The 60,948-nt window shown below is 37.0% G+C and overlaps 1 protein-coding gene across 2 annotated transcripts; it reads left to right on the forward strand.

Annotated features, from left to right (window-relative positions):
* Window positions 1-25,409: 25,409 nt before the first annotated feature.
* Window positions 25,410-56,570, forward strand: LOC140135574 (uncharacterized). Of its 2 annotated transcripts, XM_072157113.1 has the most exons (15): window positions 25,410-25,616; window positions 30,333-30,455; window positions 32,742-32,868; window positions 35,411-35,538; window positions 38,243-38,378; window positions 39,185-39,369; window positions 41,950-42,136; window positions 42,536-42,676; window positions 46,533-46,646; window positions 47,862-47,972; window positions 49,004-49,117; window positions 50,833-50,943; window positions 52,041-52,154; window positions 53,122-53,315; window positions 54,514-56,570. In XM_072157113.1, the coding sequence occupies exons 1-15, from the start codon at window positions 25,428-25,430 to the stop codon at window positions 54,706-54,708; spliced, it is 2,169 nt and encodes a 722-aa protein (XP_072013214.1). In that variant the 5' UTR covers window positions 25,410-25,427; the 3' UTR covers window positions 54,709-56,570. The 2 variants fall into 2 exon arrangements, with proteins under 2 accessions (XP_072013214.1, XP_072013215.1); XM_072157114.1 differs by lacking the exons at window positions 50,833-50,943; window positions 52,041-52,154.
* The last annotated feature ends 4,378 nt before the right edge of the window (window positions 56,571-60,948 follow it).

Genomic DNA, 60,948 nt, shown 5'->3' on the forward strand with positions numbered 1-60,948 from the left:
GTTGCCTGTGAGTGCATAATTGATATGTTGATAACAGATCTAATAATGTTGTGGAATCAAAATCTTCATTATATGGACCACATTGAAGTCAAAGTAATTATCTATCCTATCCTGTATCGTTTTATGGATAAAATTGACTCAAAATGTTATTGATGATATTATTGCTATCTTTAACATCAGTTTTGTCTTTTCAAAAAAAAAAATCCGATTGAAAATAAAGTTTTTAGGGGCTAGCTATAATATTGAACAATATATCCCATATTTTGACATGCACTTATAGAAAATAAATAAATTATTGTCTTACTTTATGATAAATACTGTAAAATGACACATAACTAAAGTGAGGCCAATTTCTATCTTTTTTTTTTTTTTTTTAAAATTACATCCAACAAAATTATTTATAATTGTTAAAACACACAATGCAGACTACAGAATGGAGTAGGTAAGATGCCATGTCCATAGCTTTGCAGGAGTTTCGGACTAACAATCAACACATTAAAAAATACAGTTTAAAAGTGAAGATTGTAGTGAATGATCAGTTCTTTATCATGTGCTTGCCACTATCTACTTTATAGTAAACTATACATTGCGAAATAATATAAAATTATTTTAAAATAAAATGTGCATGTAAGTTGAGTTAACATAGCGAATTAACTAACAACTGCAGTGTATTTCTTGATTTTTATAATAAGCATATGGGTAAAAAGCAGTAAAGACAAAAATACAGAACAATTTGGAGTAATGAATTAAAGAGTTGACAGGAGTTATAGGAGTTAATGTGTTTTGCTGTTTCAGTGTGCATGTTCTCACCATTGATGGTTTGGTGAACTGTCATGTAACATGGATGTAAGCGTGATCCTAAAAATGCCTTTCACGGTGACCAAACGTATTTACAAGACCTCTTCTGCATTGACGCTGGCCTTCCCTTTTAAAGGGAATTTTTATTTATTCTTTAAAGCAACAGTTTAGTCCCAAAAATGTTCATAATTCCAGGGTTAAGACCACAAAGTCAGATTGCATGTTCTCAAGTTCATGACGTTTATAGTCCAACGCATTATAATAAGTTCAATTTGAATGATTTTTGCAGCAAAATAAAGAGAGTGGTATTTATATAAAACAATAGGCCTACTTGTTTTCATTTCATTTTTCGAATTTGCTCGGGTTTAGCCGGGATGTGTCACAAATGCGAACTCTTGTCTAGGATTTTTTTCTGTAAAAAACTATACCAGGATCACCCAAAGTCGGAAATTTTAAACATTATTTTGTATCGTATCTTTAAAAGTAATGACGATAAGTACATAAAAGTATACATTTTCAGAACGGAAATGACGCAAGGAATCCAACTAGCACGGCAGATTTCTCTGATTTTCTCTCAAAAATGAGTAGTTTTTGAGAAAAGCGCCAAAATTGGTCCACCATAACAACTTACCCAAAATATCAAAATGGATGAAAATTGCATATTTGTGTTCTAAAGACACGCATCTAGAAAGTGTTTTCTTCGTTTTGAAAATATGGGTCAGAAAATGTGGGTCAGAAAAGATCAAAATTTGACTTTTTTTCAATTTTGACCAACATTTGAGATAATTTAAGGTCTATTTTCAAAATGAAGAAAAAAAAAAAAAATTAGAGAAAATACTTTCTAGATTTGTGTCTTTAGAACACATATGCCATTTTTGGTCAATTTTGATATTTAGGGTATAAGTTGTTATCGCGGACCGAAAAAAATTGGCATGGACAATCAATTTTGGCGCTTTTCTCAAAAAGTGCTCATTTTTGCAGAAATCTGCCGTGCTAGTTGGATTCCTTGCGTCATTTCATTTCTGAAATGTAAACTTTACTTATCATCATTACTTTTACAATACAAAACACTGTCTAAAATTTCCCACTTTGAGTGATCCTGCGTGCCACCTTTTAAAGTCGTTAATTCGCTGTCGTAGTGCACGTTAGTAACCATTGGTTACTGCTCCAAGCCTGGGCTCAAGCACGTGTTCTGAATTTTGATATGCCATAGGCTTTGTGTTGTGATCATTTCGATCAGTGGTTCGTAACAAGGAAAGCGTGATCCAGTTGCAGTGGCGTACCGTGGCCGCCCCAACCCCGGGGGGCTGAAGAAGAAACAATTTTGCCGCCCCTTTCTTAACAGCCCGAAAAGGTTGACCCAATTTTTTCACGGTCGTTTAAAAAGTGAAGAAAAAAAAAAAAAAAAAAAAAGGATTTTAGCCGCTAGCGCCCGAAAAGCAACCTTTTTTCAAAATTTTTTATACTTTTTAAATTTTTGCGCCCTTATTTCTTTGCTAATTCGTTTTGCCGCCCCTTCGTTTTTGCCGCCCTGTTTTTGCCGCCCTTCTTCTTCCGCCGCCCCTTCGTTTTTGCCGCCCCCTACTTTGACCCCGGGGGGCTGGCGCCCCAAAGCCCCCCCCCTAAATACGCGCATGAGTTGACCTGGCAACGGTCATATTCTAACGTGCACTTCGACAGCGAATACGCGTTTCTAACACATTGGAGAAATAATGTTGATATGCATAAATACGTGGTTCCTAATTTCTTTTATGACTTCATGAACTTCGTGATATTCATCAGTGCTCCACACCTATCAAAAAACGAATTAAAATGCTTCTATTTTCAATGTTGAGCTATGTTTTGTATTATTAACTCGCGATATTATTTCACTGAAACCTAATTAAGCCATGTAAAAAGTTTCCACAACCAAACTACACCAGGCACAAAAAGAAACTCGTCAGTTATATTCATCCTTGCTGTTCAATAACTTGATATTTTTGAATTATTCTGAAATATACATTTTGTTAATTGGACTTTGCTTTCTCATTTGACACCCTGTTCGTGAAAAACAAACAAGAATTGACCAAGATATGCGCCTCCAAACCCTCAAACCCCAAAATCAAAAGTTGCATTTTCAACGATTTTCAATGGGAACGCATCGTTGTATTGCACACAAGCACCACGGGCCAATCAATAAAGCACACAGTGTAACAGGCACAATTGAATCGTTAAAATTGCAACTTTTCATTTTGGGGTTTGAGAGTTTGGAGGCGCATATCTTGGTCAATTCTTGCTCAATGTTCACGAACAGGGTGTCAAATGAGAAAGAAAAGTCTAATTAACAAAATGTATATTTCAGAATAATCCAAAATGATCAAGTTATTGAACAGCAAGGATGAATATAACTGACGAGTTTCTTTTTGTGCCTGGTGTATATAGTAATATTGAAATAAAAACTAGTAATTCTCGTCACCTGTGCACCAAATTTCATTTCAACTATAGGCAATCAAAATTGTACTCGCCATAACATCCCAAGGTATGTTATTATGCCATATGAATATGTATCCAGCAAAAGACATTAAACTAGTAGACAAATTATCAAAATTGATGCCTCATTAGGCCTATGATATCACATGTTGTATAATTGTAGTCACATAATTCTAACACTTGACACAAATCTAAGCACATATATTATTTTTGATAATTGTTTATGAAAAGGTTTAGAAAATGTGTTTTCCAAAAATTATAATTAATCTAATATTAAAAACTGGCTTTCATTGCCAGTTAGAACTAACTGAAGGATTAGGATTTAGCCATGTTTCATTTGGCAAAACATGGATTTAGCCATGTTTCATTTGGCAAAACAGGATAATATTTTTTTAATCCCAAAAATTAGTGCTGTATTTTTCTTGAACAGGCAATCAACGGCATGGAACCGACAAAATTGGGTTAAATCGCTTGGAATGACTCAATTATGAATTGTTCTGATATCACAATGAAATCATCACACCATACATTCACGCATATCCGCTCCACGAACACCCCCACCCCATACTCTATGGCCTTGGTAGGCCTAGATTCATTCTCTATGTGGTGATGGTAAATGGACATTACCACTATGATCGTCTTGAAACAGTTTGATTTACTCTTCATTTCCTATACAGTTTGCCTGTTTCTATCTCGTCTCTCTTAATTATCTTTCTGTCTGTCTCGCTGTTCATGTTGAACTTTTATCAAAGATAGATCCACATGTCCTTTGTTTTAAATTCGTAGAAATTATGACTTGTTCCAACTTCTGACGACACAAACGAAATCACCACACTACATGTATACAGCCCATGCATTATTCGCCTTACTCTCCACACCCACAACCCGATTATTTTTCAAAATTTTCGGGTCATACATTTCATTTTCTACAGACTTTGTCGGGTGGGGTGTAGGGGCGTTTGTAAATGCATCCAAACGAGGACCTACATATATGGATACACACCATAAAACGAGGACACACCTCCAAACGAGGACGTCCTCGGTTTGAAACTATGACCAGGATGACGTAAATGATGCATATATGATAGCATATAAGATAGAGGATATAGGACGGGTCACAGTTGGATAGTAAGTTATTTGGTGTGTTTATGTGAGGTTCAGAGAATACTTTAAATATTGGCCGGTTATTTTTCACACAGTGACGTTAACTAGCAATGCCCTATTACCTATAACATACACTAAAACACCAAAGTGCGAATATTTCCAAACACCTAAATTAGCTAAAATTTAGGACATGTTACAAAACTATATTTTCTAGAATTTCAGAGAATACTTTAAATATTGGCCCCGGGGGGGGGGGGGCTCTCCCTAAGAAATGGTATACGGGGATGCGGTTATTTTTCACACAGTGACGTTAACTAGGCACTTGCCTATACTTCTAACATACACTACCGTACTTGTAGAGGTCACGCGTCAATGAGAGCTCTGTGTATTGTGTATAGGAAAACGGACAGTAACTGCAAGGACTACAACTACTGCACTGAAAATGCAGCAAATCACGGCAAGTATATAGTTATTGATTTATTGATCAAATATTGGTTTTACCTCATCTTTGACTGTAACTCCACAACTGTTGTCTGTGCTGAAATAACATTTCCAGTGCAGTAGTTGTATGCCCCTATATTATACATATCTTACTTGTCACCAATGCGCTATATTTTTTGAGAAAAATGCAAAAATAGGCAAAAAAATTGGCCAGGGGTGTTAAAGCCCCTTAAGGCTTTAAATATTAATTACCTTGACGACCAAGTGTAAAATTCAATACAATCAATAAGTGATATGTTTGCCTACGTGATCACCACTGTACGTGATCACGTCATCGTCATGAGAATACGGTTCAGTACAAAAGTGCCAAATTATCAACTGGTGTATCATCATATTGTCTTAATTGGTTAAGGACGTTTCGGGTCAGTTGCATCCATTACTCATTATGAACACACGTACAACAAAACAGCGATAATATTTGTAAAAGTTTGATAAACATGAACTGGATTTGCTGAACTGTGAGAGAAATTACATGAGAAAGTATAAGGGTAGGCCTATAGTCGAATACTTCCAACATTTTGCCTAAAGACCCATTCAGTGATTCCAGCGAAAGTGTAAAAAAATTAAAAATTTTCATAAATTGCTTAAAAGTGAAGGATAAGTCATTAAAATTGTCATTTGATATTTTTAAAATGAAAAATTTGGCAAAAATCGAAGAAAACAACAGTATTGATGATGAAGTTGAAGCCCCATTCGAATACATGTATCTAATTTAGATACTGTCAGTATTGTAATTATACACTCATAGAAATGACTTGTTCGCCTTGTTGGCGCAATTCAAAAGGAGTAAGTTTGGACAACTCAAAAATAGTGTAAAAGTTGCCAAAACTAAATTCATTTTAGTTATCCGAACTTAAAAATGCTGAAAAAGCTCAAAAGGTCCGTCAACTAATCAACTTTGTTGGCATTACTTAAAAGTTGATGTAAGTCGTTGCGTCAACTTTTAAGTAATGCCAACTTCTGAATTCAAGTTCAGGGAACTTAGAAAAATAAACAAGGTTCAAAAAACCAATTAGTTGAGTTATTGTAACTCAACATGTAAGTTGATGTAACTCGTTCATATTAAGTTACTGGTACTTATTGTTTTGAGTTATTCCAATTTGGTACTTTGTTACTTAATTTACGTAATTGGATCATTTTCTGCACAATTAGCAGTATTCAAATATTTATTTGTGTAATCAGTGCAAAATTTTGTATACTATAGCACACCTCTAGAAAATTATGCTAACCAAGTTTCATTTTCTGAGTTGTAACAACTCAATAAAGTAAGTGCAAAATGAGTGCGACCAACATACTGATATCGAGTCAGCGTTACTCAAAATTGTACGCGTTGGCATTACTCGGAAAGTCGACGCAACGACTTACATCAACTTACTGAGTAATGCCAACGAACAATTTCTATGAGTGTAGATCCATATAAATTCCTTATATTTCTTAAATACACGGCTTTCGGCTGAACCGCTAACAAGCTGTGTTAACACATATGCCAATGACAAAAAGACCAAAATCTGAATTTTAATGATTTTTACGATTGTCCGGATCAGCAAATCACTGAATGGGCCTTAACACATGATACACATTTATATGAATGTTTAGGCCTATATCATTTTACATTATAACAAAAACATTATGTTCTAGACAGTTTTATGTCACATGCACTTACATATCTCACTCATCTTTTTTCGGAGTTCATTTTTTTTTTCAACGGATGCATATATTATTTATTATTTTACTCATTCAAATTCAAAACGTGGTAGAAGGTTATCAACAAACCAATACGTTAAGGAAAATTTGTGGTCAATTTTTTCAGCCCCCCCTTACGAGGGTCAAAAATTTTAAGGCCCCTATTTTGCATCAGGCCCCCCTAAGTGTTTGTGAACGGCCCTAACTGCGATAGCTGCCTTATTGACATTCTGAAACGTCTGCATATGACACCAGGTAACTATTGTATATAGATAAGGCCTTCTTGTTAAGAACACTCGATGTGATAAATTCCGGTGCTCAGGGTTGATTACCCCTGATGTGACAAACCAAAACGAGTTAACCCAACTAGCCTTGAAAAAAAGAGACGGTGGACATCGAACCAACAGTGGGGGCGCTACGGGGGGGAAGGGCCATTTGCACAATTGGTTGATTTTGCCCCCCCCCCCCTGAAATTCACTTTGCCCCCATGCCCCTCCCCGAAACAAATAGAGTCAATGTTATCTACTGAAGATAGCAGTGATAGAGTCCATGCTCTCTATCTACTGAAGAGAGCATTCTTTGAGTCCATACTGGCTGTGATAGAGTCCATGCTATCTACTGAATATAACACTCAGCGATAGAGTCCATGAAGATAGCATGCTGTAATAGAGTCCATGCTATCTACTGAAGATATCATTTAGTGATAAATTCCATGCTACTGAAGATATCATTTAGTGATAAATTCCATGCTACTGAAGATAGCATTCAGTGATAGAGTTCATGCTTTCTACTGAAGATAGCATTCAGTGATATAGAGTCCATATTATCTAGTGAAGGTAGCATTCAGTGATATAGAGTCCATATTATCTAGTGAAGATAGCATTCAGTGATATAGAGTCCATATTATCTAGTGAAGATAGCATTCAGTGATATAGAGTCCATATTATCTAGTGAAGGTAGCATTCAGTGATATAGAGTCCATATTATCTAGCGAAGATAGCATTCAGTGATATAGAGGCCATATTATCTAGTGAAGATAGCATTCAGTGATAGAGTCGATGCTGTCTACTAAATATAGCATTTTGTGATAGATCTCGTGCTATCTACTGAAGATAGCATTTTGTGATAGATCCCGTGCTATCTACCGAAGATAGCATTCAGTCATATAATCCACGATATTACTGAAGCTAGCGTTCAGTGATAGAGTCCATGCTATCTACTGAAGATAGCATTTTGTGATAGATCCCGTGTTATCTACTGAAGACAGCATTTTGTGATAGATCCCGTGCTATCTACTGAAGATAGCATTTTGTGATAGATCCCGTACTATCTACTGAAGACAGCATTTTGTGATAGATCCCGTGCTATCTACTGAAGATAGCATTTTGTGATAGATCCCGTGCTATCTACTGAAGATAGCATTTTGTGATAGATTCCATGCTATCTACTGAAGATAGCATTTAGTGATAGATTCCATGCTATCTACTGAAGATAGCATTTAGTGATAGATTCCATGCTATCTACTGAAGATAGCATTTAGTGATAGCGTTCATGTCTACTGAAGACAGCATTTAGTTCATGCTGTCTACTAAAAATAACATTCAGTGATATAACCCATGTAATCTACTGAAGATAGCATGCTGAGATAGAGCGCATGCTATCTACCGAAGATAGCATTCAGTCATATAATCCATGATATTACTGAAGATAACATTCAGTGATAGAGTACATGCTATCTACTGAAGATAGCATTTAGTCTTAGAGTCCATGCTATCTACTGAAGATAGCATTCAGTCATAGAGTCATGCTATCTACTGAAGATAGCATTTTGTGATAGATCCCGTGCTATCTTACTGAGGATATCATTCTGTGATAGATTCCATGCTATCTACTGAAGATAGAATTCTGTGGCAGAGTCTATCTACTGAAGAATGCATTCAGTGCCCAAGCCCCTGATTTCAGGGGCAAAGAAAAAAATCAGTTGTACATTTCGACCCGCTATTATCGGTGGGATAGGCCTACCATGCATGCAGGCCTACCGTGTCTAGAGAGAGTCTGTGCAATCAAGGCAGGATTTACCTTTTTGGGGGCCCTTGGGCCAGGCCAAAATTTGGAGGCCCCAAAACGCACTGTGAGGAAGGCATGTGCACTCAAGTGAGCAAGTTTTTAGATTTAGCTAGGACATTTGCTCGCGAAGCGCGAGAAAAATGTCAATTTTAGACTTTTTTAGGCCAAATTGAACATTATTGAAGCTGAATTCTTCTAACGGGCAAGCGCGCGTATTTTGTATTTTACACTATTTTGGCCCATGGTCGCCCGTGTAGCACGTAAAACTGTGTATTTTACACAATTTTAATATCTAATTCTAAACAATGTGAGTTATAATATCACCTTTTCTACAATAGTCACAATACAATTAGGTCTAAATGTTGACTTATAGTAATGCTTATGGAAACTATATATATATATAATCGTGTTTCCAGTTACCGAAACACAACATCTGTTGACCCCATGCCTAATTGAATGAAATCATGACAACGCCTAACGTTCATTACCTAAACGTGATAGTTTTTGCTCTTTGGTATGCCAAATATGACATTTATCACCAATGTCACGAGCCAGCCATGTTTTGCCCTAATGCTAAACATGCTCTACAACAGGCTTTTGGTTTTAACAACCATTACATCTCCGATCCGGTCAACACCAAGGCGTAGATCTGGGGTGGGGTGGGGGGATTCGGGATAAATCCCTTCAATATTTTGATGGGTCCATACAATCACTCCCCCCCCAATTAGCTTTAAAAGTGCCAATCGAATTCACACATGATATATCACCAGATTAGCTTCAATATGCCAAAATGTTTTGCGCGCTTCGCGCGCATTTGTACCATAAACTTACTCTGTCGCCAAAAGGTGCTGCATTCACTATACTTGAAGATTTTTTTCCACCCCATCCCCCACATGTCAAAAAGAAATACGCCACTGGCCAACACCCTACCCTCCTCCCAAAGGATTGACGCCCATGCATATCGAGTTTCAATAATGTAACTTTTTAAGACAGAATAAAATAAAGTAACTCTCTGTAGCATAAAGTAACATGAATATAAAATGCACTGTGCACATCATATATAAATGATTCATCATTGTCCGACACCATTGATCTGGTTCTGAGTATATATTTTAATTTTATATACGCCATATTTTTAATTGTGTAAAAATGAAGGCTAAGGCTGAAAATATATAAAAAATCGCTCACTCTCCACTATTTATATTGTAATCTGATCTTTTAATTCATGAAATCAACTTTTAGGAGCAACGATAAATTTTTGTGTGACGCATCATTCGTGTTTACAAGCATTAATAGGTCCCCCTACTGCCCCATCCATGACACAAGGGCATGAGAAATGGAGTTATCACCCCAGGAAGGTCAATGAATTTTATATCTACATATATAAAATACGTTTATTCTAACCTACAAACACTAATCAATACCCAAATTAGGATGGGTTGTAGTCAATGAAGGCCAAAGATGTTTTAATTATACTGACCTCTGTGATGCAGGCTGAGCAAGGTTTTAATCAGGAATTTCCTTTTTTGTAGCAGCACCATTATGATGCGTGCGTGATGGATGTATGCAATTGGCTTCACAATACACCAAAAGACCCTATTGACCAGTAGCATAGGCCTATGTCAGTTATGACTTTTTGTGATTGTAGGGCAGTATAGTGTAAGCAAAGTATTCTAGAACTATACCGTAAAGGTTATATTGGATTAAAGTCACAACTCTGACGTGGAAATTTTGTGTGAAGTGTAAAAATCCAGTTCTGAGGAGCATAATATGAACTAGTGCTACTGTGGCTTACGAGCCACGAATATCAGGCGGTGACTTCTGATTGACCTCGTTTGACCTTTGACCTCGTATAAACTCGGGTTAGCTACTCATGCTCTCTAAAATCAAGGCTAATTTGCATCATATTTAAGCCCAATCGGGCCTATTTTAACATTTAACCTTTCCTGACACGTAACCTCGGATGACCTTTACGGTTTCATACTCCCCAGGGATCAGGGATCATTTTCCGCAAGTTACTTTGAAGTTGATTGGAGCAATTTTAAATTTGAATTGACCTTTGACTTCAGATGACCTTTGTGGTTTTATACTCCCCAAGCGTCAGGGATCATTGTCCTTGACTTGCAGCCCAAATCAGAGTAACTTTGAATTTGACCTGACCTTTGAACTCGAATGACCTTTGCAGTTTCATCTCCTGAAGTGTCAGGGATCATTTTTTTCCAGTTGCAGCCCAATCAGAGCAACTTTAAATTTGACCCCCCTTTGACCTCGGATGACCTTTGCGGTTTCATACTCCCCAATTGTCACGGATCTTTTCTCCCAAGTTACAGCCTGATCGGCGCAACTTTAAACTTGACCTGACCTTTGACTTCACATGATCTTTGCAGTTCCATACTCTCAAGTGTCAGGGATCATTTTACCCAGGTTATAGCCCAATTGGAGCAACTTTAAGTTTGACCTGACCTTTGACCTCGGATGACCTTTTCGGTTTCATACTCAGTGTGATCATTTTCCCCAAGTTACAGCCTGATCGGAGCAACTTTAAATTTGACCTGACCTTTGACCTCACATAATCTTTAAGGTTTCATACTTTCTAAGTGTCAGGGACCATTTTCCCCGAGTTACAGCCCAATTGGAGCAACATTAAATTTGACCTGACCTTTGACCTCACATGACCTTTGCGGTTTCAGACTCCCCAAGTGTCAGGGATCATTTTCCCCAAGTTACAGCTCAATCAACCAACTTCTAATTTGACTCAAAATTTTACCCCTCCCCCACAAGTATTCACCATTATTGCACCATCAGTAGAATCTATATAGTATGTATTATCGATTTTCATAAATGCATCATGGGAACGCATGATGCAGTTTTAGCCCAATCGAACACATTTCAAGATATTACCCCCTCCACACACACAAGTACCCATCAGTGGAAACGATATAGCATTTACCACATAGCCTATAGTGTGATGTATTGATTTTCATAAATGCATCATGGGTAAATACTGGTAAAAAACCACAAGTTGAAATTCATACACCCCCTCCGGAAGACATTACCGTAATCTCCCACACAGGGAGTGTGAATTTCAAATGGGCATACCTGACTGGGTGACTCCATTATGTAATATACGCTCCCTGCGGGAAGATTCAAGTCATGTCTTGCATGAAGGATGTATGGATTGCAATTGGAATAGCCTAGTAGACGAATCCTGACGAATTTTAACAAGCTTTGAAATACAGACAGCAGAACTATTGTCTATATTTATTTTTTGTTATCAAAACACCGGACTAGGCGTCTCCATGCACAAGATATCTGCCAAATTGCTGCCTCTAAAATGACCCCTATTAAGCCTTACATGATGCGGCCCAAGGATCATTTTCCCCAAGTTACAGCCCAATCAGAGCAACTTCTAATTTGACCTGACCTTTGACCTTGGATGACCTTTGTGGTTTCATACTCTCCAAGTGTCAGGAATCATTTTCCCCGAATTACAGCCCAATCGGAGCAACTTTAAATCTGACCTGACCTTTGACCTCAGATGACCTTTGCAGTTTCTTACTCCCCAAGTACGGGAGATTGTTCCCCCCATCGGAGCAACTTTAGTATTTGTCCTTTGACCATGTATAACCTCGGATGAATGTTTCATGCTCCCCTCATATCAAGGGTTATTTGTACTAAGTTTTAGCCCAATCGGACATATTTCAAAAGTTTACCCCCCCCCCCCCCCAAGTATTCAACATTATTTCACCATTAGTAGAAACTATATAGCATTTACCATATAGCCTTAGTGTGTATATATTGATTTTCATAAATGCATCATGGGAAGGCATGATTTCCTGCACATGATCTAAATACTAGAAAACTAGCCATCATGCAGTTATTGTTAACTACATGTATGCACACAACACAGGGGCACTCACAATAGGCAATTGAACCCTACTGGTAGCGCTGTGTTGTAGCTATAGAGGATGAACAAGTTAGCATCATATATCAAAAAGTATAAAAGCTATGATTTTAGTACTTGCTCTATGTTTCAATTACTTATTCTTTTCCAAATATCTGAATCTTCAACCCGGTACAAGCTTTAATAACGGGGAACATACATTTTATTAAAAAGAAATCCCACCATCTATCCAAACTCGCCGTGTTATTCCAATGCACATTTTGCTTCACCGGGCAGCCATGGCTTGGTCGTATTTTGAAGATTGGTGTCATAAAACCGTCATAGGTACAAATTTAGTACTTTCTCTTGGCTTATTCTCTACATGTCAATCTTTAAGTAATTGGCATAGTCCTTATAATAACGGTGGTCCGCCTTGATGAGTAAATGACAGCAAACAGCTGCAAACCAGTGAAAAATACCACAAAACTCGGTCAGTGGAGCTCCGCTCGTACATATCAATAGCGTCATTATCGATTGGATTAGTCGTCCGTAGCGGACAATTCGGTCGCTCATTGGATTAATATTATCAGGTGGTAATAAATTTGCATTGGACAATAGATTACTATATAATGGTTTAGTACTGAATATATCGGTTTAATCTTCAATAAGCGGGTTTATGGCTGAAAAGGTCACGGTGAATTTGCCGTGGACGTAACTGCACTATGTCACAAAATGGGCTATTCCAGTTGAAATCCATACCCCCTCCACAAGACATGACCGACCTTAATCTCCCACACAGGGAGTGTGAATTTCAAATGGGCCTACCTGAATGGGTAAGAGCCATTGTCTGTGCTTATCTTTTGTTATGTCCAAGCTTATCTGTTGATTTCAACCCCAATCTGTGGTACACCTTATTTAAGCTTGGGCCAGTGGTTTTTCTTACCACGTTTGGTGGCCATAGCATGTAATTTAAAGGAGCAGTAGCATTTTAAAGATTTTCACAAAATGACCCCTAATAACCCTTACGTGACCTTTGAACCGCATCTGTGTAGAAGTTATATTGAGCTTGGGTCAGTGGTTCTTGTGGCCAAGTGTGGTCGAAATTGGTGCAAACATCTGGTAGTAGTAGCAATTTTCGGTTCTGTTAAAGAAGAAAGATTTAACACGTTCACAGTATAGACGAATCCAAATACACGCACTCCTACACCTGACTAGCAGCCTTTAGTTGGGTAGCCGTCGGCTACAATGCACTCAAAATGTGAAATGATTCGGCCTTGGCGGAAATTTTCAACTGCATGCCATCACCCGTTTTACACCTTCCGCTACACCTTCCGCGAAAACACAGGCAGACAAAGGAATAAGACAATACAGTTCCCTTTGACAAAGCACAAAGCATGGTCTATTCGCTGTTGAAGTGATATAATAATCGGATTAACTACACGCGGTATCTATGCATTGATGTACTTGCGAACAAAATGTATGAATAGATGCGACGGGATTACCTGCGGAATTATCTCCATTATATATATTATTAGCTATTATTCTATTAACCCTCCTCGTCCTTGCATCTTCTCTAGGTGTTAGGCGGCTTTTATTTGCACAATTGGACGCTCAAAACACAAGGTTTGTGCTACTGGCTACCCAAAGATGTCCGACCAAATCCTGACCATGACTTGGCTACTTGGATTCGTCTATATAAGGCGGATAAATCCGCCTGACATAAAGAAAGAAAGAAAGAAAGAAAGAAGATTTTGGAGCTTCACAGTATATCAGGCGGATAAATCCACCTGATATAAAGAGTGCGATTAAAAGTTGATGATTTGAGTGATTTAATTGTGTTTGGTTCCAAATATCAAACTCACCACATGTTTTTTTACAAATACGAAATACGTAAATTATATACGTATGGAATGATCAATATCCATTTAAGGACAAGCGAGTCTCGTCTGTTTAGAGTTAGACATTAGCGCGCAAATATCATATAGAACGGTTTCTATACAAAAACGATTCTCTTATAAACCATCATGCGCACAGTTTCCATCTCGATACACCTGAGCACACATTTTCGGCCCAAGAGCTTCCAAGCAGAAAACAACAAGCAGTGAATGAATCCACCACAGTCTTTGATTACACTACACGGTTGAGTGCATAGCAATGTATGAGCTGTGAAGCTTCTAGCTAAAAAATGGGCTTCTTTGATTGGTTTTTGTCGAAACCTCAGGCGTTCCCTTCATCCAATCAGACCTTTTTTTTTTTTGTATCAGTTAGCCTTGATCAAGGCTTCCTCCTTACTTTTTCTCTATTCATGCTCTTCATAGGACCCACGGTAGAGGTATCATATTATACTGGACTCCTTCAGATTTTTAGTCAGGTCTGATCATTTGTGTAGTGGCGCTGGCTACATGAACTAGGGAGGAAGTGTGCCTTGGGCATAGAGGGCATTTTGCTCAAACACCATTATGCCTGGGGTAAAGTATGACAAGAAAGTCCACTATCTAGCAATTAGAATGTCAAATAGATTTTACACAAAGTTATGATGGTTAGGTAAATATCATCATGGTAAAATTTTTGAAAGATATAGAAATTTTTGGAAGATGTGGCCTTCCATATTCACTAACTGTGGACGCCAAAGGACTTGGAGCAAGTCTAGTCTAGTCTAGTCAAATGCTCCTCTGATGTCCAGGGCAATCAGGCGCACTTCGTTGCCTCTGTCCAGTGAGTTGGACCACCCTTGAGTCAGAATGGTGAGGACGTTAACTAGCTCACGGCTGTTTGATGTGATCATTTATCAGTTTTTCAAACAAAACATCATGTACCACCCAATTTTAAACAGCTAAAAGCAATATCTTGCTAATGTATACAGATGCTTTTGAGTCATTTTAAATTTTAAATTTCCCATCTTTTACAAAATTATTCACTTTTACAGCACATTTTTAAGCTTTTTGGATATAAAATGTATCTATTTATGACAAAATTGGTGGCGCTATTTATTTACTAAAAATTACTCTTTCAAGCTTTTAATACAAACAATTTTTTATATTTTTTAATGAAATATGTTTATAAAATTTCTTTGCTGCTTGTTTCACCTATCCCATCTGTTTTAAATGCAGTATTGATCACCTACCCCTTGCAAATTAAGAAATATGATTTAGGATAAATAGCGCCATCTATAGTTTGCATTTAGTTAATAATGAAGCCAATTCTATATACATCAAACAACCGTTAACTGTGCTGTGGTGTGGCCTAAATCCAAACTGTCTATCTGAAATCAGTTGGTTTCCAAGGTGGTACTTCCGAAGGTGACCTTGCTGATCAGTGATGCAGAGCAGAGAGATGGGGCAGTACATAGATGGATTAGACTTCGAATCTCTCTTGTGAATAGGGATGACAGATGCAGTCTTCCATTGGCTTGGGAAAACTCCCTTGGAAAAGCAAAGCTCAAAAAGCAGGCTGAGTGGTCTTGCAAGATCTGCGCTCCTTCAGGACTCTTGCAGAGATTTCGTCAGGGCCAGTAGCTTTATCTGATTGCAGATTCCTGAGAAGCTTCCTAGCATCTTTGACCTTGAATGCTATCTTTTCCATTGAGCACGTTGCTGAAAGCTGATCTTTAGGAGCAGATTCTTTTGCGCTGGCAAGCTGACATTTAGCGGCAAGGGTTTGGCAGAATTGTTCAGGTTTGTCTTTTGCTGTAGTGTAGACTTGACGGCCATCCTGGTATATCAACATAACTGGACTACCAGATAGGGTGTTAACAGTGTTTCACAATTTCTTGCTGTTGAGGCTGCCATCTGAGAGTTCTTTCCTCAACTTGCTGTTATAGCTCTGTCTGGCTACCTTCTCTGCACGATTATACTGTAAACTTATCCTTGTATTCCTTGGTGTTATTCTTTTTCAGCTTCCTGAATAATCGGCCTTTCTTGGTTGCTGCTCGTTTGCAGTGGTCATCAATCCATACCTTGTCTCCAGTCTTCTTGATAACGAGCTTTGCTGGTATGAAACCATAGTCACTGATGATAGTGCCTATATAGTGGTGATGTTGCTGCAAGATTCTTCTGGGTAATCAGGTTAATAATAGTGTGTGTGTTTCTTTAGTTTAGATAAGTTTAGATATTTTTATAATTTATCTTGTTTTCCTGGTGATTTATATAATAAATTAGGTGGAAGAAAAGAAATTTATATGAGTTATATATATAAAACAAAATTAAATCTTTTATTCGTTCACTGCAAAGAATATTCGGTGATATGAACTGTTCTCCATTCAACTCGGTAAAGTTCCGTTGAGTCCATATATTTCTCCTTATGAAAATAATTATTCTTACCATTGTACTCATAAATATTTAATATTTGTATAACCCAATTTTGTATGACAAGTTAAATATGACAAAAGACAATAATGCCGTTATTATTTGTGATAAATGCAAGTCTTTTTGTCTATTCTGCACCAAGAATAAATACCGGTATGACGTATTCGCCTGAATACGTCATACCTTAGGTTCACGCTTGGCTTGCACACCAGTTAGCAACCCATTGACTTTGTGTAATGATCATTCTGATCGTGGTTCCGCTGGCGTGAACCAGTTGACCTGGCAACGATTCATTTTGACGTCAATCTAATGTCCCATGTTTTACAAATTGTCACCAATAGGCCTACTCCACACCTTTCCCAAGGGGGGGGGGGGGTGCTACCCACACATCCCTCACCCCCACAGGAAACTTTTCCTAAGTAACCTGTTACAGAAAGACCCCTCATTTGAGGGCAAGATTCAAAATATTGGTGCGGGGGGGGGTAGGAACAACAAATTATTCATGATGATGATGTGTGAGATTTTACCCACTTTCCAGCTTTTTGCGTGAGATTATACTACCTTGGCGTGAGACTGTGAGAAAGTGACCCAATGCGTGAGAGTTGACAGCCCTGCCTATAAACACATGTTTTTGGCCCTTATTTCCAAACAATTGCCAAATATTAAAATTTCATTTTTATTGTCAATTATAACTAGATTTAGTTATGTTTCATTTGGCAAAACAGGATAATATTTTTTTAATCCAAAAAAATCAGTGCTGTATTTTTCTGGAATAGGGAGTAGTGTATTTAAACAATTAAAATTGTTTTAAAGTTTGGCTGATACTCCGCGTTTTTTACTAGTCTGTGTTACAGACTGGGAAACTGATTACTACCCACGAGCTACCAACAAGGATCGTGAGTCGTCTTTGACAAAGACTAGTTTTTTACTAGCTCCGCCTACCAAATGTTCACGCACCACATTAAAACTACCGAACAGAAAGGTGAAGGATTCATTTTGTACGAGATAACTGCGCGTTAATAACCGATTTGTTTAACCACAAAATCGTATTCTTCGTAGTGTGCTGGTAGTCTGCGAATTCAAGTACCGAAGAACTGAAACAAACGGTGAGTAGTTTGTTTGTTTGTTTGCTCTCTTTTAGTCTGGCGCAATGTGCATTTTAGTTATCTGTGTTTATATTATTTTATTTTTCAAAACGTATCTTTGTACCTTTGTTCATGAAGCGATGCTCTAGCATGTGGCTAAGAATTGAGTTTTCTTACCTATACCTCTACAGTGTTCATTTGCTTTGTAGACTCATTTCTGTCAAGAAACGCACCGCAGTTTTAATAGTTAAATTGTTAAAACTGGAAAAATGGCTACTGCCACTCCATTCACTTATAGATCAAAAACTACAAGTCTTCAGTAGATGACATCTACTGGATCAATAGGTGCTGCTTTTATTGATAAACCATGGACTCTATCGCTAGATGTTAGCTATCTCCAGTAGACATTAACATGAAGCTGTCTATGCTGGATGTTATCTTCAGTAGATAACATGGAGTATAAAATCTCTAGATGCTATGGCATGGATACACTGGACTAAACGCGATCTAGAATAGTGTACATGCATACCATACCGAGGGCACGGTGGCTCAGTGGTTATGGCCTTGGACTCATAATCTGTGAGTTTGCTCGACATGCGTGGGTTCGATTCCCCGTCCCACCACCGTATTGCGCCTTTGGGCAATGCGCTTTGCCTCGCTTGCCTCACCCAACCCAGGTGCAATTGGAAGCTGTTAGGGGGAGTCACAGTCGTTGTACTGATAAACCCTACGCCACTTGTAGGCTGCAAACGTGGTTCCGACATATTCTAATGACGGCGGAATAAATGAAAAGCGCTTTGAGGCTGTTTACGGCATAAAGCGATATATAAATATCTACATTTATTTTATTTTTTATTTTACCATAATATTACTATATTATATTAAACAGCATGAACTCTTCTACAGTATGTTGTACATACAGTAGGTTATTTTCAGGGGAACATCCCCGCTTTAATACTGCAAATACATCATCCTAAAAATGAAATATAAACATGATAAAAGTTTCGTTATTATTTGTGCAAAAAACATTAATTCAATCGTCTATTCACTATGTCACGCCATAATGCTTTCGGGTATTCTCAAATAATGCCGGTAGTACAAATAATGACCGCGTTCATGTATTTAGTATAGTAAACCTTTATTTAATCATATTAACTCATTCGACAATACAAGCAGTTGTTCTTCCATAAGGCTGTGCTCATGTTACAAATTAACACGGTAAACATAACATGAACATTTACAATCATAACAATATCATGGAAACACCATTTTTAAAAACAGAAAATTACACAAGCATAATTTAATTGATAAAGTATAAAATATCAGCAGCAGCTGGTGAGAAAGCAGGTTGTTAAGCAGTAAGCAGAGCTTTTAAGGTTAGCAACTATTTTAAACTATTGCGGTTTGGTAGTTCACAGTATCTTGCGAATAGTATTGACCTTTGGCAAAAATTGCATTGATCAATTCATAGCGAGTGTGTAGAAGAATTCAAATATCACATATATACTTTTATAGGTCCTGTGGTTCTTGAGTTATGTTGTAAAGAGGGCTGAAACAACAACACTTTTGTACAACGTACATAACTCATATACAACAATAAATCAAGCAAGTTTTCAAAGTATATGATTTGTAGAATGAACTTTTGCAAAACTTCAAAGTGTTATTTTTCAATAATATATTGATTTAGATCACGGAAATCGATTTTTTGGCTCCTTCGACCAACAATACTACCTCGTCTAACCTTAATGATCGCCATTACGAGCTGCTGTTTAATGTTATCATCGGCGAATTCCAACGCACTGCTCCTCGTTTATTAAAGGAGTATTTCGTGATCCTAGCATCCTTTTTTATGACATTTTTCAGTAGATATCCACGAAAAATGCTTATTCCCTAAATTTCAGTTGATTCCGATTTTGCGTTTGTGAGTTATGCATGATTACGTGTGTATTATAATAGTCCATAGACAAATGTGTTGTAATTTCGTTCTGGTATACCAAAACGAAATTCAAATTTCACGATATCTTTGCTAAACGAATTAATCTGCAAGAAATATTTTGTACATAAACATTATGTAGCCAGAGGTTTCCAGTGATATAAAAATCTCAACTTGTTTTGAGAAAAGTGGGAGGATGATGCTGTGGATCACGAAATGCCCTTTTAACAAGGCTCCTTTGTTTAAAGTTAGTGTTTGCTTTATGAATATCCAGCATTTGTGAGCCACGTAAGCTTTAGTAGGGGAGACCGGGGATGTTCGCCTATAGCTTTTTCTGACTAGGCTATACCGATGTCAATTTTAAGGTTAGAAGGGACCTGATTGGCCCATGTAAAAGCATTATAATTATGTAAAAAGGGGTATAATGTAAGCTAATAAATACAGGGGTCCTAAATGAGCAAAAACTTTATTTACAATTATAGTTGTAATCATGCAGGATGTTTTATTACCTAGGAAACATCACAACTTAAGTTGAGGTCAATAATGGGATTGACCTTTATTGGCCAATTGTTTCAATAACGAAGCATTTTAGACAGCGCAAACGATTCCTCTTTTGACATGTTTTTGCATGACGAGCAATTTGAGACCATTTGCGTTGAAATCGGAGCATTTTTAATTTTGCCAAAAAAACCTGACCACCACCAAAATTTGACCTTTTGCTTATAACTCAAGAACGGTATGTCGCAGGTAGGTCAAACTATGCTTTTTCGGAATCCTTGCAATGAGAGGAATAATTTGAGCAACTTTGCAATTTGACCACTGTATTGACCTTTAACCTTGAATATGGCTGGAGTCTTGAATATGTTATAGGACCACAAAAGGAAGCTAAAAAGTAGGTTTGGTAGAGTCGGGGGGGGGGGAGGGGGTGATGCACATTAAACCCTGGTAGATGCTGGACTATTTACCTCATGCACAACCTTGCTTCTCTTTGATGTTGTTTACATGGTCATGCCAATACATATGACTACAACACAGTAGTGTAGTACAATGATTTCCAACCTAATTTTTTTGACATACTTGTCATTTTTACACATGCCCCAGCTGACACCTAATTGGAATCGGCTAAATTTGTTGTTTTTGTATATATGGTATTGGTATTGGAGAACGGATCACTTTTGATTTGATCGATTTATATATTTTGTTCATTTTACCTCATTATTTCGGCTTAAAATACAAAGAAAACTTTCCTGACAGTTATTAATGCGTGTGAATATGTTATAGGACCATAAAAGGAAGTTAAAATATTATTAATATTAATTATTGCTTTATTTTTTCTTTCGCCTCCTATGCTGTGGATCCCAAAAAATGTAAAGTTTGTGCGCGTAGGCCTACGACCTATATAATTAAAAGAAATTGAAGTTATGTATCATTACGGGGTGCAGCCCGTCACTCAGAAGAGCCGGTAGTTAGAACACCCGCTATTCAGAAAATCAATTATTCAGAAGGCACACTAGTCAGAATTTTCTGAGTAGCGGGCCTTCTGAATAACCAGAGAAGATGTAAGAAAAAGAGGGAGAACAGAATTATATCCCGGTGAGATAATCCCGTAGGTAATCCTGTCGCACCTATTCATAGTCCTTTATTCTCAAGTAGTTTCACACAGGGAACGTCTATTATTATCGGGAATTGCCTGTTACACATGATCGCACACAAGGTCGTAGGCAATTGGTCGGACCTCATCTGCTCAGAACATATTGACCCAGGTCAGCATACCGCCATATCCTTCCCGACATGCTTAGTAGCCAAGTCCGTAGAAGAGTGGATCCACACACTATGTACACAAATATACATTTGGCCACATTTTATTATACGATTAATACGAATTTATTAAACATGGTAACAAATATTCTCTAGCAAATCGGTTATAGATGGAACTGGTAGGCATATTATAAATTCGGGGTATTAAATGTCTTCCTGACCAGCCAGATCTGCGCATGGTCAAAGACGAGTATCAGAGCGACGCAAACTGGCTTAGTCTCCACATCAGCCGGTTTGGTTCCGCCCCTCCACAGGGAGCGTAACCTGTGTAGGAGACTCGGTCGGACCTGGTCGGACCTCATCTCTCCCCATCGATTGTGTCCTATAATCCCCGACATTGCCCTTATGAAGTCACATCGCCCTGTTTCACATCTACTTGAAAGTAGACTTTGATGTGATGTGTGTTGCCGACCACGGTTGATTGATTTTCACTCCAGAATTGGAAATATTTCCAATGTTTCTATAATATAGAATTCCTTGAAAGTATGATATATAGAATTCCTTGAAAGTATGACACGTGTGTGTTAAAGACCCTTTCAGTGACAAGTGTAAAAATTAAAATTGTTTATAAATTGCTTAAAAGTGAAGGATAAGTCATTCAAATTGTCATTTGGTATTTTTGAAATGAAAAATTTGGCAAAAAACGAAGAAAACAGCAGTACTGACAAAGTTTAAGCCCCATTCAAATACATGTAGGCCTAGCCAACTAGATACTGTCAGTATCTAAATTACAGATTCGTGTAAAATGTCTTATTTTGTCCTAAATACACGGCTTTCGGCTGAACCACTCGCAGGCTATGTTAGCACATCTATGACAATGACAAAGGTACCACAATCTGAATTTTTATGATTTTTATGATCGTCCGGATGAGCAAATCACTGAATGGGCCTTTAAGTACCTGTTGCTCTGAAGGGATAGCACACGTGGATACTATAAGAAAGAAATGTAGTTTTGTAAAAATTCCCACAAAAACCGCCCATTTTGGAACATATATTAATTATTTAGGGAGAGTGTTTTAGGATTTTGTTAGAAAAGGGATGATTGTTGATCATCTTTATTTTATTGTTTTATGTATTTTCCTGTCATTTCCTGCAAACCTAATAAAGATATTTTGATAATTGAAAATAGTCTGTATCATAAATCGTAGAGGTTGAAAGTGTCAACAAGCGTCAGAAATTATAATTTGCCATGGAACTTCGGTCATATTTTATTTGAAATATAACTGGATGTTAGGGTCTGCATGCATGGTATGCATTGTATGATGGTATACAGACACTGACCTTTCCCTAAAACTAGTAAGCAGCAACTTGTGTATCACACCCATCATGGGTTCGAACCCCTTTGTTGTGTTTTATTGTTAAACCTAAATAGTGTGATTACTTGTAATGACATAATATTGTTAGAGGATAGCTCCGGGGGAGGGGGCACTTCAATATGAAATGGATATAGGTGTAGGGCAGGCACTTTCGCACTAAGGGGCATTCGGTGAGAGCAAAATGTAAAAAATATGGGGTCATTGGGTGAGAGCATGATTTTTGGCATTCGGTGAGAGCAAAATGTAAAAAATATGGGGTCATTGGGTGAGGAAATTACCTTTTTTTTTTATTGGAATCTTTGGGTGAGAGCCGAAACAGCGCCACAGAAACCTCGAAAATCGAATTTCTAGTTCTAAATGGCTTCAAATTTCTTTGTTTTTTCAAAATAAGTAACAAAATCACTGATAAATGAAAGTTGCTGTTCAAATTGAACTTGTAAGGGTCTTTGGGTGACAGTTCAAATGAAAAAATAGGGGGTCTTCGGGTGACAGAGCATGTGTTCGTAAAAAAATATGGGGTCTTTGCCGTGACAGCGATGCTGAAAAAGGAGGTCTTAACAGCCCTACATATACGCGTCACCTCCAAAGTTGGAGTGCCCCCCCCCCCGGGGATAGATGGATCTATCTCTTTTTACATCTTCTCTGGAATAACGGACTTTCTGAATAGTAGGCTTATTTTTATGTCTTGATTTTGAATTAGCTAAATAAACAGGCAACTTTGGCGGCACACTTGATATAGATGAAAGCATAGGGTGTTTTTTTATGGACGGAATACCGTAAAACCTCGTCTACAAGCATATAGAGTGTTTTTGATGAGACCTAATTTAATCCAGGCACCCTACATAAACAAAATTATAATATTATGGAGTTGAAGCAAATAAATTACCGATACAAGCGCATATAACAAGTATTTTTGTAAGACCAATTTATTTTATTGGCATATTTACGGCTGTTTCGTATTAAGTTAGCTTTCATCAAAAACACTCTATTATGCTTGTAGACGAGGTTTTATGGTATGTTACAATGCGTATCACGCATTCAATCAACTTTTAGTGGTGCAATATCTTCTGCTTTTGCTCTTATACAAGGCTGGACTCGGTTTTAGTATGATGCCAGGCTTGTGGGGGGGAGATTACTGACTTAGTTGCTGGGCGTGTGAGGATTACTGATAGATGGCTATAATACCTTGATAAGAGTGACTTAAGGGAAGGGGTATATGAACGTTTGAACAGTATTTATTGTGGGACATTAGAGCACATCAGACATATCGAATTGCATTCTGAATACGAAGAATGTCCTTCTGATATCAAATAATTTTGATTTTTTGAAATTCGTAATGTAATACACATTTTATGGCAAATCATTAAAATTGATATTTTTGATATTTAACAGTACTTGAAGTAAACTTTATAAATCTGATGATTTATACTTAAAGTGCATGTAGGTGGGATGAAAAGCCGACGATCAATTGAAAAATTTGACCTTTCGTATTGAAGATATGGATTTTTTTCCCAAAACACCAAAAAAAATAGGTCTTTTGGGAAAAAATCCATATCATCAAATTTATAAAAGGTCAAAATTTTCAATTGATCGTCGGCTTTTCCTCCCAGCTACATACACTTTAAGAATATATCATTAGATTTATAAAATTTATTTCGAGGACTGTTCTATATCATAAATTTGAAAAATATCAAATTTTAATAATTTGTCATAAAATTTGTATTATATCGTGAATTTCAAAAAATTAAAATTATTTGATATCAGAAAGACATGCTTCGTATTCAGAATGCAATTCGATACGTCTGAGGTGCTCTCATGTCCCACAAAAATACTGTCGAAACGCCATAAACGCTCATTCTAGATCCCTTAACTTAGTTTTATTTCTAAAACTTCATCGGACCTCAACATTTTGTTTTGTTGCTAACCTTTTACCACGTATCCCATTTGTTTTGTCGCTTTGGCCTTGAAATTTCAATGGTCATTTTGAAATTTCAAGGTCAAGGCGACCATTCAGATTTTCTAAGTTTTGAATTTGTCATGTCAGGAAACATATAACTAGACATCAAATTAATTGAAATTGGGCAATTTTGCGTGCGTTGACCTTTGTCATAGTTTCTGACCATAGCTCCGTAACCAAAGGTCGCAGCTAAGACAAACTATACCTTTTGGATTCCTCTTGACCAGAGGAGTAATTTAGTATACTTTTTAAAATCATAACTCTCTGCTATTTAATTTGTACGAGAAGTAGCATTTCGACGGTATTCTGTAAATGACTATTTTGCAACCGTACGTCACCTTAAATCAATCTACTATTTTTACCGTTACGCGTCACTTTAAATCTTAAAACTATTTTACCGTGTTTTCCATGTTTACCGTTAAGCGTCGCCTTAACTCAAACAATTTATAATTTTTACTTATTTTATTCCTTTTATTTCGTTTATAGTTGTGAATGAATTCATCTCAGCCATGGCTGCAGAGAAATTTCTGAACCAAATCCGGACACATGTCTTTTTGCTCTCAGTGTTTGTTTTAATACAAGCAACTTGTGTTTTTGCTCAAGGCCAAAGCCCGGGCCAAAGCCATGGCCAATGTATAGCACAGCTTGTTCGACAGAATAAAGGCAAGATCGATGGACAATTTTTGGTGACTCTTAAGGTAGGCATACTATACAAAAGATTACAGAGGGTTTAACAGCATGCAACGTCATTTAGAAAAGAATGAGCTCAGATCGGGCGCCAAATATTAATTATACGTTTCGTCTTTTTCTTCTACTTCTATACAAATTCTTGGTAGACCAACGGGTTGGTATACCGGTCCCCGCAGTCCGTGCATCCGCGGGTATTCATGCTTGTCGGTGAACTTTAAAAACACCCCTTATGCATCTCATTTCGCGAAGTTTTTAGGGAAAAACACCCCCTTTTTTTAGCGATTTCGCGAATTATTTGCCCTTCAACAATACCCCTATTTTCGCTCAAACGCAAACTATATTTCTAATACCTTTTCTGTCAGAAACGCGTAGGCTGCTCGATGAAAATACCCTTTTTTTTTCCAAAACACGTGGTTTGAAAAAACACCCCTTTTTTGTGTGTTTCGCGAATCGCGTTTCTTCATCTGAAAACATCCCTTATTTCGCGAAATTTTCGACGAGCATGATTACCCGCGGATGCACGGAGTGCGGGGAACGGGGTTGGTATCCCTCCCAAGTGTGCAGATACTACATCCAGTGCATCAAAATCAACATTCCCACCACAAGAACGACAAAATAATGCAAGTAAAAATTACCATCTGGTGCTGAACTAGGTGAGAGGAGTGGCTGCTGCAGGAGTTGAGCCTATGTACAGCTCAGCTAGACAGGTGCCCGGTGTCTACAGTCGGTTGTTGAAACTACTGACGGAGGGTGCAGTTGTGATATGCAGTGGTAACTGGTTCCAGGCTGGTATTGTCCTTGGGAAGAAGCTGAAGTTGTATGAGTCAGTTCTTGCCGCCCCTTCCTCAACAGCCCGAAAAGGTTAACCCAATTTTTTTCTCGGTCATTTGAATAAGTGAAGAGAGAATAAAAAAGAAAGAAAGGGGTTTCGCCCTAAAAGCAGCACATTGTGATGTATAGTACCCATTTTCTCATAAGTTTTTATGCTTTTTCAAATTTTTCCGCCCTTTTTTATTTACTAATTCTTTTTGCCGCCCCTTCGTTTTTGCCGCCCCTGTTTTTGCCGCCCCTTCTTCTTCCGCCGCCCCTTCATTTTGGCCGCCAACTGCTTTTACCCCTGGGGCTGGCGGCCCCAAAGCCCCCCCAAATACTCGCATGGGCTGGGACCTTGACTTGGACTTCATTGTGGTGGATTTTATACAGCATCGACTGCATCGTCAACCGCGCATTTTCTCTCTTCTCTGTTGCAGTGGTGGTAGTTCAACTTTCTTCATGAGAGCAATGACGCTTGACAGGGGCGTAGCCACCTTTCTTGGTCGGGGGGGGGCAAAATAAAATTTTTGGGGCACAGACGAAAAAATTGCAGTTGCATCATACAATACATAGAGACTGTATTTTTGTATTTTACACTATTTTGGCCCTGAATTTAGCTAGAAAAAGGGCTCCTTGCCCTTTTTCTCTTCCTTTGCCCTCCTGATTTTCTCTTTCATTTTTTTTTGTCAGAGGGCACCTTTTCTTTCATTTTTTTTTTCGTCGGGGGGCACTCTGCCCCTGCTGGCTACGCTACTGACGCTTGATGTTTTCCTGTAGTCTCTTGTGATGAATCTTGTGGCTTTTCTTTGTATCGACTCCAGAGAGTTGATTTCTTTTTGGTGATGTGGATCCCAACAAACTGCTGCATACTCTAAAGATGGTCTAATCAGGGAAGTGTATGGTCCTATATACCAGGCAGTCGTCGGCAAAGAGTTTAAGGCTAGATGATGTATTTTCTCCGATGTCATTTATGTACAATATGAAAAACAGCGGTCCAAGAACCGTGCCTTGGGGCACCACAGAAATCACAGCAGTCTCATCTGATTTTCCCCATCCACGACAGTTTGGGTTCTGTTTGTGAGCCAATTTGTTATCCAAGTTAGTGTTTCTCCCCGAATACCATACCAGTTGAGTTTGTGCAAAAGTCTTTGGTGATGCACCGAATCGAAGGCCTTTGTGAAGTCCAATATGAGACAGTCAATCTGATCACAGTTGTCTAACCCCTTTGCAAGATCTTCTATGGTGGATAACAGCTGGGTTTCACAGTTGTGTCTTTTGCGGAAACCATGCTGAGTTGGAGAGAGTATACTATGCTGATCAAGAAACTGTCTGATATTACTGGCCAAGATGACAGGTGACACTCGTCAAAGATACGGGGCGGTAGTTTGCTGGATCACTTCTTTCCCGAATATGGCAGACACATTAGCTTTTTTTCCAGTCAGCAGTCAGCAGTCAGATGGCAAGTCTACTGTTCTTAGTGATTGACAAAAGATTTCTTCCAGTATTGGGGCCAAGACACTGTAGCAAAGTTCTTCAGCATCCATGTGGATACCTGATCAGGTCCTATGGCATTTTTAGGATTTAATGAGGCAAGTACCCTTATGTAGCGCAACGTTTGCCCGGAACGTTTCTTTATTAAAAAAATGTCCGACTTCATATCTGATCATTGCATGATCATACTGCAGTTACTGTCCGTTTTCCTATACACAATACACAGAGCTCTCACAAGTGACGCCTGACCTCTACAAGTAGTGTATGTGAGAAGTATAGGCAATTGCCTAGTTAACGTCACTGTGCGAAAAATTATATCATAAAATTATTATCACCGGCCAATATTTAAAGTATTCTCTGAAATTCTAGAAAATATAGTTTTGTAACATGTCCTAAATTATTAGCTAATTTAGGTGTTTGGAAATATTCGCACTTTTATGTTTTAGGAAGGATATGTAAACGACAGATAACACCAAAAAATATGAAATTATTTCTAAACCGTGTTAAGTCTGCAAACCATTATGCTTCTCATTTTCAAGAACGCTGGTTAACAATAAACACACTATTGTCTCATTTCGTAAACAAAAGCCCACACCTTGCGTTCGCTTTATAATCATTCACCCAACTGAAACTATAATACCAGCTCATTGGTCATTGCACGGGTAAAACAGAAACATGTGTTGTGTGGATTTAACCAGAGAAGATCTGATTTAATCAGTTGAGCCGTTTTCAATCTTGCTTTAATAGCTTTTAATGGCGTTTAAGTCCTGCAAAGGTCGTGGTGAATTCTACTGTAGACATGACTGCATCATGTATCTTAATATTATCAACCACCTTAAGGGAAGGGATATGAACGTTTGGACAGTATTTATTGTGGGACATTAGAGCACATCAGACATATCGAATTGCATTCTGAATACGAAGAATGTCATTCTGATATCAAATAATCTTGATTTTTTGAAATTCGCAATGTAATACACATTTTATGGCAAATCATTAAAAATTGATATTTAACAGTACTCGAAGCAAACTTTAAATCTGATGATTTATACTTAACGTCTATGTAGGTGGGATGAAAAGCCGACGATCAATTGAAAATTTTGACTTTTCGTATTGAAGATATGGATTTTTTTCCCGAAACACCAAAAAATTAGGTCTTTTTGGGGAAAAAATCCATATCTTCAATATGAAAGGTCAAAATTTTCAATTGATCGTCGGCTTTTCCTCCCAGCTACATACACTTTAAGAACATATCATTAGATTTATAAAATTTACTTCGAGGACTGTTATATTAAGTAAATTTAAGGATATATCTCTTGCCTATGGAAATGAGAGCATAGAAATTGTAAATAAATACAAATATTTAGGTGTAGTATTTGACCCAAACTTATCTTGGAGTGAACGCGTAAATTATATGTCATCTAATGTATCTAAACGTATCGGTGTAATTGGTAGAGTCAAGAATTATCTTCCACCTAGTACTGTGAACATGCTCGCAAAAGCTCTAGTCTTCCCTCATTTTGACTATTGTAGTTCTGTTTGGAATAATTTCAATGCTAATTATCATCATGAGCTCCAGGTCTTGCAGAACAAGCTTGCTCGAATGCTTCTCCATGCCGACATCAGAACTCTAATTGACAAAATGATGGAAGACCTGAATTGGGTAAAACTAAATTGTAGATGGGATAATCAATCACTGATTGTTACTTTCAAGTGTCTTAAACAAATAGCTCCATCTTATCTCTCATCTATTTTCAGTTTTACACATTCAAGTCATGACAAAGGTACTCGAAGTCAAATGCCCTGATTGTTCCTACATGGAATATTTTTGCTGGAAAAAGAACATTCAATTACAGAGCTGCAGTACTCTGGAATAATCTTCCACTGAACATTCGTTCAAACTTTATGGCCATGAGTATGTATGAGTTCAAAAATGCTATTGCTGTTTAACAATACTGTGTAGCCTATATATTTTGTAATTATGTTTTTGGTTTATGATAATAATGGTAATGATGTAGTTCCTATTATTTTCATCTTTTTTTATGCCTGTGTATATACATTACTGTATTATTTTCATATCCTCATTTGTATTATAGTATTCTTTGTATTTTGATTGTTTAATTATTATACAATGTATATTGATATTGTCTGATCTGGACCTCTTGGGAGATCAGTACTTATGTATTGAAAGAGCTTACCAGAATAAAGATAGATTGAATGAATGAATGAATGAATGAATATAGGCCTATCAAAAATTTGAAAAATATCAATGAAAATTATTTGATATCAGAAAGACATGCTTCGTATTCAGAATGCAATTCGATACGTCTGATGTGCTCTCATGTTCCATAAAAAATACTGTCGAAACGCTCAAACGCTCATTCCAGATCCCTTAATCATCATAAATTTTCTTCCTACAGGCTGATGAAAATGTCGATGTCTATGCAGACCAACACAACCGAAATCATGGTAAACCGGAACGTGTCCGCAACAAGTGGAAGAACGGATTCTCTGCTCGGCTCACTCCAAATACATTTAATGAGGTGAGTCATTTAAAATCCATGCAAGGTGGCGCCAGTGCGCAACTAAAATACGTTCCTGCCTGACATTGACGTGTACGCAGTAGCGTAGCCAGCAGGGGAAAGGGGGCAGAGTGCCACCCCTGACAAAAATGAAAGAAAAAGGTGCCCCTCTGGCAAAAAAGGAAGAGAAAATCTGAAGGGCAAAGGAAAAGAAAAAGGGCAAGGAGCCCCTTTTCCACCAAAATTCAACCAGATCATGGGTCAAATTAGTGTAAAACAAATTTTTTATTGTCACAACATAGCCGCTTTCATCCCAATCATGGGCGAAAATAGTGTCAAATACACAAATTGTGCGCGCTACGCGGGCACATCGTCCCAGTAAAGCCTTTTTGGAAGCTCCAAGACATGTCATGTACAGTCTCTCTAAAAACAAAAACGGTTATGTACCGGTATGTATGATGCAACTGCAATTTATGTTTCGTCTGTGCCCTCGAAATTTTATTTTGCCACCCCTGACCAAGAAAGCTGGCTACGCCCCTGCGTGTACGTCGCACGTGTAAGTTTCATCGTTGATGGTTTCCTTTCGTATTCTTGTATTAGTAGTAAACATCTCTTTATTTCTGCACATTTTGACACCTCATTTGTAGCAATTGACTAAATATTGACGTCACAGCGTACATTTAAATCAATGTAGCCCAAGGTTTGAAAGTTGCAGTAAATTGTATTGATTTTGCATTCAGTATAATGGGAGGAAATCTGTGTAATGATATCTGAGCGTTTTTGTATTGTAAAAATTTGTATGCAACTTTCAAATCTGGACCTCACTACATTAAATTGACCGGTGTTTTATTGTTTTCCAGGCTATCGTATCAAATGAGGTGTCAAAATGCGCAGAAATAAATTCTGCTTCCAACGCATTTTACAGATTTGCAATACAATAGCCCCTTTTTGAATAATGGCCATTATTCAAGGGGGGTATGTTACTTTTTTGAGATGTTTACTTACAGCCCAGTCAAATTAAACAATGACCCACTACTATAATTGCAACATATATCATAATTATGTCTAACTTTAACTCCACAGGGGGCGAAAATGAAAATTGGTCTGGTTTGGTTGAAGATAGTCTCAAATTATTCATCTTAATACAAAAGAGAAAAAGAATAGTTAGGGACGCACCATTAGACTTCAAGGGAGGGGGGAGGAAGTTTTTGAAAAAAAAAACTTGCCCGACCCCAAGACTTACCCCTACCCCAACTTCCTCCACCCCCCTTGAAGTCTAATGGTGCGTCCCTTATAACTCTCAAAGAGTGATTTCTTATGCAGGTAACACAACAATTGTCAAGGTTAAATTGACCCAATATAGAATTCAATGCGATTTAGTGGATATTATCCATAGCGCGCAGTCCTATTTTGCTTTATTACCAAAGTAACGAAATATCTTACATAGAAAAGACTATTCTTTTTCTGATTTCTCATGGCAAAACAAAGAATTTGAGACCATTGTCAACAAAATCGGAGCAATTTACATATTCGCCCCATGTGGAGCCAAAATTCGACCTATGCCGTCACAATGTTATCTATTTGTCCAGAACTCCATAACTGCATACACGTCGTAGATAGGTCAAACTATACTTTTTCTGAATCCTTATGATTATTATTGTTGTTTTTAACCAAGTCCGAGCAAATTATTTTGAATTTGTCCACAAGTCAAAATTCAATTGCCTTTTCCCACAAAATATGGGTGTTATTGAATATGGCTCCATAGCATGCAGGGTGTCCCTGAAAGAACTGTATCGTCGGGAACTGATATTTTGGGTACTTTAACGCATAAACCAAACGTAATTAAATAGCTGGTGATGTTGAGGAACATATCAGCTATCACATACTTTTTGAATTTTGACAATTGTAATTTTGTCTTTTCAATGAAAAAAAAAAACGGGTTTAAAATAAAGTTTTTCCTATTTTTTCTAGGACTTATAGGGCATAAATACAACTGGCATAATACATGTAACATGTAGGCATGTATCAGACAAGTTTGTAGGGGCCTACATAGACAATTGTATGGTCTATATGTTTTAAACTAGGTCTAACTCTCTTTTGCCATGTTTGTTTTAAAGTAATGCTCCATCTCTTACCTTTTGAAATAATGCTCGAGGGGGGGGGGGGGGGTGCTGTAAGTGCACCCGAATCTGCCCCGGGAATATGCCGCTCATCTGCGAACCCTCATTTCCATTAAGAGTCCCCCCTCGTATTAGCCTACCGCATATTTACAGATTGCAAAAAGAGAGTGCTTACCTTATTTTGCAGATCTGCCGTGATGACAAGGTTGATTTTATAGAAGAAGACGGTATAGTCCAAAAAAACTCAAACTGGGGACTTGACCGGATCGATCAAAAAGATCTGCCATTATCCAGGGGAACTCCAGAGTTCATAGGCAAGTGTTTATTATTTTCTTGTCTCGTTTGATTTAAATTAGCGATTACATTGACGGCAGGGTGATGGGTACACTCATAGAAATGACTTGTTCGCCTTGTTGGCGCAATTCAAAAGGAGTAAGTTTGGACAACTCAAAAATAGTGTAAAAGTTGCCAAAACAAAATTCATTTTAGTTATCCGAACTTAAAAATGCTGAAAAAGCTCAAAAAGTTCCGTCAACTAATCAACTTTGTTGGCATTACTTAAAAAGTTGATGTAAGTCGTTGCGTTAACTTTTTAAGTAATGCCAACTTCTGAATTCAAGTTCAGGGAACTTAGAAAAATAAACAAGGTTCAAAGAACCAATTAGTTGAGTTATTGTAACTCAACATGTAAGTTGATGTAACTCGTTCAAGTTACTGGTACTTATAGTTTTGAGTTATTCCAATTTGGTACTTTGTTACTTAATTCACGTAATTGGATCATTTTCTGCACAATTAGCAGTATTCAAATATTTATTTTTGTAATCACTGCAAAATGTTGTATACTATAGCACACCTCTAGAAAATTATGCTAACCTTTTTCTGAGTTGTAACAACTCAATAAAGTAAGTGCAAATGAGTGCGACCAACATAATGATATCGAGTCAGCGTTACTCAAAATTGTACGCGTTGGCATTACTCGGAAAGTTGACGCAACGACTTACATCAACTTACTGAGTAATGCCAACGAACAATTTCTATGAGTGTAGGGGAGGAGCACGGTAATTGTTCACAGTACGGGTTTACTACAGACTTGACATATAATCCCGGGCATATAATATGGAATACTTTTTCGCAAAATTCCAAAACTGGTCTGGTACAGGTCTGCATAAACGGCACGGTTTAAAAAATAATTGGGGTGTGTCGGGAGATGGTGTAAAATAATTGTTTGACAGAAAATGTGCTTTCCATTAGTTTACATCCTGTCGCTCATAATGTAGAATTCACCACAACTTTTGCAGGATTTAATCCCCATTAAAAGCTATTAAACCAAGATAACACTCATTGAAAACAGCTCAACTATGTTAAATCAGACCTTCTCTGGTTAAATCCACACTACACATGTTTCTGTTTTACTTGTGCGATATTGCAATGAGCTGGTATTATAGTTTCAGTTGGGTGAACGATTATAAAGCAAATGCAAGGTAACAATACTGTGTGGGCCTTTGTTTCCCAAATGAGACAATAGTCTGCATATTGTTAACCAGCATTCTTGAAAATGAGAAACATACTGGTTGTAGACTAAACACGGTTTGGAAATAATTTCTTAATTTTTTTTTGGTGTTATCTGTCATTCACATATCAGGGAGGTACGACCATTTGCAGATGCCCAACCTACTCAGTTTTTAGCCTACATGTAATGTATGCATTATTCTTGAGTGACATCTAAGTTTTAAAAATATCCATCAAGCGGTTTAGCTTTAATGCCCTTCGCAAGAGAGCGGTACACAAGTGAATGTTAGTCAGTAAAGGATGCATTGGATTTGCACAGAAAATTTTGCAGGCCGTGCCGTGCCCTTCCTTCCTAAAACACAAAAGTGCGAATATTTTCTAAATTAGCTAAAAATTTAGGTCATGTTACAAAACTATATTTTCTAGAATTTCAGAGAGTACTTTAAATATTGGCTGCTTATTTTTCACATAGTGAAGTTAACTGGGCAATGCCCTATACCTATAACATACAATGTTTGTAGAGGTCACGCGTCAATTTTGGATCCAATATATTCACATTCTTAGATTCATCAAAACATAATAATGCCCAAAGTATAATTTCAGATTTTGTTGTCTTGAAAATCCAACCCATTTCGCCGGCCTAAAGACCGGCATATTGGAGTTGCATTTTATATTTGGATCATAAGATTATAGAGCCTCAGATGATGCCTCCTAATTTTTTGTAACACATTATTATAATTTCAAAATGGTTCGAATTTTTACAAGAAGTTTGTACAATTTGGTGGTACGAATGAAAACAGAGCTATGTTCGACAGCTAAACGTGTTCTCTAAAACCAAAATATCCCAGTGAAAAAATATTGTTGCGTTGGATAAAGCTTTACATTATTTTGCATGTTTATACATAATCGTTAAGCTGTTTTTTGAGATATTAAGAAAAAAATTAATATTTGGAAAAGCTTCAGAGCCAGAATGTTTACATGAACATACATTATTACACATGTGAAATGACAATATTTTCCATGGCAACAGTACATATTTTAATATTAGCCGGAGTTGGGCCTTTCTTCCATAATATATCCAATATTTGTTGAAGAAAGGCCCAATTTCATTTAAGTGTACTTGGAAGACTATTTAGAGCCCTTCTTTCACAACAAGGAAGAACTGTCTGCTAGCAATAAAATGCCGGGTCTAACACATTTTTGTAAAATGGTGGAGTTATTATTTTATAGTTTTTTGTTACTGCGCGAGTCAATAATCTTGTGTAAATTTACATACATGTAAGTGCGCGCCAGTCACGCATTACGTAAATCACAACTAATTATAATTATTTTCCCACTATACTCAAGGTGACGGAGCTGGCGCCCATATCTACATAATTGACACTGGTGTTCACGGAGTCCACAATGAATTTACTGGGCGTTTTGATGAAGCCAATAGCTATGACGTCATAAACGATGAATGGCGTATCGGGACGGTAAGGAAACTATAAACAAAAATTAAATAGTGATATTATGTTACTAATATATAAAATATACTATATATTGTTTTTCTAAAGCCATATGACTGAGACTCATGTCAGACAATGTAAGAATTAAATAGTTGGTTAGTGGCTGTGTCATAGGGGAGGGCAACATTTCCGAGCGACGTGCCAAATATTGCTAGCCCTCCCCTCTCGGTCTCACAGACGGTCTGCCAAATTGACTACCCTCCTGCAGTACACAAAAAAGCTTAGTACCCAACTTTCAATCCTTCATGGTTTTCACCTATCGCTTTCGTAATTAATCCTGCTACATCACTTCTTCTACATAACATGTTCTACAGCGAATTCATAAAAGTGGCATGTACAATTGTTTCCCGGGATTGTTAACACCATATTAACCATGTTAAGGCTTAACCTGGCAGTGAATTGCTTGCCTCCCCATCGGTCTGCTAAAAATCATAATGCCCCTCCTTTGCACATGCCAAAGTCACGCCCAGCAAACATAAAAACGTATTAAATAAGTTATATTTTGGCTTTTGGTTTTTAGGTAAAAATCTGTTTAATAACATTTAAATGTCGGGTTATATAAAGGTCATCAAAACGTTTTGTATGAAACACTCTACAACAATATTTTTTAAATGTGTTCAAAATGTATTGTAAACTATTTTTGCAAACATCTTTGGCAAATATTTTGTCAACACTTAAATAACATTATGCTAAAATATTTGCACCCAGCAAACACAGATATGTTCTTAAAATGTGTTTTTAAAACGTTTTAATAACATTTAAATGTCGGGTTATATTAAGGTCATGAAAACGTTTTTGGGCGGGTGCGGCGTGCCGCACCCGCCCTATATTCTCTGACTATTGACCTACCTTTTCACATGCCGCAGTGTTGAGAAAATATTTGTGCCAAACACCCACAGAGGTGATAGTTTTGTAATTATTACTTGATTTTGATATGTAAGTAATACGATAAAGTCGTCATAGGCAGTAATGTGTTTGTATTAAAAGAAATAACAAAAATAATTATTTAAGTAATAGAAATACTATTTGGAAATTGCAGCAAGATTTGCAGATGTTTTTATTTGAACAGTACACTTTCACCAGTTTTGCTAGTTTTCCTAATCTTTTGGCTAAATTAATAGCATCGTGAAGGTCATAATCATTTTATACTGACAGCTTCGGCATGTACTTAAATACAGCTTGTATGTGCATTGTGTTCAGTGTGTACATAGGCTATTTACTTTTCAAATCTTGTGACAAATAGTGCTTGCTGATGCTTGTATAAGGTATTATAGACAAATTATTAGAATGCATGTGCACCAGTAGAAATGGCTCAGGTTGAATAAAATAAATAAACATATGAATGAATATTTTATTCCCTGGATTATTTTTGTTGGGACAAAATAATGATATAGTTTGACACTTTGAAATACAGTTTAATCATAATAAAGTTACAAAGTTAAAAAATAATATCGAAATATTGTAACATCAAACTTTTCCCCTCATAAGTTGTATCAAAACAACATATTGAGGAAATTGATATGACAGATTTTTAAACTTTGATATGGAAAGATACCCCAGCCCTGTTGTCTCACCAGAGAAGATGGGCAGAAGTCTTTCTATCTGATGATAAAAAAACCTCTAGGTATGATTACGAAAATGTTTTAAATAACTATTATCTACAAAAGTTTTATAACAATGTTTTATATAAAATGTTAACATAAAACGTCTTCTGTTATGATGTGAAGGGTTAATATAAAACAGGGAAAATCTGTTCCAACTGACCAGCAGAGAACAAAGGATAAGCAATAGATAAGATTAAAATCAGGGAAAATATGACACAACCTCCAATGGGGAAATAACAAACGTATACACGTATAAAGTTAAAAACTCTTTTAACTTTGTTTATACGTTTTGTGTTATTCCCCTGTTGGAAATCGATGTTGTGTCATATTTTCCCTGTTTTTAATTGTGAACTTGACTTACTCATTCTTTCATTTCTCTTGACAATTTTTCATTTGCCCGCCCTATTCCTTTTAAAGGAATTTTTATTAAAACGTTATTGCAAATATTTTGGGCAAACATTTTTGTACTGCTGAACTAAAATTTAACTAGAACTGCAATTTCCAATTTCTTACGCCAATATAATTTTTCATTTTCTTCGGAAGGGGGGTTATGAATATACTGAGGGTGCCCATAGAATTTTTAGACCAAAGATTGGAGGGTTATAGAATTATTACGGGCTGGTGACTCAAAATTTTACTTCCAATCAAAATGTAGGCACAATCTTAAGTTTCTTTTTAGCGGACCTTTTTTACACTTACGATCAAAATTGTAATTGCTAGGCTCCGCGTCTTAGTTCCATGTCTTAGGGGGTCATTGAAATATTCGACCCCAGATAAGGGGGGGGGGGTTATAAAAAATTTAGCCCGTCATAGGAGAGGGGGTCATAAAAATTTACTCCAGTCACCGACATATTTATATACTGCAATAACACTTGATTTCGCAGTACTTATACGCTAATATACGCTAAATAGCGGATATCTGGCTCACTATAAACACGCTCTTATGGAACGCATTGCATGTTAAATCGATAGAGTGTTGGAGTAATCAGTCATTGATCGAGGTAGGCCTATATTGATTGATTGATTGATTGATTGATTGATTGACTGCTTGACTGATTTATTGACAGGATTGTGATGGACACGGAACCCATTGTGCTGGAATAGCTGCAGGCAGCACCACTGGAGTGGCACCGAGAGCCACACTGCACAGCATCAGGGTTCTTAATTGTGAAGGAAAAGGATCGTACAGTGGAATACTCGATGGTATGAATTCCTATTATTAACCCAGCAGGCATCAAACCAGATAGACTTCGGCGTAGTCCACTTGCCCATTATGCATACGCTGACCATTACATACATAAAACCCATAAAACTCCAAATAAAATGTGTGCACAATTGATAGATTTCAACATCTGATGTTTTTGACTATGGCATAGTCTAAGGGTTAGATGGTTTGTCACTAATAGTTTCTTTGCAGATTATTACTCAGTGGGTACAAATTAAGATCATGGGGTGTAAAATATTGTCACCCTTGGACAATTCCAGAATATCAAGGTCAAAGCTTACATAGGGTAAAAATTCAAAACCGGTCAAATATTGTCCATAGTTATGATCAAAAAGTCTAAAATTAAATTGGGGCTCCGCAGGGGTCAAATCAGAAAACAATGCTCCGATTTTGATGAAAATGGTCTCAAAGCGTTTTATCTCTTATAAAATTTTAAAATTTAATAGTTTGCACTTCCCAAAATGTGTTGTTGCCTAGGTATTCATAACACAATAGGTCAACATCAATATGACTCAAATGGGCAAGAACATATCGTTCTGTATTACCATGGTAACGAGTCATTCTAGGTAGTAGAAACTATTCTTTTATTTTAATTGTTATGACAGGAACAGTATTTTCGATAAATCCTTCTGGTATTACTATACTGAACACTTTTATTTTATTTAAACATACTGTTGAAAGGTATCGCGGTTCAAAAAGATGAAAACTTTGTGCTATAATTGAAATCAGGTCGTTCCCGCATTTCCATTTATATTTTGTGTGTTTATTTTCTCGTTTTAATCAGCCTTGTACTGGCTTGCCAGAAATCACAAACGACCTGCAGTGGCGTCTATGTCCCTCAGTGGTGGGAGTTCTCCAACTGTCAACAAGGCGATATCGGATTTGGTTGCTGCTGGTGTCGTTGTCAGTGTTGCGGCAGGGAATGAGAACGATAATGCTTGTTATTATTCACCTGCGTCAGCAGAACTGGTAAGACTGAAGATCTGTAATTATGAGATAAGACTTAAAGCCCGGGGAAGGGGGGGGGCACTCAACTTTGGAAGTGACGGGGATGTGCCTACCGGAGTCGCGAAGTAGGGGCCTATCGGGTACAAAGCGTTATTTTAAAAAAGGGGGTCATTGGGTACAAACAAATAAAAAAGGGGGTCATTGGGTACAATATTTTGAAAAAAGGGGGTCATCGAGTATAAGATTTTAAAAAAAGGGTCATCGGGTAGAAAATTTTGAAAAAATGGAGCAAAATTTTGAAAATTTCGGCATAATTTTGAAAAAATTGAGCAAAATTTGACAGTTTCAGCATTTTTTTGTTCCATTTTGATGATGCTATTCTAGAAAAAAGGGGGTCATTGGGTAGCCTCAACCAAAAAAAGGGGGTCATTGGGTAGCTGCAACTAAAAAAAAGGGGGGTCATCGGGTATGGCTTTAAAAAAGGGGGGTCATCGGGTATAGTCGACTTCAAAAGAGGGGGCCTATTGACAGGCACATACCGTCACTTCCAAAGTTGAGTGCCCCCCGGGACTTAAAGCCCTCATTTTTTCTCGACTTAAAATGACATTCTGAGATCCACCCTAACTAAAGTCTACACAAAAAGTAACTCAGCTGTTATAAATACGCCTATAGATTCAGAACTAATAATTGTTTTCATACTATTTCAACATAAAAAGAAGGATGATTTATTTACGCTAATTTTGATACGCCATTTGTCCAAGTTTGTTCATTATTATGTTTTCAGGGTTATTAGGAGTTAAGAAAACCTAATAATGATAATATTGGATGGCTTATTTCGCATGATACCATAACATATCGGATTTGTCATACAAATATCGAACTCGCTGTTGGCTCGTCCGATATTTTTATGACTCATCCGATATGTTATGGTATCATGTTCAGCCATCCAATATTATATCAATATTGACAATACAGCATCCGCAGTGTTTTAAAAGAAAATTCCCCAATTTAAAAGTTGCAGTTATTTGTATTGATTTGATAAGCGTGAAGATAATGGCGGGCTTTACGTGTTTACAGTGCTGGCATAATAACCATTGATCGCTGTAAACTGCAACTTTTAAATTCGGGTATTTTTATGTAAAGGCACTACTGTGTTGTTAATATTGAACGACATGTGGCGAATGGGGTATCAAAATGCGTATAAATAAATCATCCTTCTCGCTATGTTGAAATATTGTGAAAACAATTATTAGTTCTGAATCTATAGGCGTATTTATAACAGCTGAGTTACTTTTTGTGCACTGAGACTTCACATCATTCCCACACAATTGCCTTTTTGTTGCACTTTTGGACCATAATGATGTAAGTAATGAATAAGCTACTCCCCATTTCAGAAAAATACAGGACTAATTCTTTGAGATTTGAAAAAATATTATCAACATCTGCTAAAGAAACACAGCTCAATTCTGAATATTCATTTAGTTCTTACTGGCAATAAAAGTTTAATTTCCATAATTTGGCCAAATGTATGAATAGGGCCAAAAACGTGCATTTCTCACATGCTGTGACAATCAAGTCTAAAGATTTGTTCGAAGTCTAATTTCAGTTTATGCATTATTATTATGGAAAAGGTATGTTTCATTCTTAATCATTTAATTAAAGTAATACAAAAAAGTGAAAATTAGAGCAAAATTGCAACATATTATACATAAGATTTTAAAGGCATAGACTTGCTCCAAGTCTTTGATTTTTGTGACCCGATTGTCAGAAAATATGTCGAAAATGCATGTTTTTGGCTCCTTTTCTTAGAAATTAGTAAAATAATGACCTTTTTCTATTATCTACATCTAAATGAATGATTATGATTGAACTGTGTTTCATTTGGCAGAACTTGATAATATTTTTTTAATCCAAAAAACGTAGTACTGTATTTTTCTGGAATGGAGAGTAGACACTGGGCATGGAAAGGTCCCAGGGGTAGGATATAGAAGACAATGCAGTGTTATCTAGCATGCTTGCTTGTATACGTGTTGGTGATAGACATAATGTAACAGTTTAAAATAAATCTTCAGCACTCACTTTTTTGTTCCGATTTTTCGGTTAGTTGCACCGAAAGATAAAACTTAAAAAGTCTGGTGTAATTGATTGCATCCCTTGCAGTGGGTGTTATGAAGTTTACTTGGGAGAAATGAAAAGGACCCTAGGTGAAACATTCGAAGAACATACTGCCAAAACAGCGAGTAACACCTAAGCAATTGCAGAACACAACTGATATGCAGGACACAGTCCTGACCTAAGTTTGAACAGCATAAACTGAAAGAGCAAGTAGTGTATTTGCATAAATAATCACCCCATCCTAAATGAACAGGGGCGGGACCATGAACTCCCAAGAATCTATGATTCACTACTGGAAATACGAGGACACCACCATCGTTCAGACTGGGTAGAAGATCAACCAGTCAACATTCAGCTACAACCCGATGATGACGGAGAAGCGCGTTTCTCATCCACAATATACTGAACAAAAAAGTGAGCGTTGAAGGCTTGTTTTAAACATAGTGTTATTTATATTTGATCCCCGTATTTTCTTTTAAATACCAGGCTATCACAGTGGGCGCCACAGACAGCAGTGATAATAGAGCATCTTTTTCTAACTACGGCTCATGTGTGGATATATTTGCACCAGGAACAAGCATTTTCAGCTCTTGGACCGACCCTTACGAAGGCGTAGCACCAAATTATTACCACTCAATAGACGGTACTTCTATGGCATGTCCGTTTGTATCAGGTAGGCCTATTTTTCCACCATTTGAATTTTAGCATTGAAATAGGACATTTCGCGCGCTACGCGCACATTTTACCAAATTTTCATGCGCGTTCCCAGCAGGAATTCTAGGGACATTTTGAAAACAAAACATAGGTTACAAATGTGGGGGAGGTTTTTTTCTATCACAGAGCCAGAGGTAGCAATCACGTTGCCGTGCCAAGGGGCCATCAAAAGGACATACCAGTAAAATTTATTTCTCGCCCCCCCCCCCCATGAGATAATGGTCTAGCGACGGCCCCGGTCCTCGGAATATCCCTCGGGGTTGCGCCCCCGGGATATTCCTCGGTTCCAAAGCACAATGTTTAGATACTGTATTTCACATTATGATGCGCAGTCATTAACCTCTATACATTATTTCAGGAGCTGCTGCTCTATTGCGAGGATTGTACCCTTCCATGTCACCAGCCGATGTAGCTAGAGAACTAGACTATTTGGCAACTTCAAATAAGGTCAACGATGAAGGATCGGGTTCACCAAGAAGCCTTCTCTTCATCGGCTATGGTAAGTTTAACCATAACAATATATTGTAGATCCTTCGATGAAATTCGACAACTTTCTACATTTTAGGTCCAAAACTGACTCAGTTGCCCTTTACCCCAGAACAATTGTTTATTAAGGTTATTAATTATTTTAAACTGTTGTGATTTGGTAGTTCACGGCATCTTACGAATGGTAGTGAGCTTTGCCATAAACTGCATTGCTCAATTCATAGCGAGTGTGTAGAAGAATCAAAATATCACAGATATACTTTTATAGGTGCTGCGGTTCTTGAGTTACGTTGTAAAGAGGGCTGAAACAACAACACTTTTGTAAAACGCACATAACTCATTAACAACAATAAATTAAGCAAGTTTGCAAAGTATACAATTTGTAGAATGAACTTTTACAAAACATCAAGGTGTTATTTTTCAATAATATATTGATCTAGATAATGAAAATCGATTTTTAGGTTGCTTCGACCAACAATACCTCGTCTACCCTTAAGTATTAAATGAAGGAGTATAAATCGGCTGGGATGGAGACTAAGTTGTAGTACTCTTGCATCTCATTTAGGCATCACAAATAAATTAACACCTTCAAAAAATAAAGTCCTCAATTGGATGGTCAGAACTCAAAAGCAAGAAAATCCAATGAACAAGTATAGAATTGTATTAGCTGCAACATGATAGTACCGCACTTGTTGGAATCGGAATGACCCCTGGCAAAATTTGCCTATTTTGGCCCGCCCCCTAAGAGGAAAAAGGAGGGAGAGAGAGGAAAAAAGAGAAGCTAAGAGAGAAGAGAAAGGGAAGAGGAGGGGAAGAGAGATGGGACATCCATACCAAATACAATAGCATACGATTATTATCAATAAGCGCCTGGCAAAATTGTCTATCTGGGCCCCGCCCCCCTAGTAAAAACCGCCCGAAGCCGACCCAAACTGCCATGCCCCTCTGAAAATGCAATGCTGCGCCTCTAAGGTTAACTTAATGTCGGCTGTGGATTTTGCCATGTTGGAAAACAAAATATACGGTCTACATTTTCCGGACATTTTCCAAATGGAAAGAAATCTTTCAATAAGTTCACGATCACTACCTAAATCACTGGAACTGAAATCGCGACGCCCTTTTAAGCACACGTGACCAGCAAAAATAATTGCTATTGTGATATTATTTTTTATTGAAGCAAAATGTTTGATTTTCAAGCAGGGAAATGTCCTGTTTATTTATATTCGTCATTCACATTCACCATCAAATAGGCCCTCTGTTACTATAAATATACCAATATAAGTATACCTATATATTGATATGAATGTGTATAACAAAAAAGTCAAGCATGACAACTTCCTTAACTCACATGATGCAGTCATGTCTACAGTAGAATTCATCTCGACCTTTGCAGGACTTAAACCTCATTAAAAGCTATTAAACCAAGATAACACTCATTGAAACAGCTCAACTGATTAAATCGGATCTTCTCTGGTTGTGCACATGTGTCTGTTTTACATGTGCGATATCGCAATAAAGCTGGTATTATAGCTTCAGTTGGGTAACCGATTATAAAGGAAACGCAAGGAAACAATGGTATGTAGACCTTTGTTCACGAAATGAGACAATGGCCTGCTTTTTGTTAACCAGCATTCTTGAAAATGAGCAACATAATGATTGTTGACTTAACACGGTTTGGAAATAATTTCTTACATACATACATACATACATATACAATTTATACCGCGCATATTATCTAATTAAAGGTCAAAGCGCCATAACAAACTGCAGCCAAGGCTGGAATAGAAAAAAAAAAAAAAAAATTGTTGGTGTTATCTGTCGTTTACATATCCTTCCTAAAACACAAAAGTGCGACCCTCTCCAAACACCTAAATTAGCTAAAAATTTAGGACATGTTACAAAACTATATTTTCTAGAATTTCATAGAATAGTTGAAATGTAGCTTGTACCGTTTTTTTTTGTGGCATCCTTCAGAACGGAGCGGTCCGTTACCAATATAGCTCAATATTTTCGGTCAAATCTCCATTCAATTAACACGGGGAGTTGGCTAGCTATGAGCTAGCTATGCTTTGCCCTCACTCATATTCTACGAAAGTGCGACCCTTCTGAACATCTAACCTAGCTGTAATTTTAGGTCATGTTAGAGAAATATATTTGCTAGAAGTTTGGAGAATAGTTTAAATATTGGCCGGTTATTTTTCACACAGTGATGTTAACTAGGCAAATGCAATATACTTCTAACATAGACTATTTGTAAAGGTCGCGCGTCAATGGTGAGAGCACTGTGTATTGTGTATAGGAAAACGGACAGTAACTGCAGTATGAAATGTTGTTTTGGCTAAAAATGGCATTTTTGGGCTAAAATGGGCATTTTTTTAAACTGTTTTGTTACTTTACAAAAGCTTTAACTGCAGATGATGTTCTTGATATTAAAGGGTACCACAATTTTAGGATATTTGCAGAAGTCACAGATTAGTCAATTACCTTAGCAACCACGTTTCCTGTCATTTTCCAGTCGATTTGATGGCAAAACTGCCAAAAACGATCATTTTATGTTGACCATTGACTTTCAAGAGGTCATAGGTCAAAAACCCTTGGTTTCGGGAAGTTGTCTTGATTGACCTTTTTGATTTACACATTCATATCAATATATTGTTATTTCAACTTTCTTAGGGCTCGAACCCGCAACCTCTCGCACATATACCTTTTTCTCTTAGTAACAATAACAATAGTTAAGGCAGCTGTGTACTCTAGACATTGTTTCTTTCGCAAAATTGAGTTTTTTTGATATGTTTGTACTTTGTTATGTTTTTTATAAATACCAGGAATGAAAATCCAGATTTGTAAACTCCAACTGCAATATTTTAAGGATTTTATTTCACTATTCCACTCGTGTTTGAAATTGAAAAGGAAAGAAAATCTTTGTTGTACCAGCAGGGTACACGCGCGCAACAACGCATCGCGTTGCGTATCACGCAATTTGTTAACGCACAAATACGCTACGCATACGCGACGCTTATCTGCATGCGCGGCGCATCTTATGGAAACACTACGGAAGCACAAAAACCTAGTGGTCAAATGGCTCCGTTTTAGCTGATAAAATGTGGGTTTCTTTTTTCAAGTTCTTTCCCCCGATTTAAATATCAAATTATGAATGGATTTCGCTCAAACTTCTCAAGGGGCCGTGGATTTACCCGATGTTTATGTGATGTAAGGTAGAAAAATAAAAACTGCCGCATTCTCCTGCGAGATTCGATGAAAGTGCAAAATGTGACCACTTTAAACTTCAACGGCCATTATTTCAATGTTCATTTTCTCGGTAAAATGACGATAACTCAATAAATACAGCATCTATAGATAAGCAAATTTATTATTATGATCATCGTAAAAAGCATGATCGACTCAAGAAACGGTTTTCTCATTTTTTTATATTTTGGTCTATTTCCGATTTTAGGCATCATTTTGTGCAAATAGGCGTTTGTGAATTTTAAAAAGTTCAATTTGATACCTTATATGGTCAATATCTCAAAAAATAAGCCCAATATCAAAAAAATATAAAAAAACGTTTTTGGAATGGAGCCTCAAGATTGAGCTAAAAACAAAATAAAATATTTTGGAAAGAGTATTTTTTTGTTATGATGTACCTAACAAAATTGCCAAAAACTCACTTTTTTGTGATTTTCTTCATAATTGTTGTTTTTACCCCAAATCTGTATTTAAATTAAGATTTATTGATGTCTTGCCTTCATAAAAATGTATACTTTTATATGTCTTGCGCGAATAATTCAGTTATTGCACTTTTACTACATGCATGTCTGAGAGTACACAGCCTCCTTAATAGAAACTTGTTGAAATGTATTGCCTTTCAGATATTAACGAATGCGCTTCTTCCCCATGTCAAAATGGTGCATGTTATGATGATGGAGTAAATGGATACACGTGTACTTGTAATAATGGCTATACTGGAACTAACTGTGAAACAAGTAAGTCCTACGCTTAATTGGAAGTGTTTATCGCCATTCATTGTTAAGCATATTTAATTTTGAAAAATATACCAATTCAAAAATGGGATTTAAAGAATCCAAGTAGTATAAGGGCCTGTAGGGACGTTCACTTCGGGTTCGGGTCAAAGGTCACTTCGGGTTCGGGTCAAAGGTCACTTACGGTTGGGTCAAATGTCATCGCGGGTCAAAGGTCACATTCGCTTATTAATAAGATCATCATCATCATCATCATCAGTCGGCTGCGGAGCTAATTATCATATTTGAATATTCATGCGATAGGCGTGGCTAATTAACACATTGACGAGGTGGGCGTGTTTAATTAGCATATTTTAATATTCATTAGATGGGCGTGGCTAATTAACATACCCGACATGGGCGTGGCGAGTGCATCGGGACGAGGGGTGGTTTAGGAGGGTCGGGCGGTGTGTCACGGGGGTGTTTTTGTTCAAGAAATACCGAAGTTTGGTATATTTGGTAAGGGTCGAATTACAATCTACCCGCGGGGGGTCGAGGGGTCGAAAGGTCTACGAGCTTAAAAAAATTTAGTCTAGGGAAATATCGTATTTTTCGTTCTATAGCGCGTTATTTTCAGGTTTTGATCCCTGTGGAGGTCAAATTGTGACCTTTGACCTTTTTGCTTATAACCCCAGAAGGGTATATCACAGATAGGTAAAAGTATACTTTTTCTGGATCACTATGACAAGAGGAATAATTTGGGGAACTTTTCAACAGTACTTGAGCAATTTGAATTTTGAACTCTGTATAAACTTTGACCCGCCGTATATCAAAATGCTCAATGCTGACAGAGTTCTAGTAAACTTATTTTTGAAGCTGGTGGTCTTGAGAAGCAATATCCATCAAAAACAAAACTATGGACACCAAAACAAGCTTCTGTGGCAACATTGAGTTTGGCAGCCGGACTATTACGAAAACCACAAGGAAGATACCACATAAAAAAGATCGAAGATCCCTAATAGCTTTCCTTTTTCAAACAACTGTTGAAAGCCTGTAGTTTTCCTGAATAATTTCCTTCCGTTGATTTCTGAATCATTTTCGACTTTCAAACACGCCTTTAAAAAGAGGAATGGGCTTGCATGTCATATTTCGATATCAACTCCCGGCTGGGCTCCCGCCCGGGGCTCCCGGTTATCAACATATTGATTAACTCGCACTAATTTATAATTTATTTCGCAGATATTGATGATTGTGCAGGTGTGACATGTACGAATGGGATATGCGTTGATCAGGTAAACGGCTACGTTTGTCAGTGTCCCGCTGGCTTTACTGGAGCGGACTGCAGTATAGGTAAGGGGTGCACAAAGGATGGGGGGTCTTGAAAAGGAAACTTCGCCCACTAGTGAGATGAAACAACCTAGCAATTTTGCCTACTGATGAGTAATAATAATAAGGTATACATTAAAATTGGAGAAAAAAAAAATGCGCGACCCAAACTACCACTCGATGGAAATTTCCGTACTTATAGAAGGAAATAATAATAATAATAATAATAATAATAATAATAATAATAATAATAATAATAATAATAAAAATAATAATAATAATAATAATAATAATAATAATAATATATAGTAATAATAATAACGCATTTAGTGAACGACTCAAATCGTTGAATAGTTCACTAAATCCCTGGGACTGATATCTCATCACCTTTTAAAGCACAATTTAATCTTCTCATCCCAATTCAGTTGTCCATAAAATTCCCATTAAATGTAAAATGTAGGCCAAAATGTAGCAAAATGTTTAAGTTTTCCTGCTGCTAATTGGTTGTATAGGTGAAGGCACTGATGACATATAAACCACGAGTTGTGTAATCAAGTTTCCAAAGTAAAGTTGAAGACGTAGCCATGAATTTCTAAATCGTTGATTTGCTAACTTGCAAACACGGGCTTGCAAAGAGGAGTATCCTAAATGTCATACGAGCGTACCTCGTTATCCACTCCGAGATATCAACATATTCATTGATTAAAGGCTGGCATCCTCTTTTTAAGACATTTTTCAGTAGATATCCACGAAGAAATCTTATTCCCAAAATTTCAGTTGATTCCGATTTTGCGTTTGCGAGTTACGCATGATTATGTGTATTGCACTGCTCCATAGACAATGTGTTGTAATTTCGTTCTGGTATACCAGAACGAAATTCAAATTTCACTTTGCTAAACGAATTGATCTGCAAGAGATTTTTTGTACATAAACATTATGTAGCCAAAGGTATCCAGTGATATAAAAATCTCAACTTGTTTTGAGTAAGGTGGGGGATGAGGCTGTGGATCACGAAATGCCCTTTAACTCACAAGTCATTTTTAATTTATTCTCAGATATTGATGATTGTGTAGGTGTGACATGTTTAAATGGCGGGGTGTGTGTTGATCAAGTAAACGGCTACTATTGTCAGTGTTCGTCTGGCTATACTGGAGCTGACTGCAGTACAGGTAAGGGTTGCACCATTTGATTTATAGTTAGGTAGATGGTAGAGTGTTTTGAAAATGTTTTAAAAAATCGAGATATTTTCAAAAATGTGTTGTTGTTTTTTTGTGTCTTTTTTTAAAAAAATGTCAAAAAAAGTAACCAAAACTTCAAAAGAAAAATGACTGCAACCTGAAATTTTGCTCTGAATAATAGATGGCTTATGAATATTTCAAACTACACTGAGGTGAAAGTTAAACATGCTTTTTCATGATTTTCATCATTTTTTTAAAACCAAAAATGACCATTGTCACGCTATCTTTTTGGAGTGAAAATGTATATATTTATTTGACAAGAAATGTATATCAATGAATTGAGCTGGATGTTTGAATTGAAAGACTTCATAGCGACATATTTCTGTCACCCATAGTTTTTTCAGCATGAAATACATATTATTTGAATTTGTCCATTTTTACACATGCAGTTGAATACGGCATATAGCAGGATGCCGCGATAGCAAGTCCTATGATTTAAGATTTAGAGTAGTGAGCTAACATTTTACACGGCTGGCATTTCGGAAAAGTGACGTGGGCTAAGATATTTGGGTTGAAAAATGCAGATTTTGTGAAATTTTTTACAATTTTTTACCAAAAATGTGAATATTAAAATAGCTATAACTAAATTAAGTATGAACTTCATTTGCTGTGGAGAATAAATGACACATGCATTTTGCTGACACAAAATTGCATCTTTAGGCTTATATTTGGCAAAACTGCCAAAAACGATAATTTCATGTTGATCTTTGATCGGAAGGTCACTTCCGGTTGGGTCAAAGGTCATCGCGAGTCAAAGGTCACTTCCGGTTCGCTTATTAATGAGATGGGTGTGGCTAATTAGCATATTTGAATATTCATGAGATGGGCGTGGCTACTTAACACATTAACGAGGTGGGCGTGGTTAATTAGCATATTCTTGAGATGGGCGTGGCTAATTAACATACCCGATATGGGCGTGGCGAGTGCATTGGGACGAGGGGGTGGTTTAGGAAGGTCGGGCGGTGTTTCACGGGGTGTTTTTGTTCTAGAAATACCGAAGTTTTTAAGATAAGAAAACATGTTTCGTTACGCTATCGACGCATTTTGACGCTTCTGCGTATATGTGGTGGAAGGTGATAGAAGAACCGGTTTTACCCGGTTCTACGTCGCGTCGTTCCTCCCGTAGTTGGGTCGTTTTTATACTTTTTCTGGATCGCCATGACAAGAGGAATACTTTGGGGAACTTTTCAACAGCATTTGAGCAATTTGACCTCTGTGTGAACTTTGACCCGCCGTATCTCAAAATGCTCAATGCTGACAGAGTAAACTTATTTTTGAAGCTGGTGGTGTTGAGAAGCAATATCCATCAAAAACAAAACTATGGACACCAAAACAAGCTTCTGTAGCAACATTGAGTTTGGCAGCCGGACTATTACGAAAACCACAACGAAGAAACCACATAAAAAAGATCGAAGATCCCTAATACCTTTCCCTTTTCAAACAACTGTGGTTGAAAGCCTGTAGTTTTCCTGAATAATTTCCTTCCGTTGATTTCTGAATCATTTTCGACTTTCAAACACGCCTTTAAAAAGAGGAATGGGCTTGCATGTCATATTTCGATATCAACTCTCGGTTGGGCTCCCGCTCGGGGCTCCCGATTATCAACATATTGATTAACTCGCACTAATTTATAATTTATTTCGCAGATATTGATGATTGTGTAGGTGTGACATGTACAAATGGGATATGCGTTGATAAGGTAAACGGCTACGTTTGTCAGTGTCCCGCTGGCTTTACTGGAGCTGACTGCAGTATAGGTAAGGGGTGCACACAGGATGCGAGGGGGGTCTTGAAAAGGAAACTTCGCCCACTAGTGAGACGAAAAAACTAGCAATGTTGCCTACTGATGAGTAATAGTAATAAGGTATACATTTAAAAAAAAGCGCAACCCAAACTACCACTCGATGAAGAATTTCGTACTTATAGAAGGAAATAATAATAATAATAATAATAATAATTGGTCACTGACCAATCGCCGCCGAAAAATCAGAAGGCTTGAGGAAGCATCCAGGATAGGATGTGAAACGTCGCCAGTCAATAAATAGTAAGTCCAGTTGACTAGATTTTAATTAAATCAACTTGATATAATAATAATAATAATAATAATAATAATAATAATAATAATAATAATAATAATAATGATAATAAATCCCTGGGACTGAAATCCCATCACCTTTTAAAGCACAATTTAATATTCTCATCCCAATTCAGTTGTCCATGAAATTCCCATTGAATGTAAAATGTAAATGTCAGCAAAATGTTTAAGTTTTCCTGCTGCTAATTGGTTGTATAGGTGAAGGCACTGATGACATATAAACCACGAGTTGTGTCATCAAGTTTCCAAAGTAAAGTTGAAGACGTAGCCATGGATTTCTAACTCGTTGATTTGCTAACTTGCAAACATGGGCTTGCAAAGAGGAATATCCTAAATGTCATACGAGCGTACCTCATTATCAACTCCGGGGTATCAACATATTCATTGATTAAAGGAGTATCGTGATCCTAGCATCCTCTTTTTATGACATTTTTCAGTAGATATCCACGAAAAAAGCGTATTCCCAAAATTTCAGTTGATTCCGATTTTGCGTTTGCGAGTTACGCATGATTATGTGTATTACACTGCTCCATAGACAATGTGTTGTAATTTCGTTCTGGTGCACCAGAACGAAATTCAAATTTCACGATATCTTTGCTAAACGAATTAATCTGCAAGAGATTTTTTGTACATAAACATTATGTAGCCAAAGGTATCCAGTGATATAAAAATCTCAACTTTTTTTAAGAAAGGTGGGGGATGAGGCTGTGGATCACGAAATGCCCTTTAACTCACAAGTCATTTTTAATATATTCTCAGATATTGATGATTGTGTAGGTGTCACATGTTTAAATGGCGGGGTGTGTGTTGATCAAGTAAACGGCTACTATTGTCAGTGTTCGTCTGGCTATACTGGACATGATTGCAGTACAGGTAAGGGTTGCACCATTTGATTTATAGGCAGGTAAATGGTAGAGTGTTTTGAAAATGTAAAAAAAAATCGCCCACTAGTGACCAAAAAAACCCCCACTTTTGCGTCATTGATGAGTAAAAAATAAATTTTCATCCCAATTCTGTATAGAGGTATACAAGGTAAAAACCGCCCGACCCAAACTGGCATGCCCCTCTGATAATGCAATGCTCCGCACCTGGAAACGGATTTTGCCACTGTTGGAAAAAAAATTACGGTCTACATTATTGGGATTATTTTCAAAATGGAAAGAAATTTTTTAATAAGTTCACAATCACTAAATCTCTGGGATTGAAATCGCGCCACCCTTTTAAGCACACGCGGTAGCTGTGACTGTGACCAGCAAATGATGTGGCAGTGACGTCAATGCGTTAAGGCAGTTGTTTTGCGCGCGCATCTATGCGGCGTCTTTAATCTGTGCGTGCGTACGCTCAATAGTTACTTGAAGCTGCACCTAATGAAATACGCATTGGCGTGACTGCCACATCAGGGTGAAAAATTGTATAAGGTCATGTGCCATCATGATAGGCCAGTCAAAATATGTAATCACCCACCACTAATGGCAACAGAATCCATTTCACATGCATCCATATCCCAAAAGCTCACACAAAAACATATCAAAAATTCCCTAAAATCCCAGTAGTGGAAAAGTGCCTAATTTGCATAAATCCAAAATGGTCGCTTATGCAGGAAGTGAGATTTCAGAGTTGGTCAAATCTTGTTAAAAATCATACCAATTACCAATGTATTTCGCTCCGCAAACCAGGGTTTAATGGTTGAATGACTACCGTGTGCCATCATGATCATGTGCACTCGGACATATGATGTGGAATTCAGGTCTGGTAGAATTGGCGTGTTGCATGCACTGCCCATAAATGCTGCAACGACTTGTTAATATCATGAACTTCGACATATCTTTTTTATCAATAGCACCTTCGCAATGTGCAGGAACCACGTTCAATGGATACTGTTACATATATGTCGCCTCTCCATCTAAATCATGGACAAATGCGCAGACTCATTGTGAAGGGAATCTTGCTTCTGGCGTGAGAGCTAACCTTGTGAGCATTCATTCTCAGGCTGAATTTAACATCGTTAACAACCTTGGAAATAGCAACAACGAGGTACGTTAGATAATATTATATACTTCATTAATATATTCTTGTTCATTGATTGGATAAAAGTTGATCACATGACCAAAAATAGTTCTACCATCAGTACTCCTATCCGTAAGTAGAACCTCTAAGCCGTAAATAGTATTTCCGATGTCCCGGATGAGCAGTAAATAGTAGGCCTACCTCCAAGCCGTAAATAGTACTTTTGACCATGCCTTCCGCGTGCGCGCATTCGATGCGATGGAATAGTTCACGCACGCGAAACTGCCATAGCGTGATTTCGCGTTGCTGTAATTGGTTAGCCCGATTTTAGCCTATTCGATTTTTTGAAGGGCAAAATATAGCTTGTGCTGTTCACTCAGTATAGAAGCTGGAGCGTCAAAACGTAAAATAATTTTCTTTTAACCAATCAATGAACAAAGAACATATTAATGAAGTATATAAAATAAACTGCCTTTATTCGAAGTTCTGGTTAAAAACTATGGTCCCTTGTTGAGATCAATAACTATTTTCCTTCGGGGCTGCACCCCTAAGAAAAATAGTACTATTGATCTCACCTCGGGCCCATAGTTTTAACCAGAACCTCTCATGGCAGAATATATTTGTATACTATTGATAGTACTGGTTAACTGAAAGCTGGCATGGGCTTGTGAACAGTGTTCCCATTTCCTATTTTAATTCAAATAATTTCCTCCAGTCCTTAAAGATCACGCTTATGTTGACTTCAAACTTGTCACATTATATCTATCTTTGTATCACCATTACCTGAAGCTGAACTCTATCTCAAATTATATACAGATTCCTGTCATCTGGTTGAATGTGCAGTCGTTGAATTAACTATGCCCTCAAAATGAACTATGGACCGGTCCATGGAAATGAACTATGGAATGGTCACGTGCGTCCCGATCAAACTGCGCAATCGCAACATCCACGTATCCATTCGGCATGTTCGGTATATAAAACAAATATTGACTGTTTTATTCGGGACATGGTTAAGATTATCTAGGCCCGCGGTGATCTCAAAACCATGCTATGACCCTCGGCTGCGCCTCGGGTCATAGCATGGTTTTGAGATCACCTTGGGCCTATAATCTTAACAATGCCCCTCATATCAGTCAATATTTCTATATTATAAGCGTTTGGGAAGAAACTGACAACATAATTTATTCTTAAGTAACACCGACTATCACTATTTCCCAATTTGCAGGTTTGGATTGGATTAAATGATATAAATAGGGAAGGAACCTTTGTATGGAGTGATGGGTCTGCTACTGACTACGGGAGGATACGGAATAGAAACGATTGCGTGGCACAAGTCCGGTCAGGTTCAGGAAAGTGGAAAACATTAAGATGTTCTAATACGAAGAGCTTCGTATGTAAATACCAGTTATCAAGCCCCTAGATAATTTATCTATTGTTTAGAAAGTGTTCAGAAATACTTTGGTGGGGGTTGGAAAAGTTGGAATATCGGACATCAAAAATTTTTGATCCCCATGAAAATAGTGGATGGCCCTTTTTAATATCCCCTTCATGTCCTAAAAATAAAACCAAAACGTATGTTATTAACTCGTCACCTAAACAACAGTTATTACTCATTGAGTCCTAGTGTTATAAAGTGCGCAAATTTTGTTGATTTGAAGCTTGAGAGTACACAATTGAATACATTTTGGGAAATTTTTTTTTAAAACTAAGACAATTTTGGTTAAATTCTGCCGAAAATTTTGACTTTTGGTATATCAATGGGTCCAAATTTCTTGAAAAATTGGTATATTTATGGGTCCACTTCCAAAATCTCAGCGGCACGTCCCTACCAAAACCAAACTTGAGTCCCCCCTGGGGAGCGCGCAAAAAATTTACCCCGGACTTTTACCCTAAATTATTTTGACCCCCCTATTAAGGACGGATTTTTTTATTCCTTTTTAGGACCCAAACTTTTTTGATCTCCACCATATTTTCCAATACCCGAAAGTATTTATGAACACTCTCCTTAGCGGTTGAATTAAAAAAAATCGTTGTACGCCATTAATATGTCTGAAATGACGCCAAGACATCTATATCACTTTTTGTGTTAAAGTACGATTACATTAATTTGACTCCCCAGCAAACACAACAATGTTTTAAACAGGTTTAATAAACATCTTTTGGTCTGGGTCAAATCGTTTTAATAACGTTTAAATGTTAGGTTATTTGAAGGTAGTGATCACGTTTTTAAAACGTCTTATATGAAAAAACGCTACAACAACATTTTTCAAAATGTTGTCAAAATGTTATTGTAAAATGTTGTGGTTAGCATTTTTGCAGAATTGTTTTTCAATATTTAAATAATGTTATGTAAGAATATTTTGAAGCAAGATCCCAAAAATGTTGTTTAATGTTTTTAAAACGTTTTATACCGTTAATATACCCTTTATTAAGTTTATATAACCCGGCATTTAAACGTTTTCTGTAAAACGTTTGGTGTTTGCTGGGATTGTTGTAAGGTACTTTTCACCATAATATTGATTGCGGCAAATAGACCATACTAGCTGAACTCAAGCTTTTTTATTTAAAATAAACGGGGTTGTGAGTTAATCTTTTTTTGTTTACCATTCAACCATTGCATTGATGATAAAACTTTCTTATTGGCATGGCAGAATTGATGATAATCTACAGGAATTAAATGTTGACATAATATGAACAGTTTGGCTGTTAATCCAACGAAAACCAAAACATCGCCGCGCCGTATAGTTTTGTTACTATATCAGAAATTTGCATCATTTAATTCTATGTTAGGCATCAGATCCAATTGGCTCGATCTCTGGATCGATAGTCGATGCTACTTCGATGCTTGTAATCAATAGACTATCAACTAATTAATGAGAATTACTGGTAATTTTGTATTGGTTAATGTCCTTACATGTACAGATTCATATGTAATCACAATTAACAGCAGTCATTTAATTAATTTGATAAATAATAAGGATCGACCAAGCATCGGTAGTCGATCGAAAGATTAAACTAATTTGGTTCTATTGCCTTATACGATTGGTGGATACATTACTAAAGATAAAGCCAACATAATTATTTTAAACTTACCAGTTGCAATCTTCAATTTTCAAATAGAATAAAGGTGGCAGCGATTGTTTCTATGTGAAGGGGAACATAAACTAACACTCAATACTTTCATTATGGACAAAAGTCCACTTTTGTAGAAAACTTCAAAGAAAATACACAATGTGTTGCAAAGATTATTTGAATTAACAAATCATTATCCATGCAAAACAATATTTTAGGACAGACTTGTCGCAGTCTAAAAAGTTCATTTATTATTATTATTATTATTATTATTGTTATTATTATTATTATTATTATTATAATTATTATTATTATTATTATTATTATTATTGTTATTATAATATTGTAGACTTGGAATAAATTTCTACTTAGCTGACGGGCGTATTACACCAAATCAATGTGCCAAAAGTGCAATGGTGATGGTCCTGAAATTGAAAAATAACTTATTTTTGTGACAAATTTTGCATTTTTACACACTGGTACCAAAAGTTATGTATATTATACAGTGGACTTCGGTTGTATATATAAATGCGCATATATAAATGCGCACGTGACCAGATGGCCAGTGCCATGTTCGTGTTACCTCACTGTCAATCACTGAAATTGCGACCACAGTTCCAGGTGGTGGCCGCATTGCATTCTCTAAATTCAGTAAATTTTCATCGTCAACCGTGTAATTGAATGGGATTATTTTGAAATTTTAAAACGCTTGAAATATCACAAACAAATAGGCCTATGTTGATAAATAATATAAATACAAGCTTAAACCGTTGGGGTTCGATAATGAACCCCACAAAATTAACCGACTATATTGGAAAATGCCATACGGCCGGGCGGTTTCACAAGTTGCCAGCTCGATCATGTCATCCGCCGCCTGCACAGTTCTGACCTTAAGGCTGAGTTCACATAGAAGTATACGGTATACGGTATTCGCTATACGAAATACGCTCATTCGATCAGGCTGAGTTCATATAGGAGTATACTATGTGAACTCAGCCTGATCAATGAGCGTATTTCGTATAGCGATTAGCGAGTCTAGGCATGATAGGTCAGTTTACCAATTTTCTTCGTCTAATCAAATGCTTGTAAGTTTACTTCTTGAGGTCACATTGCATTCAATGAGGTGTCATAATGTGCAGAATTAGATAGTGCATCTATTAATAAAAAAAAAAGGAATTTACCCTCATATGGTTTTGTTTTAAAATTAGGACGGTATACGCTGCACTAAAATCGAACACGCACGATTCCCACTTATTCCCACTATACTACTATACGCAGGTATACGGCCTTTTCGAATAGTGCCCTCTTATGTGACCCGGTACTATGAAATTACCTTGCTCGATTTAAGCTATATGCGTACACCTGCAAAACGTGCACCGTATACCCGAATAGTATACTTCTATGTGAACGCAGCCTAAAGCCAATCATGTCCCCTTTCATACTTTCATGCCGTAGCTTTTCCGTAGTTAACATACTGCAGTTACTGTCCGTTTTCCTATACACAATACACAGTGCTCTCACCATTGACGCGTGACCTTTACAAATGATGTATGTTGGAAGAATGGACACTTGCCTAGTTAACATCACTGTGTGAAAAATAACCAGCCAATATTTTATTTATTCTCCAAAACTTCTAGCAAATATATTTCTCTAACACGACATAAAATTACAGCGAGGTTAGATGTTCATAAATGGTCGCACTTTTGTAAAATATGAGTGAGGGCAAGGCACAGCTAGCCAACTCCCCGTGTTAATTGAATGGAGATTTGACCGAAAATATTGGTATCGGACCGCTCACTTCTGAAGGATGCCACAAAAAAACGGTAAAAGCTACATTTAAACTATTCTAAATAGGTTCTAGAAAATATAGTTTTGTAACATGTCCTAAATTTTTAGCTAATTTAGATGTTTGGAGAGGGTCGCACTTTTGTGTTTTAGGAAGGATATGTAAACGACAGATAACACCAAAAATATGAAGAAATTATTTCCAAACCGTGTTAAGTCAACAATCATTATGTTGCTCATTTTGAAGAATGCTGGTTAACAAAAAGCAGGTCTTTGTCTCATTTCGTGAACAAAGATTCACATACCATTGTGTCCTTTCGTTTCCTTTATAATCGGTTACCCAACTGAAGCTATAATACCAGCTTTATTGCGATGTCGCACATTGAAAACAGACACTTGTGCACAACCAGAGAAGATCTGATTTAATCAGTTGAGCTGCTTCAATGAGTGTTATCTTGGTTTAATAGCTTTTAATGGGGTTTAAGGGCTGGGGTATGAACGTTTGGACAGTATTTATTTTGGGACATTAGAGCACATCAGACATATCGAATTGCATTCTGAATACGAAGAATGTCATTCTGATATCAAATAATTTTGAATTTTGAAATTCGCAATTTAATTTTATGGCAAATCATTAAAAATTGATATTTTTGATATTTAACAGTACTTGAAGTAAACTTTATAAATCTGATGATTTATACTTAAAGTGTATGTAGGTGGGTTGAAAAGCCGACGATCAATTGAAAATGTTGACCTTTCGTATTGAAGATATGGATTTTTTTCCCAAAACACCAAAAAAAATTAGGTCTTTTGGGGAAAAAAATCCATATCTTCAATATGTAAGGTCAAAATTTTCAATTGACCGTCGGCTTTTCCTGCCTGCTACATACACTTTAAGAATATATCATTAGATTTATATAATTTACTTCGAGGACTGTTATATATCAAAAATTCGAAAAATATCAAATTTTTATAATTTGCCATAAAATTTGTATTATATTGTGATTTTCAAAAATGAAAATTATTTGATATCAGAAAGACATGCTTCGTATTCAGAATACAATTCGATAGGTCTGAGGTGCTCTCATGTGCCACAAAAAATACTATCGAAACGCAATAAACGCTCATTTTAGATCCCTTAAGTCCTGCAAAGGTCGAGATGAATTCTACTGTAGACATGACTGCATCATGATTTGTTTTTCCGTGATGGAAAACGTTAATAAAGAGTTTATCTTTCGGGTCAAGTTATTTTACCCTTTGCAATCAATGCCACTATTTTGCAAAGGCAATTTTCCTTGCGACCTGTCATTGCCCCCTATACTTTTGCACGGGGAGTTTATGTACATCCGGGTACCTTATATCGTTTAATACGGTATGGCGACTTGTAGATGTCACGTGCGCATTTATATATGCGCATTTATATATACAACCGAAGTCCACTGTTATAGGAGCAAGGAATCCAATTACTTCACTGAGCTATTGAAATTCCAGTGTAGTTACTGGATTCCTTGCCCCAATAATATACATAACTTTTGTTACCAGTGTGTTATTATTTTTTGAGAAAAATGCAAAAAAAAGTCACAAATTTGTTAAGGGGTGCAGTACCACCTTAATTTTGAACTTGATGGTATTGCACATCCTAAAATGTTAAAAATCTCTTTCTAGAGATAGAAAGGACAGGGATGCAAAACATTGTTGTTGGTGTTGTGTATAGATGAGTTGATCTTGATGTTATCAACAACGGCAAGGGACTGGTATTCGCCGCAGAAGTAATGATGTAGCAAAATTAACTAACAATAGGTTAAAACAATTTTTGAATATATCGCCCAGCACTTCAAGCAGGTTGCCCTCATCACCTGTTCTACGGCGAATAGCCTTATTGTGATGTAGCGGGAGATTTTAAAGCACGGGCCTTGAACAAAATATGATGCTCGCATACTGCCAGGCAAGGAACAATAGGAATTGTGATGATGCGCGCGCATAATGCCAGGCAATTCAAGTCAGCTCATCTAAAGACCACCTAATCAAGTGATATTTGAGGTCAATTATTCAGACATATATTTAGTAATTATCTTTTTGAGAAAAGCAGTATCTGTCGCCTCGTGAAATGGACCTTTTCGGTAATTGACCGTAATTCTCATAATGCGGTTAGACCTGAGATATCGGTCAGTTGACGTCACGCCGATGTGCACATCGTTTAGCAAACATCGTTTCTGCGCATTTGAAAGCCGTGAAGTGCGCAGTAATGATGTGCACATCGTCGTGATGACATCTCAGGTATAACCGCAAAGAATTATGGGATTTACAGTAAAGGTCAATTAAGGATCTCATCTCATTAACCAATTTCATGTGGCGTTCCACAAGGATTAATTTTCGGTCCTCTATATGAATGACATCGCTCACATGTCTAATTTACTTTCATTTATTTCATTCGCTGGTGATATCACTGTTGTTTACTTAGACAACATGAATGATCTCTCGAATGTAATTAATAATGAGATAAAGGAGGTAACTAACTGGTTTAAAGCAAATACATTTTCACACAATGCAAAAATGTAAGAAACAGATTGACAATATATGTAATGTATCTTCAAGGAATATTGGCGTTTGAACAATTTCCTATACACAATACACAGTGCTCTTTCCCATTGACGCGTGACCTCTACAAATAGCCTACGTTAAAAGTATGGGGATATGCCTAGTTAACGTCGCTGTGTGAAAAATAACCGGCCAATATTAAAAGTACTCTTCTAAAGTTCTAGAAAATATAGTTTTGTAACATGTCCTAAATTTTTAGCTAATT

The sequence above is a fragment of the Amphiura filiformis genome, chromosome 16 (genome assembly GCF_039555335.1).
Source record: "Amphiura filiformis chromosome 16, Afil_fr2py, whole genome shotgun sequence".
In the NCBI taxonomy this organism is placed as follows: Eukaryota; Metazoa; Echinodermata; class Ophiuroidea; order Amphilepidida; family Amphiuridae; genus Amphiura; species Amphiura filiformis.

Excerpts from the sequence above, each read along its gene's own strand:
- LOC140135574 (XM_072157113.1), top strand. The coding sequence starts at position 25,428 with ATGGCTGCAGAGAAATTTCTGAACCAAATCCGGACACATGTCTTTTTG. Across the intron at positions 42,137-42,535 it reads GGCATGTCCGTTTGTATCAG|GAGCTGCTGCTCTATTGCGA; the intron begins GTAGGCCTATTT and ends ACATTATTTCAG. Across the intron at positions 53,316-54,513 it reads TTGGAAATAGCAACAACGAG|GTTTGGATTGGATTAAATGA; the intron begins GTACGTTAGATA and ends CCCAATTTGCAG.